General features: G+C 36.4%; 2 protein-coding genes across 3 annotated transcripts; one reads left to right on the top strand and one right to left on the bottom strand.

Annotated features, from left to right (window-relative positions):
* Nucleotides 1-37,554: 37,554 nt before the first annotated feature.
* LOC115992825 lies at nucleotides 37,555-40,161 on the bottom strand. The gene is made up of 4 exons (XM_031117063.1): nucleotides 39,697-40,161; nucleotides 39,167-39,313; nucleotides 38,271-38,348; nucleotides 37,555-37,986 (listed from the first exon to the last, which is right to left on the bottom strand). The coding sequence occupies exons 1-4, from the start codon at nucleotides 40,030-40,032 to the stop codon at nucleotides 37,765-37,767; spliced, it is 783 nt and encodes a 260-aa protein (XP_030972923.1). The 5' UTR covers nucleotides 40,033-40,161; the 3' UTR covers nucleotides 37,555-37,764.
* Nucleotides 40,162-42,174: 2,013 nt separating this feature from the next.
* LOC115992404 lies at nucleotides 42,175-46,776 on the top strand. Of its 2 annotated transcripts, XM_031116595.1 has the most exons (4): nucleotides 42,175-42,634; nucleotides 43,846-43,998; nucleotides 45,924-46,025; nucleotides 46,518-46,776. In XM_031116595.1, exons 1-4 carry the CDS (start codon nucleotides 42,203-42,205, stop codon nucleotides 46,626-46,628), a joined length of 798 nt encoding a protein of 265 aa, XP_030972455.1. In that variant the 5' UTR covers nucleotides 42,175-42,202; the 3' UTR covers nucleotides 46,629-46,776. The 2 variants fall into 2 exon arrangements, with proteins under 2 accessions (XP_030972455.1, XP_030972456.1); XM_031116596.1 differs by lacking the exon at nucleotides 43,846-43,998.
* Nucleotides 46,777-72,089: the final 25,313 nt, after the last annotated feature.

Genomic DNA, 72,089 nt, shown 5'->3' with positions numbered 1-72,089 from the left:
ATCCTCGCTTCCTAAACACAAGAGTTACATGGTACTCACTCGCTCAATGGTGACCATCAACGACGTTCAAGAAGAAGAAACCCCTATGACTGCTCTTGAGCGACAGGTCAGGACGCTCGCCACAGCCGTGGAGCGCCTCACCAAACAAAACCACGACCTAGAAGAGCAGTTGCGCTAGAAAAATGCGGCGGTCAATAACCAAGGAGCGGATCAAGAAGGAACCAGCGCTGAAAGGAGGAATCACGAAGGACCACAGGAGAGCAACGCCCCGAGCAGACCAGTGCGACGGGACACTAGCATCCCTTCCCTGACAGATACGGCTCCACCACCCGTCATCGTGGAGATGCAGGCGATTAAGGAACAGATGGAAGTGATGATGAACACTCTCAAGGGGTGAGTATCCAGTGATCTTGACGACCTTGTCAACTGGACTGACTCGCCATTTACGACAACCGTCAACTCCTTCCCCCTGCCGAGTAAGTTCCGCATGCCAAATATGGATAGTTACGACGGAGTCAAGGACCCTCTGGATCACCTAGAGACCTTCAAGACCCTGATGCACCTTCAGGGAGTAGTAGACGCAATTATGTGCAGGGCCTTTCCTACAACCCTAAAGGGCGCAGCACGGATTTGGTTCAGCCGGCTAGCACCCAATTCCATCAGCACCTTCAAGGAGCTAAGCGCTCAATTCACTACGCATTTTATTGGGGGACATCGGTATAAGAAGTCCACGGCTTGTTTAATGAATATCAAGCAGCGAGAGGAGGAGACGTTAAGGGCCTACATATCACGCTTCAACAAGGAAGCGCTCTCGATTGACGAAGTCGACGACAAGATACTGGTAGCAGCATTCACAAATGGGCTCAAGGGAGGCAAGTTTTTGTTCTCCCTATACAAAAACAACCCAAAGACCATGTCGGAGGTACTTTACAGGGCCACCAAGTACATGAACGCTGAAGACGCGCTATTAGCCTGAGAAGATAGACCCAAGAAAAGAGAGAGACAAGAAGAACCCCGACAGGACCAAGGGCGGAAGAAAGGCAGGATGGGAGACCGAAGGGAAGAGAGACGTCCAAAACCCATGAGCGGAAGGTTCACAAGTTTCACCCCGTTAACCACTCCGATAGACCAAGTCCTAATGCAGATTAAGGACGAAGGGGCCCTGACGTTTCCGGGAAAGCTGAAGAGTGATCCCAACAAAAGATCCAGAGAGAAATATTGCCGCTTCCACCGTGACCATGGTCACGACACGGCCGATTGCTACGACTTGAAGCAGCAAATCGAAGCCCTTATCCGACAAGGAAAGCTGCAGAAGTTCGTCAGCAAGGAGAAAGCGGATTCCCCCGCACAAGACCAACACCCCCGCCGGGACAATGAGCGACCAAGGCCTCTGATTGGAGATATAAGGATGATCGTAGGAGGAACGGCTGCCGCTGGGTCATCCAAGAAAGCCCGCAAGACCTATCTTCGGATGGTACAAAATGTTCAGCTGACGGGAGTCGTGCCGAAGATAGCGCGGAGAGAAGGTCCCGTAATCGGATTCTCAGAAGAAGACGCGCGACGCCTTCACCATCCACATGACGATGCGCTCGTCGTCAGCCTGCGTGTGGGAGACTACAACATGCACCGGGTGCTGGTCGATAATGGCAGTTCAGCAGATATTTTATACTACACGGCGTTCCAGCAGATGAGGATCGACAGGGAGCGATTGATCCCAACAAACGCCCCGCTTGTTGGCTTCGGCGGGAGCCGGGTATTCCCATTGGGCGCAGTCACATTATCCGTCATCGTAGGCGATTACCCTCAACAGATAGCCAGGGACGTGACATTCTTGGTAGTCGATTGCTCATCAGCCTACAACGCTATCCTCGGGCGACCCACGCTCAACTCATGGAAGGCAGTAACTTCCACCTACCACCTAATGATAAAGTTCCCGACTGATTACGGAGTAGGCGAACTGCGCGAGAGTCAGATGGCCGCACGCGAATGCTACATAGCCATGATGGAAATGGAGGATCAGGTTCAGGCTTTAAGCATAGAAGAGTGCCGGACGGTAACAGAGCCGATCGAGAAGTTGGAAGAGATACCCCTTGACAGTTCCGATCCTAGCCGAACGACCAAAATTGGAACGCTCGACTAACACCACGATCTGTCAGGAGCTCATAACCTTCCTCAGACGCAATCGAGACGTATTTGCGTGGGATCATGAAGATATGCCGGGAATAGATCCTTCAGTCATGGTGCATAGGTTGAACGTATCGCCCGCCTTTCCACCTATCAGACAGAAGAAGAGAGTGTTTGCCCCCGAGCGAGACCGAGCCATAGCAGAAGAAGTCAGAAAGCTACGGGAAGCAAGTTTTATTAGAGAAGTATACTATCCCGACTGGTTAGCAAATGTGGTGATGGTCAAGAAGGCGAGCGGGAAATGGCGGATGTGCGTGGACTTCACCGATCTCAATAAGGCCTGCCCCAAGGATAGCTACCCCCTCCCGAGGGTCGATATCCTAGTAGACTCTACGGCTCGACACCAGCTGCTGAGCTTCATGGACGCCTTCTCAGGGTACAACCAAATCCGAATGCATGAAGCCGATCAAGAGAAAACGTCGTTCGTAACCAGCCAAGGCCTCTTCTGTTACAAGGTGATGCCCTTCGGCCTGAAGAACGCAGGCGCAACGTACCAGAGACTCATGAACAAAATGTTCGCGCAGCAGATTGGGAGGAATGTCCAAGTCTATGTGGACGACATGTTGGTAAAGAGCCGAAGGGAGGAAGATCATCTAGGAGATCTCAAAGAAACGTTCGACACACTTCGCTCCTACAATATGAAGCTCAATCCAGGAAAGTGTGCCTTTGGAGTAACGGCAGGAAAATTCTTAGGATTCATGGTGCCTCAGAGGGGCATCGAAGCAAATCCGGACAAGATCCAGGCCATCCTGGATATGGCACCACCAAGGAATGTGAAGGAGGTGCAAAGCCTCAACGGAAAGGTAGCGGCACTAAACAGGTTCGTGTCAAGGGCCACGGACAAGTGTTTACCCTTCTTCCGAACATTGAAGGAATCCTTCGAGTGGACTGACGAATGCCAGCAAGCGTTCGAAGAATTGAAGGCTTACCTTTCCTCCCCACCATTACTAAGCCCGTCGCAGCCAGGAGAAGAGCTTTTTCTCTATCTAGCCGTCTCCCCCGCGGCAGTTAGCGCGGCCTTGATCAGAGAAGAAGAGAAAGTGCAAAAGCCCGTGTACTACGCAAGCCGAGCGCTTCATGGGGCCGAAGAAAGATACCCGCCCATGGAAAAACTTGCCTTTGCATTGATTACGGCAGCCCGCAAGCTCAAACCGTACTTCCAAGCCCATACAGTGAACGTCCTAACTGACAAGCCTTTAAGGCGAGCAATGAGCAGTCCCGAGGCCGCGGGACGACTGGCATTATGGGCTATAGAACTGAGCGAATTTGATATTCAGTACCGCCCACGGATTGCCATCAAGGGACAGGTCGTCGCCGACTTTATAGCTGAGTTCACTCATGATGAAGACAAGGGGGCAGCAGAGTCCCCTCAATGGAGTATATATACGGACGGGTCATCCAACAGACAAGCCGCAGGGGCCGGCATTGTGCTATTATCGCCCGAAGGAGACACCATTGAATGCATGGTCCGTCTCGACTTCCCTGCCACCAATAATGAATCAGAGTATGAGGCTCTGATAGCAGGGCTCGACCTCGCCAAAGCGGCAGGAGCCGCGAGGGTAGTCATCTACTGCGATTCACAGGTCGTCACTAATCAAATAAACGGAGACTATGAGTGCAAGGGCGAAAAGATGAAGAAGTACCTTGCTGAAGTAAAGGCGAGATTGGATGACCTAGAAGCCAAAGTTGTCCAAATTCCTAGAGAAGAAAACGAGCGAGCCGACCGCCTCGCGAAAGCCGCCTCAGCAGAACAAATGATCATCCCTGGTAATGTACTCTCCTTCTTACAGCTTTCTCCGCTAATAGACCTCAGCAACATGCAGGAAATATGCTCCGACAGAAGCTGGACGACGCCGTTAGTTTCATACTTGAGAGACGGGGTCTTGCCAGATGAAAAGGAAGCCGCAAGGAGACTTAAGGTCCAGGCAGCGAGGTTCGTCCTGATAAAAGACGTCCTTTACAAAAGAGGTTTTTCCCGACCATATTTAAGATGCTTGGGTATGGAAGAGGCAGACTACGTCATGAGAGAGGTGCATGAAGGAATCTGCGGAAACCACTCAGGGTCCAGATCGTTGGTACACAAGCTTGTGCGAGCAGGGTACTATTGGCCCACCATGCAGAAGGACGCCGAAGCCTATGTCAGGGCTTGCGACAAGTGCCAAAGGTTCAGCAACATTATTAGGCAACCAACCGAAGAATTGACCCCAATGACGGCCCCATGGCCGTTCGCACAGTGGGGGTTAGATATTATGGGACCCTTCCCTACAGCAGCACGACAGCTAAAGTTCCTAGTAGTAGGCATCGACTATTTCACAAAATGGGTGGAAGCTGAAGCTTTGGCCACAATCACGGAGAAAAACGTACGAAGCTTTGTTTGGAGATGTATCATATGCAGGTTTGGCATTCCTAGAGTCTTCGTCTCGGACAACGGACGGCAATTCGACAACGACCCCTTTCGAGATTTCTGCTCACAACTAGGAATAAAGAACCACTACTCCTCCCCCGCCCACCCTCAGGCTAATGCCCAAGTCGAAGTAACGAACCGATCCTTGCTCAAGATTATCAAGACTCGGCTCGAAGGGGCAAAGGGTATATGGCCCGATGAATTGCCAAGCATATTATGGGCTTACAGGACGACAGCAAGGACACCCACAGGAGAAACACCATTCCGACTGACGTATGGAGGCGAAGCGGTCATTCCAGCAGAAGTTGGGCTCACAAGCTACAGGGTGCACAACCACGACGAAAACAAAAATGACGAGACTATGCGATTACAGCTGGACCTAATAGAAGAGATCAAGGCAATAGCAGAACAAAGGCTCGCTAGGTACCAGGACCGTATGGCTAAACATTACAACTCCCGGGTTCGACGCAGGGACTTCCAGGTTGGAGACCTTATTCTTAGAAAGGTCATGGGCGCCGCTAGGGACCCTACCCAAGGGAAACTCGGCCCCAATTGGGAAGGACCCTACAGAGTCACGTCGTGGCAAAGGAAAGGCACATACCATCTAGAGACGTTGGAAGGAAAGAAACTGCCGCACCCGTGGAACACCGAGCACCTACGAAAATACTACCAGTAGGAGCGACAGCACGAAGTTCAATTTTTTCTTATTTTATTTTACATTCCAGCAAGACTTTAGTCTCACTCCTCAGAACTATCATTTACTTTAATCTTTTGCAACAATTCTTCTTTTTAGCCCAAGGGGCAGGATTTGGTTTTAATTACTTTTATTTGAATGCATGGCAATAAGAGGAGTTTTTCAGAAATTACTGAAGTGTATTTTTTCTACGGTCTACTAAGTCGATAACATACGGACCAAAAAGATGTCAAAGACATCAAGGCTTAAAAAGCTGACGGGCCAAAAAAGATGTCAAAGACATGAAGGCTAAGGCCGACGGTCCGAAAAATCTAAAAAGCCGACGGTCCAAAAGATGAAACAATCATCATATGGACGAGGTCCTAAAAAACTAAGGACTAATGAAGGTGTTAAATACATCAGGGCTTAAAAAGCTGACGGGCCAAAAAAGAGGTCGAAGACATCAAGGCTAAGGCCGACGGTCCGAAAAATCTAAAAAGCCGACGGTCCAAAAGATGAAACAATCATCATATGGACGAGGTCCTAAAAAACTAAGGACTAATGAAGGTGTTAAATACATCAAGGCTTAAAAAGCTGACGGGCCAAAAAAGATGTCAAAGACATCAAGGCTAAGGGGAAGGCTTAACGGGCCAAAAAAGATGTCAAAGACATCAAGGCTAAGGGACTAAAAGGCTTAAAAAGCTGACGGGCCAAAAAGGGATGTTAAAAACATCAAGGCCTAAAAAACTGACGGGCCAAAAAGATGTCAAAAACATCGAAGCTAAGGTTGTGAAAATAACGGCTAAAAAGCTGACGACCATTAGATGAAGCAATCATCATATAGACGTAGCCCTCAAACCAAGACATACAATAATTAGTCATCAAAGTGACGGATTTAAGAGATTGACGACCTTAAAACAGTAACCAGCAACAAAAGCTGTAAATCAACGGTCACCAAGCCGACGGAGCTTGGAGCCTAGGCACGACATCATGCCAACAGGGGCTTCCAACAGTACAAAATAGCTGACGCGATCCAAGTAGACGGGAATAATTACCAAAATTTCGTCTAAGGCCACCATCAACAAAGGGATATAAAAGCTACGGAAATTAAACACAACAGTACACAAACAAAAGCCCGAAGGAAACAAAGGGAGCACTTAAAAATTGTTTGAAATTACAACTGTTCTCCAATACAACTATTTTATACATGGCCAAAAAACAAAATAAAAGCTAAGGGGCAAGAACGTCAGCATCCTTGCCGTCAGTTCGGTGGTCTTCAACATCCACAATCACGGCAGGAGAATCAGAAGCAGCAGGATTGGCAGCAGGCTGGGCTAGGACCACACTGTCGTCACGCCTCGGAGTAGGCTGACGGAGGCTGTCGTCTCCGTCATCCATGGTGATCCCGGATAAATCCAACTCCGGGTAGGCTGACGCGACTTGCTGAAGGCAATCTTCAAACCCGATGCCATAATATTCACCACACGAGTTAAAGAAGGACTGCGACACTTTGAAATCTCTAATCGCGTCAGCCCTCGCCGTCTGCAGCTTTTCACCTAGAGCCGTCACCTCTTCCTGGAGTTTATCATTCTGACTGCTGACCTCCGTCAGCTTCTCCTTAACTTCCTGCAGCTCCTTGTTGAGGGTACGGACGACATCCTTGTACTGAGCTTGCTGGTTCATCAGGTTCGTATTATGATTGCGAACTCGAGTGACGACCCCCTCCTTCGCCGTACAACGATCTTGAAGGGCCTTGACACGCACCAAGGCCTAAGAAAACATATCCGTCAATTGAAAAGTATACCAAAGCAAAGCTTCCCCAAACAAAATTTTAGTAAACATACCCTGGTAAGGTCAAAAAGGGCTGACGCCCCTAGGTCCTCCGTCCCCACCTGGTCACAAGGTTCAATATCCGTCGGTTTTATCAGGGACCTAACCTCCCCGACGGCATAATCCTTGTGAGTCAGGAGACGGCAGGGGCCCTCGTTGACGGGATCGGTAGAGGTCATCACCCCCTTGCCCGCGCCATGACTAGGCTTAGGAAGAGACTTCTCCTTCAGTGGTTCGTCCCTAGGAGTGACGGCAGATTTCTTTGAAGGACGACTGTCATCACCGTCAGGCTTCCTCTTCGTCACCTTAGCAACGACCTTTGGAGTTGACGAGGCCTCCCCTGCTGCCTCCTTATTTTTTCTCTCCTCCTTCTGACGGGCTGCGGCAGCCCTTATCCTTTGCTTCGCGGAGTCCATTTCTACAACACAAAGAACACCGTTGAGGCAGGTAACGGAGGAATAAAACTGACGGGATAAATAAAAGCTTACTCACATCGGCGTGCAAATTCTTCCAACCTTCGAGCTTCCGTTGACGGATCTGGACCCCCACAGTATAAGTGAAGGGTGTTAAGGGTGATCAGATCCCTGCACTTACGTTCTTCCAAAGGAATTTCCAGAATCCGTTGGATGAACTCCTCCTGCTCGTCAGTTATGTGCGGACGGGTATAAACTGAAAGAAATAAAAAGTGTTGTTAGCGTTGCCTCAAAAAACACACGAGCCTCATAGTTGACGGGATTAACCTGAATCCCTGACGAAGGCCCAGGTGTTGTCAAAGTAACCACGGGGCATCGTCGCCCACTCCTCCTAACGGCAAACCCAATCCGTCCCCTCAACAAAAAAATACCGACTCTTCCAGTTCCTATTTGAGTCTGGCATATCCGACACTAGCCTTAGCCCTTTCTCCCGGGCATTAAAGTGATACGTCCCCTTAGACGAGGCGATGTGGTGAGGCCTATAACAATAAAAGAATTCTCCTAATGTGAGCTGACGGTGTCCTCCACTAAGATTGCCCTAAAGGATTTCAGCTCCTATAAAAGTCCTCCAGGCGTTTGGGGCGATCTAGGTGACGGATATTCCGAGGAAGTCAGCAAGTTGACGGTGTAGAGCCGTCAACGGTAACCTCAGACCCGCAGCAAACATGGCATCATACATGCCAACGTCAGCTGTCCTCCCGGAGTAACACCTCTCATCCTTTGTAGAGAGACGGAGGGGATGTGGTCTAGGATTTGATAACGAACCCGTAACTCCCTAAAAACTTTACCACTCATCCCAGGCGAAAATTTGTTGACGGCCCAATCCTCAGGAAGGATGAAGGGACGGCTATCTCCGGGACCTTCCGAGGTTCCTTCACTGGATCTCTCATCCCCGTCACTATCCTCTCCGTCAACATCCACTCCATCCTCGGTCATTTCCATCCCCTCTTCCCTTATCCTCATCTCCCTCGGCAAAACTCTCATTGTCGTCAGGAGATTGGGCTGACGACCCTCTCTCTGATAGAAGGGAGAAGTCTGACTCATCTCCAGAACCAAAGGTTTCGTCGTAGCCCGCTCCTTCGCAGACTGACGACTCCTCACAAGACGCGTTACTTGACATCTAACTACCTACAAGTGACGGGTTTAAGCTAAGTACCTGGGCTGACGACCATACTAATGAGGCAAAATAAAAAAGGGAAAAGAAGAAGGAAGGGAAGAGAAGATGAAAACTTACCGGTATGGAGGCCTTCTGGACGACTCTAAAAAACAGCGACAGATAAGCCGATGGAAGTGAAGCTGACGAAAGAAGGGCGACGGTCTTTCTTTCCACAAGATCAGCAAGGATGAAATAGTGAAAAATGAGGGGAGGTGCTGTTTATATATGAAAAAAAATGGCGCGGAAGACGAGGCGGCGTCTCGTCGAATGCAGAGCCAATATGAGCAAGCCACTTGTCCAAGGCATTAAATGCACAAGATCCACGCGAACGATATCCCTATAAAACAAACTCCATAACCCGTCAGTATATAGTCTGACGGAGGTATGGAGTAGGGGGCAAGTGATGAGGATAAAATTAGTTAGACAAGAGTGACGGGCCAAGCTTGACAAGGGTGACGAGATGAAACTGTACCGTCAGCATTTCTTCGAGACTGACGGAGTAATGAAGGAAGAGCACACATGAAACTGGGCATCCTGAAGCTGACAGAAGTAAAATTGGACAGACGGTGGTAAACTTGGGCAGACGGGGTTAACCTAAATTGACGGCGTCAGTCTACGGATTGATTGATCTGCACGTTTACGTATATAAGTAAAATAACTTGCTCCCCACGTTTCAAGGAACCTAAAGACTCCTATATGGAAAGAATCCCGTAAAATACGCCCAAGAAGACTCCTATAAGGAAAAGACTTCTACTCCAAGGAAGAGAGGTCAACCATCTACTACTATAAAAACCCAAGCACCCTCACAAACCAAGGTACGCATAATTTACCCTCTCTAGCACTCTAGAGCAGTGAGAATAGTTCTAACTTGATCTTCGGAGGGTGTTTGGCCGGTACCACACCGGTACTCTCTGCTAGGTTATTCCCTTTTGTTGTGTAGGTGCCATTGGCGATCGTACGAGGAACGTGTGACTCACTGGTGGTATTATTTCTGGCATCATCAAACCGAATCATAAGTTTTTAATTGTATAAGAACAATCAATTATGAAATAGATATTTTCTTAGATCACAAAGAATTTCATATCGATATAGGGAAACACCCCGATGACCTAGTATTTACATTATTGATTTAAATTAGTTTTTATTATTATTCTTGTTAACAATCACCAAGCAAAAGTATTTTTCTTCTTCATCCAAATTGTTATTTAATTATATTGTCTTTGAATTTACCCTGCTCCTTGTGGTTCGACCTCGGTACTCTGAGAATTATATTGCTACGATCTCCTGCACTTGGGAGTGAGCAAACAAAAATCCGTTGCTTACAACTTAATTGGTCATATCAAAACTTAATTGGTTACTTTGAGTCTTTGACATACTCGGACTAAATTGTCAATTTACTCTACATTTTGACATAACCTAACAAAAATTTATACATAAACAAATAAGTTAAAAAGTTAAAAGAAAAAAAAAAAGTTAATCTAAACTCAACCATATATGCTTATAATTTTGGGTCCATGCATCGATCAGCTGAATGGGTAAAACCACAAAGGATAAACATCACTGAAAAATGCTTGATTTTTATCCACTAATATATTTTCATTCCTATTTTACTGGTGAGTTTCGTTATGCTTACAATGATATCAACTTTTGAATTAGTCACTCAACTTTTAAAATTTACAACGAACACTCAACTTTTACAACTGAAAACGTGGGTTCAACCCACGATTTCAAACTTGACAGTGAGGGGTGTTACTTATAGAAGGTAAATGGAGTAGATAGCTTACTTTTACTCTACTATTTCTTTCCAAGAGTTTTGAATTCGTTTTTATCCATTAAACATATTCAAATCTGAAGTCAAGCTAATAAAATATGCCAAAACTTGGATTTGGTGGGAATCGAGACATGAGTGCCGATTGGCACTTGTGTCTTTGTGACAAGGTGTTTGATTGACACTTGTGTCTTGGACAAATTTTGCCTCAAATTTCATATTTTGGTTGGTTTTGCTTGCTTTTCTAACCTTTTTTTTAGTGTAATTATGAAGTTTAAAGCTGTTTTAAAACTGCTAAATTACTTGAATGTTATCTTAGGGTGTGTTTGGTTGGAATGATTTTGAGGAAAATGGAAAAGAGAGAGTAGAAAATAGGAGAGAAAATGGATGAGAGTGGTGTTTGGTTTGGAGGGAGAGGGGAAGAGGAAATTGGTGGGACCCCCTTATTTTCTCTCCAGACCCACCACAACTCTATCACCCCAAATTGAGGAAAAAACACAAAGGAAAAACAAGTAACTCATATTCGGACAAAATTGCCCCTAGCCAACACCAACGTTCAACATTATGCCTTCTTTCCCTTTTGTCTTTTTATGAATTTGCCTCATGCTCTCATAGTCTCATTTGTTTATTCCTTCTTTTTATTACCGCCATTATTTTTTATTTTGTGCACACCAGTTTCTTCTTATCTTAGTTTTGGGACGTTGCCTCTTTTCTTTTTTTTTTTAATAAATTTTAATTGGGCATCATTTTTTAACAAGAGTATATGAGTAAATTTATACAAAATCAATTTTTCCATCCCTCAATTTTTCCACTCCCAACCAAACAAAAAGGAGGAAAATTAAAATATTTTTTATCTTCCCACTTTTTCACCTCTTCAACCAAACAGACCCTTAAAGATCCTATTTCTCAATCTTTGATTTTCCCTTTTTATTTTTTTAAGAACGAAAGATTAAAGACTTCAAATATAAGGGCTTATTTGGTAAAAGTATTTAAATATAGTTTTTTTTAAAAAAAAAAAAAATTTTACAATCCATAAAATGGTGGGCCGGTTTGGTAAAAGTATTTAAAGACTTGAATTTATTGTTTGTCTAATATTTTCTAAATACAGTTTTCAAAATGTTGTATCCTATTTTCGCTTAGAATAGGATTTTGAAAATAGCTAAAGAGGTGTTTTCAAGATAAAGAAAGTGTTTTTAATGACATAGTTGTAAATAAATTGAAAATAGTTGACCTCACATATTCGTCAAAAGTCTTTTATCTCTTAAATTAAGAAGCTTATCTTTAACACATAAAGAATTCCCACACTTCAAATTTGAAACTTATCATCAAAAAAAAAAAAAAAAAGGTACATGATGAGCTCCATTCCCTTATCGTTATCCACATAAAAAAAAAAAAAAAAAAAGTAATCTACAGATTCTACACATTAGTTTTTGTAATTTTTTTTAAATCTCAAAAAAAAGAAAAAAGAAAAAAAAAAAAAGAAATGGCATACTAGACAATTATTTTTTGTTTTTAGTATTTTGAAAATTGTTTTTAAAAGTGAGAGCTAAAAACGTAATATAAAAATTATTATCTGAAAATTAGTTTCAAGTTCAGTTATTATATGAAAATTGTTTTTATACTATTTTGAAAACAAAAACAAAAAATTCTCCTACCAATCAGGTCCTAAGGCTTTATCTCTTAATTTTTTTGGATTATTTTTAATTACACACTTGTTATAAAAAATAAATCATGAAACTTTGACATGAAATTAGTTCAAATTAATCCAATTAAGGACTAATCAGAATTAATGAATCCCTCATAATCACGTGGTTTATGCATTATTGTGCTTGGACGGAAATTAACTGTTGATTTTTGATGTGGCTTGATATTTTGATCTTGTGATCCAATCTTCTTCTACTTCTTCTTCTTCTTCTTCTTCCTCCCTCTTTTTTTTTTTTTTTTTTTTTTTTTTTTTTTTTTTTTTTTTTTTGATGAAAGACATGTAACTTTGTTAATCAATAACTGAGGGACTAATTACAAAATTGTATGTGTAAGCCAAAGAAAAGAAAGAAAAGAAATCTAGTCCTAACTGGGGATTAAGTGTGTTCCAGTTAACTCAATTGGTAAAGTCTCTAATGGTTTAATAAGAGATTTAAGATATAATCTCCGCCTATACCAAAAACTAATTGGTGTCTTGATTTGGTGATAAAGAGCTATCATTAGGAAAAGACTCCATAAGTCGAAATTTTCTCAAAAAAAGAAAAGAAAAGAAAAAAAGATCAATATCTTGCGGTCCAATCTAGGGGTAATTATTGGGTACTCCTGGAGTAGTATAAATGCGTACTCCCCACTCTCACATAACTGTGGGTCCTACTAATTAAATATATGGTAGGACTCACAATTCATGTGAGAGAAGAGAGTACCATTTTATGGTACTTCCGGAGTATTCAATAATTTTCCCCAATCTAGTCCTAGCATACCTAAATAAGGCCAATAGTAAAATAAATCTTTTTTTTTTTGACTGAATAGTAAAATTAATCTTAAATTGGGATTAATTACAAAATTATAAAACCATAGAAGAATATTTAAGCTCTAGGGTTTCTTCATTATACGTGTAAGCCAAAGAAAAGAAAGAGAGAGATTGGAGGCTAGAGGCTAGAGGCTAGCGACAAAAGCATTAGAGTCAAACTTCATTTTAGTAAAGGTAATTTGTCTTTCAATCTCAGTCCTGTATGGGTTTTCGTTTTAATATACAGCCTTGATTGCTACTTTTGGGGTTTCACTGTGTATATATATATATATATATATATACACACACACACAAACTTGTTATATTCGGGGTTTTGAAAGGGAACCGAGAATAGGAACATTGAATACTGGTGTACTCAGTACTATTTAGTATTTAAGTCTGGGTTGGTGTTGGGTTTTACAACATAACAAATTGGTTGGTTACCTTTGTATGCCTTTCAGTCGGTGAACTCGGATCAATCTAAGTTAGATTGGGATCCAGCCATTGTTATTGAAGCAAACTCTAATCGTTTTATAAATTTCATTGGACGCAATGAAAACTTGTGAATATTTGTCAAGAATCTAGACTTAGATAATTTTTATGGCTTTCTAAACCTCAAATCAATTAATTAGAGAAAGAGTTTTACGAATTAATTATGTTATAGTTGGTCTTAAGGATTAAACATCTAAGTCGTGGCCGAGGATATTAAGTATGGTTGTAGAAGTTCCTTTGAACTCGTGGTAAAAATTAGCTATTGGGGTAATATTATTGTAGTGGGACTTAGTAAGAATTAAGAAATAGTTAATTAGCCAATTTGGTAGTTTATACCAAAGTAGTTTCTATACCCTAGTGTTGTAAGAGATTAATTTTAGTAAGTAGGTTTCTCATCATGAATTTCTTGATTACTAATTGATGAAGTCAAAATCTTTAGTAGGTCTCTTGTCCAAATCTGGGCTTTGGAAGGTCTTCTAGGATTTACAAGTGATGTTGCCGAAAATCGTTAGTAAACCGCACAATACTCACGTGCTCGAAACAAGACCTGCGAAACAAAAACAAAGAAAAACCCTAAGAGAGAATCGGTGCGGTACTGTCCAAAGACCCTTCAAAGTTAAGTTAAAGAACTTTTCACAACTCTAGAGTGCTAGAATTGGGGTAAATTATGCGTACCTTAGTTTGTGAGGGTCTTGGGGTTTTTATAGTAGTGTAGGGTTGACATCCATGCCTTGGCTAAGAAGATGTTTCCTTGTAGGAGAGATCCTCTTTAAATCGCATAGTTTGCGGAGTTCTTTCCTTATAGGACTCTCTTGATTAGGATTGAGCGTGATGTACAAGATATTTCTTTATATGCTTATGCGTGTAAGCCAAGTAAGGCCATGTCAGGCTCGTCAGAGATTTTATTATTCCTTTAGCTTGCTTGGCGCATTCCATTAGCTACTCATCCTCGTCTACCTATCTAAGTTGTCACCTTTGGGTGCCGGCTGACTAAAAAATTGATGTTGTCAGCTTTAGGATGGGACCGTTGACCTTATTCTATCATTACCCGTGCTTTGGTCGTGTTGGTGAGACTGACGACTTTGTTAGGGTCATCGCCTTCGTCTAACATGGAAAAATTTACTAGCACTAAAACTTCTCTTATCAACAAGAAAAAAAGAAAACTAATGAAGTAACCATTGGGGACTCCCGGGGGGGGGGGGAGCCTCCAATTGTTAAGTCTTTTTTTTTTTTTTTTAATTTTATTTTATGAAGATAGAATTTTTAAGGTTTGTTCTCAATCCTAGTTGTAGTTCTAATTCTCCCATATATTGGCCTAATATTTTGCCATTATTATGTTCATAAATTTCTCCATTTCAATAATTGGAAGGGACTATAATTCTGGATGTAATGGTTTCTGGCTTAGTGAAAAATATGATTGTTGAGTAATGGTCGTTGTTTAATGCTTTTAATGTGCTAGACAGCTATGCCAGCGTCTCCTTAATGGATTGCTAGTAGTATAAGGTCATCCATTAAGGTGGAAAACCTTACCAATTTTTCCATACTCATTTGATGCCCCCCATTCCCCAATGTAAGGCAAGTCAGACTCGAGAATAGTGGGTTACTAATGGGTATGGAAAAATTGGTAATGTCATCCATCTTAATGACAACATTGTGCTGCTAGCAAGCCATCAATGAGAGTGTTAGGTTCTAAGACTTTAGGTTTAAATGTATTAGAACTTCAATTTGTATTGTTGGCAAACCATGATCAAAACGTTTTAGTCTTGTTTAGACTTGCTCAAAGTATGTGGTTGTATGTAAAGTTGGAATCGAGTAGCTGTAGGATTTATTATGTAAATCTGCCTGGCTCGATTGATCGAAAATTAGGCTTGATCGATCGAAACTCATGCAGATTGTTTTTCTGCAGATTTTTCCAACTCAGCCCAAACTTGTTTGACGTGTAGAGTTTTATGTTTTGTCTTAAGTATAAAAGGGAAAATCCTAACCACATTTTTGTGTGGCTCCTTATGTTGTGTGTGTGAATTTTTTGTGAGATCAAGAGGTGTTTACCTTCACACATACTTAGGGTTTCCAAGATTCAAGATTATGTCAAGAACTTGGTGATCGATTAAGTTTCTGCAATAAAAGCTTAAAGATACACAAGCGGGAGTGCTTGTACTTGCTGTGAATCCAAGAAAGAAGTAGTCCGTGGACTCGGAGCTGTTAAGTGGTTGTGGTAGTAAGTTTCCTACTCGAGGTAGCAATAGGATGTTAGTGGTCTAAGTTGCTATTGTGTAAACTTCAATTCTTTCATAGTGGATTCAGTTTTACCTTGAGGATAGTTAGGTTAAATCATCCCTAGGTTTTTACCGGTTTGGTTTCCTGGGTCATCATATCTTTGTGTTCTTTATTTTCCGCACTTTACATTGATATGATATATTTGTGTTAACTTAGATCTGAAATTTGACTAAGTAATCACTTGGCTAATTTACTAGGTTAATCTTAGTGTGTTTTAAGGGGTCTAAAATTTACTAGGTTAATCTTAGTGTGTTTTAAGGGGTCTAAAAACAAACAAAGAGATACATATAAATCATCCCTAGGTTTTTACCGGTTTGGTTTCCTGGGTCATCATATCTTTGTGTTCTTTATTTTCCGCACTTTACATTGATATGATATATTTGTGTTAACTTAGATCTGAAATTTGACTAAGTAATCACTTGGCTAATTTACTAGGTTAATCTTAGTGTGTTTTAAGGGGTCTAAAAACAAACAAAGAGATACATACCTCCTAAAATAGTCATAACACGTCAGTGGCTATTACATCCATAATCATAACCCCTTCCAATTATGGAAAGAGGAAAATTTATGAACATAACAACTACAATAGGAATATATATGGGGGAATCATAACTACAATAAGTTATGAGAAGAAACCGTAAAAATTCTATTTGCATAAATAAAAAAAAAAAAAATAAAAAAAAAAATAAAAAAAACCATGTTGACTTAACCATCGGAGCACACCCTGATGGACACTTCAATTATTTTTTTCTTTTTTATTTCTTGAAGATCCTAGAAGATCTTCCAAATCTCCAAATTTGGACGACTGACCTATAGAAGATTTTGGCATCATCACTAATTTGACTCTTCTTTTAGAGCTTACTAAATAATAAAGTGTTCGGTCGTGCTAAGGTGTATTTGTAAGAGAGTTAAGTAATTATGCATGACTTTAACCAAAAAAAAAAAAAAAGTAATTATGCATGACATTGACAAGTTTCATTAGGTTCTTAGAAGTCTATGATTTTATAGGTTTAAATATTTCAAATTTTACCAAAAGCATTTTTATAAGTATTGAACAAGAAAATTTTAATTTTTAGTAACACTTTGACCCTCTACCTTCTATTTTAAAGATCGGCTCTAAAAAAAATTATTTAATTTAGAAAAGAATTGAGTTTTAATCTAAGTTTTCCAAAAGGTTTAAGTTATTTAAATTTGTTTGAAACTAAAGCGATTCCAAATTTTTATTTCTTTTTTTGAATAGAATTTAAAATGTTTCTCTTATTAAATTGGGTTTTCATAGTTAATAATTATAAAATATTTTTCTAAAATTCTTAATTCTTATTCAATCAGAATCCTGTGTTTTATGTTCAATTAGATGTTGTGATCTTCCATGTGTTCTTGTGTTAGGTTTTGTACTTGTATAGTTTTATTGGCAAACACGTGGACACAAATTTGTCTAGATATATTTCATAAAGTCTGTAGGAATGATTAGACAAAGCTCAAGGCATTGCTTCAAGTGTGATAGAATAGGAAAACATCTGATTTAAAAGATCTTGATTTTTATTAGTTTCGACCAATAGAAACCTAAGTTTGAACAATCAAAAGTCATATTTCAAAATTAAGTTTTTAGCCCATCAACTCATCAGATGACCAGGGTTTCAAACCTACTTCACTAACTATTTAAGGGAAATCTTAAGGCACATTTTTAAAGACTTTGCAGTAACTCAATTTGAGATCTAAAGGTTTATACCTACTACTCTTTCAAAGTCTCTACTAGTAATTGCTCACACACTCTTTAAACTGGTGGATTCAAGTTACTGATCTCCAAATATCAAGTGTACTAGTTTCAAATCTTCAATGGGACATTGAAGTACATGAGGTGGAGGTTCATGTTGCAATAGATCATTATCAGAAATGTTTATGGGATTCATAGCTCATTTCAATCACTGTAGTTAGATTTACAATGAATAGGGTTATTGTGGCTGTTAATCTATATCTTATAGTGAAACTATTTATCTTGGACTTGATAAGGTTAAGTCCCCCCATATTTTTCCTTTGAAACAATTTGTTTCATGAGGTTTCCTAGGTCATCATACTGTGTCTTATTTAAATTTTCGCACTTGAATAATCTAATAATCAACTTTGTTGGGGAAAACTGTTATGGAAGATTTAGGTTAAACACATAATCATCAATATCATGCAAGTGTAGAAATTTAAAAAAGATACGATGTGATGAACAAGGAAACTAATGAAACAAAATAGTTTCACAGGAAAAACTTGGGGGGACTTGACCTTATCAATCCCAAAGTGAACAAATTTACTATAAGATAGAGATTTACAATTAGAATAACACTATTAGTTGTAAATCTAACTATAGTTATGAAACTGAGTTTTAAATCCCACAAAAATATAATAGTAATCTGCTACAACATGAACCTACAATCCACGAATCCAAGACCACCCTTGAAGGTTTAGATTCAGTATTTTTGGTAACTAGTATTTAGCAACTTGATGTAGGACAGAATATACTATTTAATTTTTGTATTTTTATGTAATTTTCGTTATTTTAGGTTTAGGGTATTTATTTCCTTATTTTTAGGTGTTTTTAGTACTTTTTAGGTCAAATTTGGTTCCTATTATAGTTAGGTATTAATTAGGACTTATTTTAGAATATATTTTCTAATTTGTCAAGTTTTTTGGAGTTTTTAAATAGGTCCTTAAGTCTGTAAACATTTTTGGAGAGTATTATTGAGATTAATAAAATTTTAGACTTTTGTCTATTGTTTTCTTTGGTGGATTCAAGATTTATGACATTTTGGATTCAATGATCCCCTTGTGAATTTAAGGTTTATTACAAGAAACTAACAGTTTAGAAGTGATAGGGAATCCACCAGAGAAAACAATGAACAAAAGTCTAAGATTTTATTAATCTCAATAGTACCCTCCAAAAACGTTTACATACTTAGGGGTCTATTTAAGGGCTTTGTAAAACTTGATAAACAAGAAAATATATTCTAAAATAACTCCTGTGGGGCCAGAGAATTTGTGATCCCGGCCCACTTTACATTAGGGCCCAAGGCTCGCGCCGAGGAGAGACGTTGCCAAGGACATGCAACGAAAGTCCAAATGGCCTAGAGATGTAGCCGAGGACGATCCTGTCCTCAGCATCCCAAAACCTAGAAGGAAAGAATGACACGCCATCAAAGGCAGCTCCCAGAAGAAAGGGCGAGTACAGTAGGACGCGTACGGGGGTACAGTGTAGGAGCGGTTCAAGGAAAAGCTGTCACCTCCGCATTGAATGCACTAACAAACGTCCTGGCCGCATTAATGGGGAAAAAACCCATGAACAGTGTGACTTCGGTTACTGCAACTAACAGAAGGTGGGGGAAGGCAGCTGATGGGACAAGCACTTGAGTAGTTACCTGCCTGATCAACAGATGGAAGTTTAGGATCAACTGAGAAGAGCTGTATAATGTAAGAATTCATCCACGCCAAAAAGAGGGAAGAGGCATTATGTATCGTCTCTAGGACCATTGTAACCTAGCGTAAAAGGAATAATAAGAACATTAAACTCCTCAGATGAGGTCCAAGGATAGGAGCCACCCAGGCCGTGCCGAGGAGAAAGTCTTCTTGGATAAGCTCAGTTCACCTCTGTGCGATCACCATGAACACCATGACTAACGATTGTCCGTTCACCAAGGCCTAGCCTTTTAGCCCACTCTCTACAAATTTGTTGTTTGGGCCTTTAACGTTTGAACCCAATACCAATTTGGGATCGTTACAAATTGAGTCCTTACAATTGACGTTGTCTATGGGGAGGCTTGTGCGTTGGCGCAGGCGGCGGTTAGTCATGGTAGGATTAAGCCCCTGTCAACAAGGGTCCCTCGAAAGAAATAATTTTGGTAGTGGTGCAAGCTATGCAAGCGCCTCTCCATCATTTCCAGCAGCACGCGGTTGTTGCCTTAACTCAGCTCTCACCCAGGGCTACACTTCGAAGTGCCAGTGGCACGGGAAGTTCTAGGGGCTTTTGACATCAAGTCTATGCCCCACACATTTGCCAAGGGGCTAATCCTCGCGGGTCTAGTAGCCTGATTCACCGAATTCTTATAAGTGTTAGACAGAACCAAGGTATTGCATGGTCCTCGGACTCAAACCAATGGGGAAACCAGCTACTTCAAGAAAATATAAGTGTTGGATAGAGCCAAGGTATTGCATGGTTCTCGGACTTAAACCTATAGGAAAACCAGCTACTTCAAGAAAATATAAGTGTTGGACAGAACCAAGGTATTGCATGATCCTCGGACTCAAACCTATGGGGAAACCAGCTACTCTAAGAAAATATAAGTGTTGGACAGAACCAAGGTATTGCATGGTCTTCGGACTCAAACCTATGGGGAAACCAGCTACTTGAAGAAGAAAGTGCTAGACAGAACCAAGGTCTTGCATAGTCCTTGGATTCAAACTTTTGGGGAAACTAGTCACTAGAAAATATAAGTGTTGGATAGAACCAATGTATTGCATGATCCTCGGACTCAAACCTATGGGGAAACCAACTACTTCAAGAAAATATAAGTGTTGGACAGAACCAAGGTATTGCATGGTCTTCGGACTCAAATTTATGGGGAAACCAGCTACTTCAAGAAAATATAAGTGTTGGACAGAACCAAGGTATTGCATGGTCCTCGGACTCAAACCTATGGGGAAACCAGCTACTTCAAGAAGAAAATGATAGACAGAACCAAGGTCTTGCATGGTTCTTAGACTCAAACCTATGGGGAAACTAGTCACTAGAAAATATAAGTGTTGGACAGAACCAAAGTTTTGCATGGTCCTCGGACTCAAACCTATGGGGAAACCAGCTACTTTAAGAAAATATAAGTGTTAGACAGAACCAAGGTATTGCATGGTCTTCGGATTCAAACCTATGGGGAAACTAGCTACTTTAAGAAGAAAATGCTAGACAGAACCAAGGTCTTGCATGGTCCTCGGACTCAAACCTATGAGGAAACTAGTCACTAGAAAATATAAGTGTTGGACAAAACCAAGATTTTGCATGGTCCTCGGACTCAAACCTATGGGGAAACCAGCTACTTCAAGAAGAAAGTGCTAAACAGAACCAATGTCTTGCATGATCCTCAGACTCAAACCTATGGGAAAACTAGTCACTAGAAAATATAAGTGTTAGACAGAACCAAGGTCTTGCATGGTCCTCGGACTCAAACCTATGGGAAACTAACTACATCAAGAAAAGCTTAAGTCCTAGACAGAATGGAAATCCCGCGCGGTCCTCGGACCCCCAACTCTAAGGACACTAACACAACCGAGTGTCTAGACCTGGTACAGTCATGCCTCGGTCCTCGAACCGGATGCCCAAAACAAGTTAAGGCTATGAATATCGCCTGAAATGTGGCAAAGCACCCTAGTGCCCAACGACCCCCTCGGACAGTTCATTTTAGGTTACACGTCCTTGGGTGATCACCCCATACGCAATACAGAACATTCAGCTATTATCCCGGTTAGTCTCATATGGTTAACCTACTTGAAGTCGGCATTGTTGTGCCCGTCAGTTTTATTAAGTTCAAAGTGATAGCTCTTTGCTAACAAGGGCATCAGCCCTAAATACTGTTCGAAAGAAAAGGACACCAGTACATCCATTCATAAAATAATTATTGCGGAAAAGAAAGAACACAGAAAATGGGATAAAGTCATCTTTTATTAGACAAAGAAGTAGTACAGCATACAAAAAAAAGGGGCTTAGACAAGCCTGTACCAAAAGCTAACTACAGAAACAAAAAAAAAAGGGGGGGAGGGGGGATACACAAAAACGATGGATCCTTTAATTTTGCTCTAGCAGGGACTAAGCAGGTCTAGATGACACCATTGATGGAAGAGAAAAAGAAGCAGAGGCACCTGGTCCACAACCTTGCTCTAGCAGCGACTAAGCAAGTCTGGATGGCACCAGTGATGGAAGAGAGGAAGGAGTGGGGATGCCAAATCCCCGTACCAGCTCTGACAGCAATCGAGCAAGTATCATATTAGCAGCAATCGAACGAGAACGAATGGTACCGGTGATGGGAAATCTCAGTGTTGTCACACCAAAAATCTGATGCGACCTCCACTTGCTTCGGATTTTGGCTGAAGGAAGAAAAGGCTCCTTTCTTGCCTAATCGAGTAGAAGAAATTTCTTGAGTCTTTGTCTCCCTTGTCCTGTCCGGGCCATCTTGAATCTTGAAGATACCCATGGCTTCTAAAGAGGGTGTGGTCCCTTCACCCTCATCCTGGCCTTGACCATGTCACCCTCTAAGGCTCAGCCACACTGGTAATGGGGACTTTGTGCACAATTGGAGGGTTAGGGATTTGAAAAGCTTAAAGGGTCTGCAAATAAAGGGAATGACCTCCCACCGTGCTTCTTATATGGGGGGCAAACCTGGCGGCATTTAATTTGTACAAATCTCCAAGAAAAACTACAAACGAGATAAGTCCCGCCCAATTTCCAAAGCAGTCTTCAACCGTTGGATTTGCGTCACCTCATAAAAAGACCTTATTAAAGGCGCGCCTCGTGTACCGAAACGGCAGGAACGCGGTGTGGATAAATTAAAAGAATGTCTCACAACCAGGATCGTGTCCCAGGTAAACGAAGAGACTCCAGCATTGATAAAGGACAAGACTTGGTAAGCCATGACATAGGCCCGACGTCACCAAAACCATCCTCTCCATCCGAGGAGCCGGACAGCGAGATTTTGAGGGGCTATTGTGGGGCCAAAGAATTTGTGATCCCGGCCCACTTTACATTAGGGCCCAAGGCTTGCGCCGAGGAGAGACGTTGTCGAGAACATGCAATGAAAGTCCAAATGGCCTAGAGATGTAGCCGATGACAATCTTGTCCTCGGCATCCCAAAACCTAGAAGGAAAGAACAGCACGCCATCAAAAGCAGCCCCCAGAGCGCTCCCAGAAGAAAGGGCGAGTACAGTAGGACGCGCATGGGGTACAGTGTAGGAGCGGTTCAAGGAAAAGCTGTCACCTCTGCATTGAATGTGCCAACAAACGTCCTGGCCGCATTAATGGGGAAAGGACCCCTGAACAATGTGGCTTTGGTTACTGCAACTAACAGAAGGTGGGGGAAGGCGGCTGATGGGACAAGCACTTGAGTAATTACCTGCTTGATCAATAGATGGAAGGTCAGGATCAACTGAGAAGGGCTATATAATGTAAGAATTCATCCACGCCAAAAAGAGGGAGGAGGCATTATGTATCATCTCTAGGACCATTGTAATCTAGCGTAAAAGGAATAATAAAAACATTAAGCTCCTCGGACAAGGTCTAAGGACCGAAGCCACCTAGGCCGTGTCAAGGGGAAAGTCTTCTTGGATAAGCTCAGTTCACCTCTGTGCGATCATCATGAACACCATGACTAACGATTGTTCGTTCACCAAGGCCTAGCCTTTTAACCCACTCTCTACAAATTTGTTGTTTGGGCTTTTAACATTCGAACCCAATACCAATTTGGGATCGTTACAAATTGAGTCCTTACAACTCCTAATTAATACCTAACCATAACAGGAACAAAATTAGACCTAAAAAGCATTAAAAGCACCTAAAAACAAGGAAATAAATACCCTAAACCTAAAATAATTAAAATTACATAAAAATACCAATATTAAATAATTACAAAAATTAAATAGTGGATTCTGTCCTACATCACAACTTTAAATCTACTGTTTCAGATTGTATGTAGATTGATTTTGAATAGTGATGTTGAAAGGAGAAGGCATAGAACCTTTTAGATCTAAAAAAAGAGCAGCTCCATAGTCTTGAAAAATGTACCTTAAGGTTTCCTTTATATACTCAGTAAAGTCGATCTGAAACCCTAATCATCTGATGGGTTGATGAGCTGAAATTCAGATTCTGCATATACACATTTTGATTAATCGAACTTAAGTTTCTATTGGTCATAACTGTTAATATTTTGGTCCTTGAATCAATTGATTTCCTATTTTTGCACACCATGAGCATTTTCTAAATATTGTTATGGCCTCTATGATCTATAACAAGACAATTTTGTGTTCTCGTGTTTGTCAATAAAACTATACAGATTTAAAACCTAACTATATAACCTTATATAGTAAATTAACCTATTTTGCATACCTACTACATCTCACAACCACTAATAATTGTATTAATAACATATATAAATATGCATGATATTACATGAGGAGTTGTCAATAGTCTTTTAACTTAATTGACACTTTTTAATGTTTTTAATGTAGACGTTTAATATTCAAATTTGTCGAGATATATATATATATAGTAAAGGGATTCTTTTTTAAAATATTTTTTGAGAATCTGGCTAGTAAGCTTTATTTAAGGTAATATAGAGAAAGCATATGTACTACATCTGGTGGGACTACATTAACATAACTAAAAATCCTTCCTTGTCCTTGGTCCTTCTTGTAATGCATAAGTTATAACTTATAACATTCACTTGGTGTCAAGTATGAATAATCCGAAACCATTCCAGTTCTTGAGCTCCATGCTTTGCGTCATCTATGATTTTTCCAAAGTTTGTGAGGCATCCTGCATCTTCGTTCAAAGCTTTCATGTCTTCGACTCACCTTTGAATGTGGCCTTCTTAATGGTAGTCTCCCTCACAAGATTCACCGGTCTAGCTACCATGGTTTTAGCTTCAACAACGATGGGAGGTAGCGAGATAAAATGGTTAAAGGCTGAGATTGGCTTACCAGTATGATCTCTGACAACCACTCCAATACCAGGATTTTTTTAAAGTTGTGGTAAACATGGCAACATCATAATTCGCCTTGAAAGTTCATTCTTCTGGTGGTATCCAACAACTTTGCACAGTAGGCTTTACCATTGTTGGCTTCGTAGCTTGCTGTCATGAATACTCCAATAGGTATTAAGTAGTCTGATGCATACCTTACCTTAGACACTCATTGTAGGCGTGAGTCACTTCTCTCAGTGTTTGAAGGTGAACTTTCTTCACCTTATCAATTCCCATTAGAGAGCTTTTAAGAATCTCCGACGCTGGCTCTTGGATGAAGTTGCATTTGCAATTTTCTCAAACATGGTTTCATCCAAACTTTGATAGATTAAGGTAAGGGGCTTAAGTGCGTGTTAATCTTTCTTCATTCTTAGCCTTTTGCAGGGCTTCTTTTGATTTGGAGTCATATAGAGATTTTATCTTGTGACTCTTCATAACCTTTTTCCACTATGTCCCATGCACATTGGGATTCGAGCAATGACGGAGCCATGAATTTAGGTTAGAAGGGGAAGATTAAACATATAATTTGATTATTTAAAATAAATAAAATAAAATAAATCAATGTAAAAGTATTAAGAGTATGACAATATACCTGTGAATATTTACAGGTGACTCAATGGCTTAAATGATTTTATAAACTTAACAGAAACTCTAGGTTTCAGACTGAATTAAAGAGACTATTACCAAAAGAAAAAGAAAATTGATTGGAGGTGTGCTTAAAAGTAGCGGTAGAGAGGATTAGGATCTTGTGCAAGGTGCAATTAACCTCTCTCCCTCTTACAACATTTTTTTACTAGTTTTACTTTTTAAGTTTAATTTTTTTATTCAATGATTGAGATTTAAAATTGTTTTTTACAATTTTAAATCTTAGTAATTCATAGCAACTGCATTAGGTGCAATTTCTCAATCCTAGCAGAGAAGTGAGTTATTTTACAAGTTGTTTTATTTTTATCATTACTAGGTGGGACCTATTATTTTAATATAAGAGTTTATGTAAGAGTGTAGGTGGTGTAAGAAAAGTTAGCGTGGGGATTGGAAAAAAGAGGAAAATAGAATTTGTTTTATGGGTAAGAAAGTACTATATGTAGTCATGTATAATTTAATATGAATCCGGTTAATGTATGCCCTTAGGGCACACATTAAACTATTTATTTTTGAAAATATTTTTTCAAAAATTGAAAAAATTGTCAATATTTTTTCAATTTTCGAGAAATTTTTTTTTTCAAAAATGGTTAATTATTGTGTGCCCCTAGATCCAAGTAACGTCTTCATACAAAAACTCTAATCATCATAATTTTGTTTAAAAGGTTTAGGAAATTGGAAAGACGTCATCCGTTGGTAATAACCATTCTAACCACGAACCAGTTGGTTCTGATACTATTTTGTTGAAAAATATTGGTTGTCCTCTCTTCAGGTAAAGTGACTCACACTCACAAAGAACACAAAAAGGGCGAGGAGAGAGTGAGCGAGGGAAGAGTACGAGATTTCTTTAATACTTCTATGTCTCACTAAAAAGTTGGCCAACAAAAAGTTGTAAAAATATCAAACAGTCTAGGACAGTCATGAGGGGTAAAATGGGCAATGAAAAAAAAACCTCAAACAAGACATGAGTTAATAAAAAAGGCTAACCGTTGATAGTCAAAGGTTTGACCATTTGAATTGTTTCGAGTAGATAGCCTGATCTAGGATCAAAGAAAGACTGTTTGAACAAAGAGTAAAGTACTATAATGAGATAAGGGATCTCCTTGGCGACAAAGGAGAAAAATGTCCAGGTCTTCCATTTTATAGGATTGAAAAGGAGGTAGTGGTAAATTGGTAATACAGTTCATGATTAATGAAGTTTGTGAAATTATAAAGGAGCTGGTAATTTATAGAACAATAAGGGGTCTCTAATAAAATTCTAACCTAAATAATCATAAGCTTTATCTTAGATTTATTTCGGCGCAGCAAAAAGACCACTTTTAACTTTTTTTGGATTTAATACGATGAAGTAATTAACTTTTAAACTATAATGTAATTGTCGCTAGTTCTACTACCCAGGACAAAAGAAAAGGTTTGATACCATCAAAAATAACTTTGGATAATAGTTGTGTAAATAATATTAAGTCAACCACTTCCCTTGTGGTGGTATTGCTATTGGTACATGCATTTCTCACAAGATTGCTGATGGCTCATCCTTAAGCATGTTTATGAAAACTTGGGCAGCCATAGCTCGAGGTGATAGTAAGATATCCATAATTTCAATCATCTCTCTTCACACCTACAAGTACTTTATCTAGATTTGAACTAAAAACTAGTTTGACAAAAGAGAAGCTTGTATTAAAGAGGTTTGTGTTTAGTTCTACTTCAATAGAGGCTTTGTCAGCTTTTATATGGAGTCGATATGTATCTGCTACTGATTAAGTTAAGTCTGAGTCTGCAAGGCTCCCCATAATTCTTCATGCAGTGAATTTGCGAACGAGGATGTATCCCCCACTACCTGACTATTCTTTTGGAAATTTATATATTCCGAGTCACAACAGCCATAGTGTCTAAAGAAACCAGCCGGGAAGAGTGGAATAGCATTGTGGGCAAGTTAAGAGATGCAAAAAGAAAAATTGACAAGGATTACGTGAAAAAACTACAAGGTATAGTGAGCACTTGAATTTTCTCAAAGAGCTAGGTGGAAAAGTCATGAGACAAGATACAGTTATCTTAAATTTCACAGGATTGTCCGGTTTTCCTATATATATATTGACCTTGGGTGGGGAAAGCCTTTTTGGGTTGGTCGAGTTAGCTTGCCTTTCAAGAATCTAGTTACATTTACAGACACCAAATTTGGGGATGGAATAGAGGAAGATATGGCCAAATTTGAAAGAGACAAGGAGCTCCTTTCATGTGTTTCCACGACCTTCAATGTCATAAGGAACTCCCAGTAGCTAGAACATAATTTCACAGTTTCTTCATTGGGCGGCACCATTAGCTAAAATAAAGGATTTTTAAGAACAAAAATGGTAAGAAGGTAGAGCAATTGTCACAACCTTGTCTACGACAACAATAATGTCAACTTCTGCTTTAAAGCAAGTGATTAGTTAATGTTTATGTTTGTATGGCATGTAATGTGTTAAGTATAGTCAGCTCTTGATTCCTTTGTATGCTGCTGGTTCTCCAGTTCCTTCAATAAAATTTCCTCTTGCATTAAAATAAAAGAGAAAAAAATTCTTACATATCTTTTTTATTTTTATTTTTGCCAATGCTTATAGTTTATTTCTTGTTAAATTCAACGTGTGTTAATTTAACTTAGGAAAAGCGGAGCAAAAATACTTGGAAAACCATAAAAGTTTCTCTTGAGAATTTTCTCTATCTCTTAGACGTAACTTAGTTCTTACCCTTCTATCATTTCGTTTACTTCTTAAATATAAATTGAAGAAGGGTTTGCTGGTACTTGAGGTTCTGAAGAGGGGCAAAAATACGAATGATAAAGAAGAAAGGGACTGCCATTGAATGCTATGAAGGGGAAATATTGTAGGGGCCTGGATTAATTTGGACGGATAGAAATCACCGCAAGTTGCTTTGAGGCCACTCTAGCTTGTGTTCCTACCGCTCTGCCTTCAAAAGAAGAAACAATCAAAGAAATATCATTGGGAGTCACTATTTGGCTATTGAGTTCCTTGGTTTGCCTCTTGATTTCATGTCTTGCATGGTTTTCCAAGCACTTGACTGGTGCTTTTGTTCAAATTATTCGTTTATTTGGTTTGCTAGAATTTGTTTTCGTTGGATAGACTCATTTAATATAACATATAGAGACATCACTTAACCTAAAAAGTTTAAGCCTAATTAGTATAAATTAACTATGTTATATTAATCACTCATTCTTCTCATTAGTATTTAATATGAGATTTCACTACTTAACCAATCATATTACTTATACGTGAATATTCCAACAAATCACCCCCTTTATGTGTGAGTCTTCTACTAAATCACTTATGGCATTTAACAATCCAGGTGTCATGTTTCACCAACACCAATAGTGTGCCTTTTTCTTCCTCGTTCTACTTGGTGGAATTCACTAATTAACGAACACTTGCTCACAAGTTTGACTTTAATACCTCTTGTTGGAGAGACTTCTTGAGTAATTAATATAACATATATAAATACCACTTAACCCAAAATGTATGAGTTCAAATATGTTACAATGGATACGAGCTTAACTATGTTACATTAATTACTTACTTTTCTCATCAGTATCCAGTGTGAGACTTCACTACTTAACCAACTAAACTATTTACACGTGAATATTTCAACAATTTAGTTTAGTTTTAGTCCCTCTAAGAAAAATTATATCAACAATCAAGATCATAGCAAGTCTAAGGAAATTAAAGCTTCTAGCAAGAATCGAGGACCTAATGATAATAGCAAGGTTCATATAGTTAAGGAGTCAGTTACATAATCAGCAAGGTCATGTAACTGTGGAGCTAGTTAGATAATCACAATTAATTGTATATTTTGAATTTGAATATCTGTTTTTGTATATTTCATGTATATAAACACATACATTGTGAAGCTATTTAATTGCTTGAAAACCCATTTTAAAATCTTGTGCTAGTTTATTCTTTCATTGAATCACCTCAGAGCTAGTCGCATTAAGTCTTGTGACAATGGCCTCTCTCTCATTTCATAATGTCTCTTACCTTGTGTTGATGAGTTGATCAAGCTTGATCAAGTTTCTCAAAAAGAAAAAAAGTAGTTAGAGGAGATTATTTTTTTTATTTTTTATTTTTTAAATTAAAAAAAATGTAACATTCCTTTTTATGTGAAGGCTCTGGTATAGCCGTATAGCGGACCTAAAATTAAATGAACATACCTTTGTCTATAATCTTATAAACTATAGAATTAGACTAATAAGCACAAAAGGAAAAAAGGAAAGAAGAAGAAGAAAAAGAGAGAAATCTCTATAATTCAATTTTGGATCTATTCTGAGTTATGGAATGTGCTAAAGATTCAAAAACCTTTTTTTTTTCTAAAGTTTTTGTCTAACTAATAAAAAAAGAGATGAAATTCACTGGATTTAAAATTTATACAAAATCCTTTTCTATTTGGAGAATGTCCAATATATGTTTTATGTCTTCTTTGTGAAAATGTTTCATTTTCATAAAGTCATTTTGACTGACATTTAAAAGGTCCAAGAGGGTATGTATTCAATTGATTGATAAAAAGAAATCATGAGTATCTTTCCTAACCATAATTTTGTAAATAAATTAAATAGAAATATAAGAAACATGAAGTTTGAAAAATAATTTTATATCTTCGTAGTACATTATTTTTTCTTTACTTGAAGAACATATGGTTGTGGGTTCCAATTCGCTTAATTGATAAACTTTTTTGTTGTCAAATATGTTTGGGGTTTGAATTTCACCTACATAAAAAAACAAATTGGTGTCTTAGTAAGATAAAAGCAATTATTATAGAGTGAATGTCATAGGTTGAAATCCCTTCATATCTATAAAGAGTAAGATTATGAGTTTAAAATCCACAGTACATGCATAACTATTGTGGAAATCAAAAAAGTAATTGAACCAAGTTCCTCCCAAAAGGGATTGGGATAGCCAAATATCGTATGATAAGTAGAAATTTGTGAAATTGTGAAGGAGGGGAAAAGAAACTAGAAAAGAGAAGAGATGATCAGTGTTATAGCCTACATCATGCGAAAAGAGCCCAAATAGATACATTTTTCGGTCACATAATAATACATTACAATGGAATATGGGTTAATGGGGATTACACATGAAATTACTTTGTTAGTGTATATGCGTATCTTATGCGTATTGCGTACGAGACCCAAATCTTCTGTCTCACTTTTCGTGCTCCACTCTATACTCCACCAATAAAAACTTGCCACGTGTTAACATAATTAATTAAATACTATAATTAATTAATAATGGTAATATTAATAAGTCAATAATGATAGTATTTAATTAATTATATTAACACGTGACAAGCTTTTATTGGTGGAGTATAGAGTGGAGCAGGAAAAGTGGGATAGAAGATTTGGGTTCATTGCGTACGTACATACGTAAAAATTGATAAAGTGTGCGTCTTCCGTTTTGTTATCAAAGGTACCGAATTCTATGCTTTACTTTAGGACTAAAAGTATACTACACGTTTAGGTTGAAAAACATTAAAAAGGGATTGTTAAAACCTAAAAGGCAAAGTTTAACTGTAAACAAAGTTTAACTGTACAATTAGTTGTAGTTTCAGGTTACAACTTTACTTAATTTCTTTTTATTGGAAATGAATTTTGACAAATTCACCATTGGATTACATCTTTTTTTTATATCCTTCATACTTGCAAAATTTCTATAAAAATATTAAAGATTAATAGCTATGCCATCAATAATTTGTTTAAATTGCAAGTTTTTGTGGTTTTAAATTATGCACAAAATATAAACTTATAGATTATATAGTAAATAATATTTAATTGACATGTGTATTAAAAGTGTAAAGAACATACAATTTAATTGTTAGATTTTTAAAATATGTAATAATGTTTATTTTATTAAGTAAAGTTGTAGCCTAATCAATTTTGTATCTAAACTTTATCCTATGCTAAATACAAACATATATAAAACATACAAAAATATACCACAAACCTATTGATGTCAAAGAGTCAATGTGAGAAACTACACATATAAAAGATTAAAGTAATGTAAATGAAACTTTTGCGCTCAAAGTCAAACACAAAGATTCAATTTCAACTTTTTTTTTAATATATATTTTAAAATAGTGCTACAACAAATAATACTTTCACAACAATTTTACAACAAAACCTACGTAGTAAATTATTACTAACTTTCATTAAATTTTTTTTTTTTTTGAGTTCATCACTGATATCACTCTTTTATTATTATCTATTATTAACAGTTTAAGACCTAATTTTTATTGTAAAGTTATTGTTAGGGATGGCAATGGGGTGTGGCGGGTCCGAAAGATAGGGTCTTTGCCCCCGCCCCACATGGTTTTTTCTTACCCCATCCCCGCCCCTTGAGGCCCTGTGAAGCCTCACCCCATAAAACTCTACTTCTTATTAATTTGCTCACAATTATTACAATTGTTTTTAATAAAACCTATTTCGTTAATAAAAATATACTTGAAATTACAAATATATTTATCTTATCAAATCAAACTAATTTTTAGCAAAAATTGAATGATATTATTAAAGTGTTTATATCACAATAAAAACAAAAATCTCATAATACAAAATTAATGATTCAATAATATATAAATTTGTTTAGAATAAAGACAAAAGAAAATGTTAAAATTGGTACCTTATTTCCAACTTTGTTAGAGAAAAAAGAGAGGCTAAAAGCCTTATTGAGTAGAATAAAATAAGTTGATGATATTTTTGTTTAAATAATAGGGTTTTAGGGTATGAAAAAATTACAGTTTAACTTTTATCAATGTGGGGCGGGGCGAAGATGGGTTGGGTCTAAAAAGTTTATACCTATCCTCGCCCTGTCCCGTGGTGCAGGGCTAAAATCTCACCCCATCCCTGCCCCACTACCTTTACGGGGTGGGGAAAAATTGCCAAGTGGAGCGGGGCAGAATTACCATCCCTAGTTATTGTGTATTTGCTTTATTCTTTATTTTATTAAATTGTGAAACTCACAAAAGTTAAACACAAAAGCTGCATGCAACCTATTGTCGTGCTTCATCCTCTCGCTAGTTAGACGTGACAATAATAATTGTAAGTAAGTATATATATACTGCATTTATATGCAAAATGTTTCCGTATTTTTTACACAAATTAATAAAAAAAAAAGAACTTTTAATACTTGTACAACACACATACTGTAAAATAAACGTAGCCAGGCACGGTGTTAGGAGCATTATGTAAAGAACCAAAATTGAAAAGAAAGTTGGTAGCTAGTTTCGAGGTTAGCTAGGCCTCCTAAGGATAGCGACAGAATAGAAGAGAAGAATGGGAACATAGAAAGAAGTGAACTGACATAACTCTTTTCATTGCTCCTTTGTACACATAGTGGTGTTACTCTTATACCCCTCAATTCTACCCTCCGTAACTATCTGCCACAGCTGTCACCAGCTGTTACTAACCAACCTAACTAACTCTATCTCCTATCAATGTAACCAACTACAACCGGATCCTATCACAGCAACTATTACACTTTGGCAGTCACTATTAGAGTCACAAAGTAATTACAAAGAGTACATATACAATGACCCAATGACCCAGTAAAATCTCTAACAATTATGTGTTGCTGATGATGGAATGAGGAATGAAGGTGCTTAGACAGCATTGAGTCAATCATATGGCTTTATGTTTTCTTAACACACTCACGACTCCTCATGCCTGACTAGTGATGCTCCTAAGGGATCTTTGAGGGGGACCAGCCCAGTCTCCCTATTCAAGTTAGATCGATGAGCAGTGATGAGGGGCAGCATATGGAGGCACCTTGCTCCACATGATGCCTCAAGGCGATGGCCGAGGAGGGCCATGGTGGGCAGAGATAGTTTTGATGATGGGCAGCAGCAGGTTGTGCTAACCCTACGTGGTGGTGCATGACATTGGTGGCTTAGTTGTTGGTTCCTTCTGTGTGGGCTTGGTGGTTGGAGTGCATGGCAGGGGTGGGCTACTGTGATGATTGAATGTTGTGTGCAAGGCATTGGGCTAGTGTGGGTTGGCTGAATGCATGGACAGGTGCTAGTGGGCTAATGGTAGTTACTTTGTGTGTTGCATATGGGCATGCTGTGTGGGTTGTAGTGCTGATGGGAGACCTTGAGCATGGGCCAAGTCTTTATAAAATGTGTGGGAACTAGTTGTGTGGGCCGCTGGAGGATGGGCAAAGGCCCCATGGTTTGCTTAGACATGGGCTATACATGTGCAGCATGTGTAGTGACGGTTACTAAGCAGTTACCAAGCAGTTCTTGACTTTCCTGATGATTAGACCTGTTGTGTAGGGGTTGGAAATGTGGAGAGCAAGCCAAGATAACATCAGTTGAAGGTGTCCTAAGTTAGAACACAAGTGGCAGATTGTCCAAGACCTAGACAGTTACTAGGCAGTAACTGCCATAGTAGTTAATTCTGTATATTTAACCCTAAGGCTGTTGGGGGTGTCAACAGCAGAGTGTATTTGGCCTTGGGAAAATTCTATGTAATTTTATAGGCTTGTAAAAGGGTTTTCTTTGTACTTGAGATTAAGTAATAAAGGTTGAGAGTGGGTTCTCTATAAATATTGTGTGTACTGTATGTTTAAACGTCCCTATATAATATGTTCTAAGTGTTATTGCAATGAGTGTGTGTTGTTGGCTGAGACTAAGTCAGGGACTTAGGGCCATCACAGGCAGAAAATTTGAGTGAAAAATTGACCTTGTGACACACAAACACCCCCCACCCATACAAAAAAAACAAGAGTAGATAAATTGGGTACTAAAATTATGTTTGGGGCCTTTGGGCCCCTCCTTGCCAAGAACATAGCAACCTAGGCCCCCAGCCCAACAAGGGAAGATTAGTCATTCTAATTTCTAATTCCAAATTTAGAAAGAAAAAGAAAAAACAGAAAAGAAAAAGACAGACGAGTGACGACTTGGAGAATGCAAACCATCAAGCATCAACCACTGGCCCATCGCCCACTGCCCACCCACCTCCAACCCAATGCACCAAATTTCTAGTATTTATTCTCTCATTCAAAACCTAATACTAATATGATTTTTCTATGATTCTCTTTCTCCACCCCATACGTTTATAATTTGTGTGAATATGTGATTGTGGTTTTTTTTTTCTTCGTTGTTGATGGTTATGAATTGAATATATGCATAATTGATCTATGAGTCTATAATTGTGAATCTGTGACTGTGTTTGTGAGTCTGTCTCAGAGACTGAAAATTATTTTTATTGTGAGTTGTGTGAATGAAGCTATATTATATATATAGAGAGAGTAGGGGCGATACAGAGTATCAAATAGTATTTATTTGTTTGACTGTTTGTTTGGTAGTGGGGAAAAATAAGGAACATGCACAGACATACTAACAGAGGAAAGTGATTCAGGAAACAAAAATTGGTAAAGTAAGGAAAAGTGTCTAGGCCAAAATAGAAAATTAACATTGTTTGCCAAATAATATAATTAGTAGGCATTATTTTCAAACTATATTTTTTACTAACATCTCGAGTCTAAAAGACTCGATTTAGGGCCTATAAATCGAGTCTTTGAGACTCGATTTTTATGGTCTGATCACGTCTGATGTGGCATTTTTTCCACGTGGCGTCCACTTGGAAATTGAGTCTCTAAGACTCAATTTATAAGCCAAAAATAATTTCAGTCTAAGTCTTTCATGTACAAGCCATTCCCAGAAATACTCAAATTTTTTTTTAAGAAATCCCAGAAACACAACAATCCTAGCAATTGAAAAAAAAAAAAAACTCACTTACAGCACAGCAACCACCACCACCACCTAAAATCCAACAATACCACCATCGCCAAATCCATACCCACAAACCTAAATAGACCGGACTCCACCACCTAATGACCCACCAAAACCCAAACCCACACAACCCACAACCCACTCACAGTTTCCCACAACCCAATTACCAACTCCACAACCCAGTCATAGAATCCCATAACCCAGCCACTGATTCCCACAACCCAGTCACCGATTTCCAAAACCCAACCATCGATTCATTGATTCCACAACCAAGCAACCACCGTGACCCACCACACCTCAACCTCGAACACAAGCGCCAATGTCCACCACAGACGCTGATCTCCACAAACCCACACCCTCCACCACACCGATCCCTACAAACCCACACCCTCCATGCCACCACCTATCCATGTCGTCGTTGCCACCTAGCAACACAGCATCTTTGGTCTGTGCTCCTAAAAGAAGAGAGGGCAGACATAGTGAAAGAAGGGAGAGAGGATTGAGGTGAGGAGAGATGTCTAGGAGAAAAGAGACGTGCATATTTGTGCTGTACAATTTTTTTTTGGGTTTGACTGAAAAGATAGAATTTGAATTAAAATAATGAAATAAAAGTACAAAGGTGTAAGTAAGGGTTTAGATGTGCTTCAGGGCTATACATACTAGCCTGACACTCAGGACAAAGAAAAAAATAATAAAAAAAGAATATCATCATTACACCCATCCCTTCAAACAGCTAATGTGTCCGTTGGTACGTGCCCTCCAATACACTGATAATGTTTGAATAATATTAAATGTAAGACTTATAAATCGAGTCTCTAAGACTCGATTTCTAGGTGGACGCCATATGAAAAAAATGCCACATCAGATGTAATTAGACCAAGAAAATCGAGTCTTTAAAACTCGATTTATAAGTCTAAATCGAGTCTCTAAGACTTGAGATGTTAGTAAAAAATATAGTTTGAAAACAATGTCTACTAATTATATTGTTTGAAAAAAAGTGTTAATTTTCAATTTTGGCCAAGTGTCTTAGTATTGCATTATAACAGTGTGTTTGGGCTGTGGGTAAATAACAAAGATAGAAAGACAAAATAAAAATGTCACACAATTTTTTTTTTTTGGTTATACTCGGTCCCCCTAATTTAAAATTATGGGTCCGTCCCGTACTTTACTAACTATGCGAAATTCAAGGATAATTTGAATTTGAATTATGTATGAAAAAAATTTGGTTACAAACTTATTTGGATTCATTTTGCTCCAACTTAGGATGTGGCAATTAAGAAACCATTCGTGTACAGTTTTATTCATACGACATGTGACTTGTTAAGGACGAAGTTATTGCAGCTCGGGCCAAGGGATGGTTTGGTGTTTCGATTGTGGTTAAAGATACAAATGCGATAAAAGAAGAAAATGCCACAATCCAAATAGTTATATTGACAGGAAATAGGCTGTTTGAAAACATAATGAAAAATATAGCCATTTGGGCTATTTCTCTGTAAGATAAGTGAATGAAAAATTTATATTATCATTGATTTTTTTACATTTACAAGAAAAAGAGGCCAAATGGCTATATTCATTAACTTAACTTAACACATTATAATGGAATCCATATTTTTGATGAATATATCAAAATTGTGATTCAGATCAGAAAGCAAGAAAACGAACGAAGCAAAAGAAAAAAGAAGTGCAGGGATGAAATCTGAGATAAACGACAGCTTAGCATTGTAGTTTAGTTGTACAGTGTAGCTTAGTGAAATGCTTTAGTTTAGTGACTTGTAGTTTAGTGATGTATTTAAGTGAGAAATGTTCACACGTGACTTGATTGACAAACACACGTGTTGTAACTGTACCTGCATAGTTTGGGATATTTTGCTTGCTCTGTTTTCTGTATTTAGTCACAGATTCCTGTATAGATTCATTCAGTTGAGTAATATACAAAGTTTTCTTCATTCCAAAACTCTCTCTAGCTTGAGCTTCCTCTCTTCTTTCAATTCTTGGCTCTCTGTACTCTCTTATAGAATTATAGATATAAAAGTCAATGATAATATAAATTTGAATTTTGTATCGATCGTCTCAATTCCAAGAGTTCCCATCATTGTCTTCAGCAATTAATGTCTTGATTTAGTTTTCAATGACATGTGAATTATACTTTCCTGTGTTAAATGGGTTAGGTTGGATTGCATATCAGTAGCTTATAAAGAAAGATTGGACATGGATAAAAGCTCTGGTTTTGCCCAAAAACACGACAAAATGATGCAATAAGTGAATGCAATCTCTTTGCAAGGCTTGAAAATTTTTCAGTATAACCTTTCTTCTTTTTTGGGGGATATATTTTGCGGTGTAACCTAGTCCACACCAGTGTAGCAAAAATTTAAGCATAACAGAAATACAGCTTGTTAGAGCAGAATGAAGACCTAGGGATAAAATGCTAACCATTTAGAGGTGGTAAGGCTTTAGTGACTTGAATAACCTCAAAAAAACACATGGTTATGGTGGGCAAGTTGTATGATCAAGTTATTTATGGCATTGATATGAATCCTGAGATACGAGACATAAATTTAGGCGTGCCTAAATGCAATGTAAAGCTAGAGACAGATGGAGCTCACACAACTCAGTCCTGTGGACGTATAATTGATTATAGATATATAGCATTGAGAAAGACGGTTGCTGATATTGGCATGTTTGTTCTTCACAAATAGTATTTTCTCACATTCTTGTTTTTAGACAAGTACAATCCTAACCCGAAACGAAGAATGAGCAAAGCAAAAGTAATTAAATTAGTCGGTAGGGAATTTTATATCTTATTCAGTTATTTGTTACTTGCACCTGTTATACATTAATTTATTATTTCAGTGCTTTCGCTCTCTTAAGGGCCTGAATCTCTTTAATATCTTCTTTGAGAAGATTGACTACCTCCTTGAACTTTCTGAAATCAGAAACAACTTCCTTGAGTATGTCTTCTTCCAAACTAGGTTGCCAACTGAAGTTTTCCCGAATATGGGTAAACTCTTCCCAACATTCTAAGGCTTGTTCAACGTTAATCTCCAATATGAGGTGAAGAATAGCCTGTGAATTTTTCAGAAAAGACAGAAAAGTGAATATCAGTTTATCTTCCTTTTTCTGTTTTGCTACCTTATGGAACCTCATGGAGAAGGCCATCTAGTTCAGAGAACAATGAACTATACTGATTAAAAACATGGGTGGGATACGGACTTGGTGACTAGAACATGAATAGCTCTGAAATTGAATCTGATTAATTTGAAGAAGTCATATTCTCTAAATTGTTTTCAGAAAGTGCCTCAACTCTAGGGTGAAAGACTAAAGTGAGTTGTCTAAAGAGGGGGATATACCTTAAAGAGTGGACGCCGGGCGTCTGAAATCTCTACTTGGTCGAAGCATTTGCGATCAAAAGCCTTTTTGAACTCTCCCTAATTGAAAACAAAGGATAAGTTGTTTTTGACTCAAACCAAGTGCAAAATCTGTGTCCAAAGTGATGTGACAAAAAACAAAATCATAAAAAGAAGAGGTTGCTGTTTTTACTTAGTGGACAAAAATTACTGCAGTTTGGTAGATCAAATAACCAAATTAATCTATCAATAAGATATTGAAACAAGAAGAAATTGATATATCATTGTCAGATAAATAATGAGGTTCTGTGACTCATTCCACTAATTGCTTAACATGAATGGACCTAGGATTCTTAAACTTGGAAGTCAAGTTATTTAATTCCTCACATCATACCTTTCATACTTCAGCCAACTTGGTTGCAGCTTGTTTTGATTCTAAAATTATTACCATAGAATGCTTCATGACATCCTGATTTGTGGGTCTAATTTCTATTGCTGACAGCCCAAGACACTTGAGACCTGACTTAATGGCTGAATTTGGCTCATTCTCTGGGTGGTACTCTACTTATTGGCCACACTAAGTGGCGCTGAGGTCATGGGCTTCACAGAGGAGCAAACGCCAATGTTCAAGCACTGGGGGAGATTGGGAATGAATTGAGAAAAATTTCATCATCATTACCAATGTTTGCTGCTCTGTTTCCTTTTGTATTTGATTGCATTGCCCCCTTCCATGGAGGTAATTCTCTAAATTTAATAAACCCCAGTTTTCAAAATGCAGAGCAGTCTTATCAAGGATTATCTAAATTCATGCTTTGAAAGGTGCAATGGGGTTGACAAGTTCCTCAAAAACATTACAATTAGCATTTGTAAAGGAAATTGAGAAGTGAAGAGTCTGTCACCTGGTAGATAAGCATTTCCACAAGTAACATTTCAATCTCGTAGGCTTCATGAGGTTTCTTTTGCTTCATGGCCCTCTCATATACTACTTCTAGTAGTGCCGCTGCCTCAGCTTCTTTTCCTGTCATTTCCAGCTTTGCCACAGTACTCTTTAACCGAAACACAAAAAGCTCATAAAAATTATATACCTTAAAAAAGATTCTTAAACTTTGAAGAGTGTTCAAATAATTAATGTAGTCTATTCAATTTTTATAGCAAAGTTAGCCAAAAAAGAGATCTAGCAAACTATATCTTTCCCCCTTCATGAAAACATGAAACTAATTTCCTGAATTTTAATTAAAGATTCAGAAACTTTGGCTTCCATAAATTGTTTCAAGAAAATCTGTAAATAAGCTTAGGGGAGTAAGTACATTTAATGAACTTCAATTATCTGGAATAGGAGGGATGGGTGGAAATGATAAACAATGTTATCAACAAGTAACAGAAGTTTGACTGAAGTGTTGACAAATAGGAAGTAGAGATCCCCCCTAACCTTCAAATGAAAGAAATCAGGTTTTTCCTTTACAAGTGTGTACTTCAATTTTTTTACAGCTTTATTTGGTATTTTTGCATCTAGTCGAGCTTTGTGAAAATCTATCAATCTCTGCAAGGCTGGTTTGCCACCGTGAATAACACCAATGGACATGGACCTCGTAAAAACATGTCGATTTCTTTTCAGAGAACGACTTGCATAACCCCAAGCAATATAAATGCCGGCAAAGATGATGATGGGTGTTGCAGTTGCTGCCAATCCATATTTAGCCTGTATGCTGAGATTTTTGAACATGTTTTTAATGTAGATTTCAATGCTTCTAATCATATAGCACATGAGAAAATATGCACATTAATTATTCATTCTAGGTGAAGGAAAATTTAATGAATGTTCCTCCCAAAATACGTGAAAGGAGAACTTTGTGAAGAGGATGAGAAATAAAGATGGATATCTTAAAGAAAAACATTGAGGACTATACTAGTAGCTTGTCAAAGGAGATGAAATAGTTCTGATTACAAACTTGTTCCGTTGGTAAAGAAATTAATGCTTGTTCAGGCATCTTTCAGATTGTATGAAGCAAGAACTTTTTCCACTGTTAATATTAATTTGGAAAATAAATTGAACTGGTTCCGATGACAACCTTACTATGTGGGTCACGAAACATGCTTGTTAAGGAATATTTAAGGCTGTATGACAGGATTGTTCCTCTCCTACACAAGAAGCAAGAACTTTATCCATGTTTTCTTCGGAAATGCTTTGCTTTGAAGCAGAGCATTAGAATAAATGTAAGCTTGGTTTTATTTTATTTTATTTTTTTAACATGAAAAATAGACAATCTCATTGAATTACAAGGATTTTGACAAATGTCTAGTTACACATAAAACAAAAGATGAAAAAAAGAAAGAAAGAAAGAAAATAAATAACATTAATGATGTGACACTAATATACTTGTAAATTTATGATACCTAATATGAACTGTAAAATGTATTTATTTCAATGAGTTTGGTGGATAAAGATCACAGTAGGTTAGTTGTTACTGGAAAGCATAAATCAAACAGTTCTGAACAAGAAAAGTTCTCATCGGTCAAGTTCGAGGAAGGTTTCTTCTAATATATTTCTCTTAGACTTATTCAAAATTACAGTTCTTGAGTATATAGTGATTTTTCTTTAGATTTTCTTGATGATCTCCCTTGTAATGGGGTTTTTCCGCTTTATATTCTCCTTCTTTCTTTTATCTCAACCATCCACGTGTAGATTAGATTACTGGTCCTAATACTTGTCCCATAAGCACCTTCCAGAAATCTTTGAAGGTAGCTGTAAGGTTGAAAGCTACCGTTCAGGTATCACTTCCACATTGATACAGCTAGGGGATTAGATGTAGAGCATTCAATGCGGTGGCAGCAACTTTCTTCTCACATTTCCCAACTCTCTTTTGTCTCATCCTTCTCTGGTGTTTATCCTTTCAAGCATGATTGCCCGTTGCTTTGTTCTTGATGGATGGTCGAACCATTTGACCTCTACTCTGCTTGGCCGAGGAGGTGTTTCTCCTCGGACAACGTCCCCAGCTCCTTATGACCAGACTTCTTCCACGGCCCATTAATCTATATGTCCTCATTAGTATTTACTTGTCCTCGGGCTATACGACATTCTTAGGCACGACCCATGGCCCAATACCTATATATGGGCCCTTCATCCCTACAATGATCATTTTCTCGTTAAAGGTCCATTTGGTTGGAGTGATTTTAGGGGAATAAAAAATGGGGAGAGAAAAGTGGAAGAAAAATAAATTTTGTTTTTTTAGTGTTTGGTTGGAAGGATTGAAAGAGGGAAAATTGATAGGATTGGGTGTTTTCTTCCCTTATTCACCAAATTGTTTTCTCCGCAAATTAGAGAGAAAGTTGGATAGAAAATGGGTTGCAAAATGGTTTTTCTCCCCTTATGTTTTTCAAGTCATTTTTGTTTTCTTGTTAGTGATATATTTTTTACTCATTTTTTCTTCTTTACAAATGAAGTACCTATCCATATACAATTTTTTAATAAATATATAATGTGTTACATTTTTATTTTTTATTTATTTATTTCTAATAGGATCATGAAAGTAAATTTATATAAATCATATTTTCTATCTTCTCATTTTTTTTTTTCAATCAAATAAAAGAGATTTCCACCCCTCTACTTATCCACCCCAAACCAAACACCATGATAAAATACAAAAATCTCTTCTATCTCCCCTCTTTTCTATCCCCCAATCAAGTGGACCCTAAGGTTCTTGTTAACAGTAATTTATGACATCTCCAAGACAGATCCTTCCTGGTCGTGGAGCACGTTGTTTCTACTTATATAGAATAAAAGCAAGAAGCCATGCCAAAATTATACCTTACTTGACTACAGAAAAGGCAATGTGTTGAGCGTGACTACTAATTCATGACCAATTATAATAAGTAGTGGTATCCTAAATGCTACACAATGCAGTATCCTCCTAGTTCCTGAAAGCACACACAGTTCCATGGAATCCACACTTCTCCTCCGCAATGCTCCCCTGCCTAGTGTGCCCCTACAACGCATCTCTTCCCCTGTGAATCTAAGTGCTGCAAGGGTAACCGTACCTAATTTCGGCCTTAACCATTCGACTCTTTCGCTTGTGAACAATTCCTACCCCCGCCCACTTAGGCATGACTTCAGTCCCATTGATTGTGCCGTAAATAACTTCTCGACACATTCAACAAATGATGAAGGTGACAACAAAATTGTAAGAGGGTCTGTAGGGGCGTCTCTCGTAATGGCATGTGTTCTTGGTATCATTAGTTGCGGTTGTTGGATGAGTCCAATAGCCAATGCAATTCCTCCGTGGAGTTCTCGCCAAACGGTTGCAGCAGATTCCCAGAAGTACAAGCAGACAAGGCAAAATCTTCGAGATGTTGATGTTGAAGTCCTTAAGGTATCATTCTCTTCTTTCTTTAGCTATTTCTATTATGAACTCAAGCTTCAGCTTGTGTTACTATATGCTCAATGTGCGCAAAGTCCTGCAGAGTATTGCTTATCCAATTTTGGCCTCAATTTCATCAATTGAAAAATGAAGCCTAAATGATACAGGACCCTCTCCATTTCAAGTCAAATTTATTTTGCGTTAAAGAAAATTAACTATGATGATTTAAGATAAATTAAGTTATACTAGTAATTAATTTTAAGTAGGTGACTCTTTAAAAGCTATTAAACCATTTAAATATTTTTTTAAATCCTAACTTTCCCTTGTTAATTAGTGAGGATAAATTGGACAATTTAAATTAGCAGCAAGCTTAAAAGATAACCACTCACCTCATTGTTATACAAACAAGAAGAAGGCTGATTGGGGTATATATACACTTCCTTCTACCTCCATATATACACACACTCCATTGATATTTTTATTTTTTGAAAATTTTTTAACACCTAACCTTGGAGTGCATCCATGTCAATAAAAGGACAATCAAAACCTCATTCCTCTCCCCTCTATGTGTGTTTGTTTATCCAAACATTAAAAAAAAAAAAAAGTCACGTCTTTTCTTAGCAGAGACAGTTTTGTTCATTTAGAGAAGATTCTTATATCTCTACCTTTTGATAGTTTGGCCTTTGTCTTCAATTTTGACTGTTAAAAATAAGGATTACTCACATTTGAAGCACCCTCTAAGCGAGTAAAAATCCTATATCTTGTGATAAAAAATATTTATTGTAATTTGTATTCAACATTGTGAGCGTTTGGGGTGGGCTGAAAGTGGCGTTTTCAGTTCTGTGATTTCATGTTTTTTTTTTTTTTTTTTCCCTTACGTGAACAGTAAAATCACTGTGCAAGAGAAAAAAATACTGTTCACGTATTGTTTATGTATTGTTCGCGCACTATTCACAAGTCCCACGATACTATTTACACATTTAAAAATTATTTTGTTACAGTGTTTTCAGTTTTCAGTTTCAGTTTTCAGTTTCAGCAACAATAAGTTCAATCCAAATGGACCCATTATGTAATTCCATACACAATTTTTGTACATCTAGCACCTCGCGTGCCTAATGTTTCATAAAATTTTCAACTATGTCTTGATGCCAACTGAGCTAGAGCTGATTGCCAGATTGTCTAAATGCCTATGATTTTTCTTTTTCTTCACAACTATGTTGTAGAAAAAGGCCAAGGTGCAAGCAAATTCCGGACGTGATGAAGAAGTATTGAAGCCACTGCGACAGGCACTTGATAAAGCTTGGAGTGAGTACTCTACATACGGGGATCCTCACTACAATATTGAAATGGCATTGGTTGAAGTTCTCATATATCTGGTATGACACAAAATTTCTCCACTCTAGTGCACAAGAATATCGGACACTACAACTTCAAGCATAGACCCTACTGTACTTTTGAGTGGGTGCAACCTGTGATCTCTTGCATCTTTCAATCACTTAAAATCAGAACTTGGGTACTGCACCCTTGAAAGTTGACAAATTAAATTTTTTCATAACCAAATTCACCTTAAAACATTTAAATAATGAATTGAAAAATCTGTTTTAGACCCTATGTATTTTATAGATTGTGTAGAATTATTCAAGAAAAAACCACTCCGGGTCTTGGGGATCCAATGTCATAAACAATTTACTATAAGAAAAGTAGTTACAGGGTCTGTTTGGATTGAGCTTATTTTTGCTGAAACTGAAAACTGAAACTGAAAATACTGTAGTAAAATAATTTTTAAATGTATGAATAATATCGTGAGACCCATTTTAATATTTTTTTAATACATGAACAATGTATGTGCAGTGCGTAAATAGTACATATACTATTCATGAACAGTAAATGTGGTCTCTCAAAGTCAACAAACACGGAAAAAAAGAGAGGGAGAAAACGCGCTTTGAAAATGCAGACGCCGGATTAATTGCTATCCAAACCCACACACAACAGTCTATTTACAAAATTTTTGTATAACTAAAACTAAGTTTGTAGCCAAACTTTGTTCTTGGTTCTAAGTTCTAACCATGCACCACAGACTATCATGTCAATGCCAAAGTAAAAGCATCCGCATATTATTTATTTTTCTGCCAATTTTTTAGTTCTAAGTTTGTAGCCAAATTTTTGTATATTATTTATTTATTAGCCAAAGCATCTGCATTTCGAACTATAATTCCTTTTGACATGATTCCTTAAATTTAGCACCTTTGTGTTTACCTAATGAACACTATCTTTTAGTATAATCACATTCATTATCTTTCCAGTAGTAAAATGCAAGGATAAGAGCATTCACATCAGTCCATGTATAAGTGTGTATAATAGAAAAAATGCTCAAATTTACACATTTTTGTTCAAAAATAGCCCACATCAGTCCGTTTAAAATCTTGCAAAATCTTCTAAAATTATCAACGAGCTACAGTAACCGTGCAAATATGCACGGCTACTGTAGCATGTGTAAATCAATATTTTATATTATTTTCTCTCTCACTGGTCTGAACTCTCTCTTCTTTCTCATTTCACTCTCTCTCTCCCCCTTTCCCTCTCTTCATCTAAAAAAGCAGAGCCGATCAACCATCCACCTGCCACCACAATCCAGTACCACCCCACCACCACCATTACAACACATAATATTCCAGCCAAAAAATCAATGGAAAATCAAACCAAAAATCAACAGAAAATGGAACCCAAAATCAATAAAAAAATCAAACCAAAACTCACGCCCCAGCTGCTATCGCCGCTACCATGGAAGCTTGGGTGGAGTGTTCGCTGCTGCCATGAGAGAGTGAAGATTTGGACCACTGTTTGTGGCAGTGTTGCAGCTGAGCTTTAGAGTTAGAGATGAGAAGCTTGGGCCACGGAGAAGAGAGAGTGCTGTTCTGATATTGGGGTAGTAGGTAATGGGTAGGTGGGAAAGATAAATAATAAAATAATAATAATAAATGATTATTTAAAGAAAGATTAGTGTATAATAGATGAACTGATGTGGGTGTTTTGTAAAAGTGATGGTGTAAAATAGAAAAAGTAGGTTTTTTTGTGTAAAATAGATGAAATTTTTACACATACTGATGTGAATGCTCTAAGAAAAGAAACATGATTGGTTTAATTCTGGCTAATGGTCAATATAGGATGAATAAAAAATGTATGAAAGCAGAAAAAAAGTCCATTGCTTCCTGATCTGTTGAGCAGAATGGGTACACCACCAAGCATTCTTCTTATCTTCATTTGCCTTCGCTGTTCATATTGTTTATGTCTGCTTATACAGGGAAGATATGAAGAAGCCAAAGAATGCCAGTGTCTCAAACTCGGCCTCAAAGAACTCAGAGATTTACGTATCAAATCAGATACTCGAGTTCCTCTTTACAAGGTTCGTAAATTTCATATTATCAAGAATATATACAATAAAAGAGTAAGAAAAAAGTTTTTTAAAAAAAAGAATTTGCAAAATGTCTGGCTATGGCTTCTCCCACTTCGTAGTTTGACAAATGAAGACTTCGATTTTTTTTTTTTTAATTAAAAAAAAATAGCACGGTGATTAACCAACTCAAAAGTTCAAAAACCATAATTGTATAATAACTTGCATGATAAGAAGTACAGACATTTCATTTGGGGTGCATATTTGGAGTGTCATACTCGTACTATGCTCGTGCCATACTGGTATTATACAAGCCGTTTTATGTTATAATTTTTCAAAATTTGCTCGTGTTACCATGTCATACTTGTGTCCGTGCTTCCTAGCTTGCATGAATATGTTTTCAGCTGTAAGATTTTTCATTTTTTTTTTTTTTAACTGACTCGGATATTTTTCTGAAGAAACAAAATTCGCAATATGATGGTTCTTTGATTTCTACTTGTACAGGGTATTATATATACCATGTTGGATGAAAAGGACAAAGCAATGAACTCGTGGAAAGAATTTGCAAAGTATGTGGAAGATGAATCGGAAGTACCCCTTTTTCAACCCCAATAGCTCAGTGACCAGAATCGTAGCAAGTTGGTTGCAGCAAGAAAAGGATTTTAGATATTTCATTCCGTTTCCTATAGAACTATGTATTGCAATAATTGAGAAAAATGCAAAACTGATTCTTATTACTGAATTGGTCAATGGCGGCTCCAGGAATTTTTCTCAGGGTGTTTTTTAAGAAGCATAAATTATACAGTCTAATAAAATGAGAATTTCATATATTGATGACAATAACAATAAAAAAACACGTAAATATATAAAGTTTACAATTGCCTTTTACGAGTTTTCATATTTTGAAATCGTTGCATAATAGTCTCATTATTAATGTTACAAGCTACATCTCTTTCAATATACACAACCAAGCAATCATTCATCCACTAAATGTAGAACAAATTATGGAGCAAAATTTAATTTTATTGGCATAAAAAAAACTGAGTGTTCCCAAAATTTTCTTGAAGGGTAAATTTTTTAAATTATTATATATATGAGATGGGTTCAAGTTACACCTAGTATAACTCTTTTAAGAGTTACACATTTTTTAAACTATTAGATTTAAGTAGATCCAACGGTCAAAAAAATGCACTTATTAATGCTAATATTCTAATAAAAATCTTATTTATTATCCTTATTTATAACATTCAATTCTTATCTCTAATCCCAAAAATAGGTATTTTTCTCTTTTCTCTCTCTTTCTCATCCACTAAACGTTTCTCTCTCCTCCATTACTCTTCCACCTCCACAGCCACATAGAATCTAATACAAAAAATATGTTCACATGTTTTATGTTGGACTGATACTACTAAAGCCCGTGTTTAGTTAGGTTGGACTAAAATCTATGGTTAAAGCCGTTAATTTGATAAATTGACCTTGAAAACATTAACTTTAAATTCCTTGATATGCTCTTAGGTTATGATGCTTTGACTCAAAGAGAAATCAAAACAATTGGTTGATATTATTATTACTTCTTTCTTCATAAGTGCCATGGGGCATTGCAGATGCATAATCTATACTATCAATTATTCAACTATGTATTGTTTTTTTCTCTACGTATAATTTTTTTTTTTTTTTAATATACAACATGACGAACAATAGTTAGGAAATACTTCCATTTCTCTCTATTTGGTTCCTGAGAGAACAGAAGATGTGTATATGAATTTTGCATATAAGTCTTGAGTGGAGCACTTTTTTTGTCACAGTTCCCCCCCAAAAAAAAAACTTAATTGTACTCCTTCTTACCTACGGTTTCTTGGCCATCATTTTCTTTTCTTTCCATATATTGTAAATTTTGTAATGCTTGATACTTCGAAAATTTTCATGTTGAATGACTTTAGTTTGATTTGCCATGTTTGATGTGCGCAGCATGTTAATCGGCTTGAGATAACCCCAGATAACTCCATTTTCATAAGATTTTTTGTATCAGATTCTATGTGACTATGGAGGTGGATCCTTATGAAAATGGAGGTGGAAGAGCAATGGAGGAGAGAAAAACGCGTAATGGATGAGAAAGAGAGAGCAAAGAGAAAAATATACCTATTTTTGGGATTAGAGCTAGGTATGGAACGTTATAAATAAGGATAATAAATGAGATTCTTATCAGAATATCAGCATTAATGAGTGCATTTGTTTGACCGTTGGAACTACTTAAATCCAATATTTTAGAAAATGTGTAACTTTTTAGAGTTACACTAGGTGTAACTTGAATCTATCTATATATATGTGAGTTGTTAAGCCCCTTAAAACACAATTGGATTAACCTAGTTAATTAGCCAAGCTATTACTTAGTCCAAATTTCAAATCTAGGTTATCACAATTAAACAATCATATCATACATAGTAGCGGAAATATAAATAACACAATGATATGATGACCTAGGAAGCCAAACTGGTAAAAACCTGGGAACGATTTAACCGAGCTATCCTCAAGGTAAACCTGAATCCACTATGAAAGAATCGAAGTTTTACAATAGGACTTAGACCGCTAACATCTTATTGTTACCCACTAGTAGAAACTTATTGACACGACCACGTGCAAGTTTCAAGACCACAGACTCCTTCTTTCTTGGATTCTCCAGTAAGTACAAACACACCCGCTTGTGTTTCTTTAAGTTCTTTAGTGTAGAAACTGAATAATCATCAAGTTCTTGAATGAATCTCCTCTTGATAACCCTAAACTTGTGTAAGGGAAAGCTCCCCACAAATCTCATAAGAGATTTACACAAACTGCAATATGAGCAACAACTAAAACGTGGCTAGGGTTTGCCTTATATACCTAGGGCAAAAACATAAAACCCTGAACGTTTTAATGAACTAGGGCTGAGTTGAAATTCTACAAAAAAACGCATTCTACCTGATTTTCGATTGATCGAGCCAGACCGAAATGCACTATCAATTCTGCATCAGCTTGAATCAAACTTTACATAAAAGACACAACTTTGAGCAAGTCTAAACAAGACTAAACAACCTGTTTTAATCATGGTTTGTCAATAATACATATTAGAGTTCTAAATACATTAGTTCCTAAGTCTTTAGAATCAAACAATATATATATATATGTGTGTGTGTGTGTGTGTGTGTGTGTGTGTGTATATAAATTCAAGTTAGGGTGGTCTTGGGACCTCCCTGGCCTTAAGGTGGCGCTACCCCTAGAATTGATGATTGTATTTATACAAGAGATTCTAAAATAGAGGGCTGTAACTAACTAACAAACAGGAAAAATAACTAACCACTCCACCAATAACTGACAGCACTAACACACATGCTTTACACGCGGGAAATAGCACCACTTTTTTAAAAGGAAAAACCACTTGTAGCTTATCAACCAAGAGTAAAATGACTTGTAGCTTGCAGTTGTAGAATTATCTTCTCAATACTATGAGCATAATATCTTTGTATAATTAATTATTTTTTTAAAATTAAATAAGAAGGATTCATGGCATAATTTAACCTTTGTGTTTCCTTTTTACCATTCTTTTCTAATATTATTTGATTTGAATGTGCAGTATTGCTCCATAATAGTTGTTCCTTGCATACACCAAATAAATTGTGTTATAATCTTAATATCCCATATGGTTTAAATGCAAGTTTAACAATGTGTATATAAGCTCTTGGACACCTCATTGCAAGCTGATCGATTTTTAAGGATGAGTTCTTCTTATGACTTTGTATCATTTTTGTGGTTGATTCTTGAAAGGGACGACCTATAGTTATTGAATAATTTCTCCCAGTTTATTATATTATAAGCTCTAATAAGAAAGGCATGATGTTGGTCCTGAACATGCAGAGGATTAACAGCACACAAATAGAAAGGAAAAAGGAAATTGCTTCAACACCATGCTAAATTTAATGTGTGCTGAAAATAAAACTAGCTAATTTTATCTACATTCATGGATTCAATATCAACACCATAAATAATTTTAATAATCGAAACAAGCATCACAATACAAAATTAAATGCGCTAGAAAATTCTGTGTATGTTTAGCTAATTTGATCATTATTATTCATTTCTTTTGATTCGGTGCTTAGGACTTTGTTATAAATCCTCATATATTTATGTTATTTATCATACTCATGTCACATAAAGTTTCTTTAATAAAAATTGAAGAACAAATAGTTCTATATATAAACATAATCATAATAAATTCTTGTTAATAACTACCATAGTTATCAAATTACATATTTAGAAGAAAAAAATAGATAAAAAATTATAATTTGTTAGACTTTCCTGTGTTGCACAACTTACTAGTTAAACAATTTTTTTTTTTTTTACTTTTCGTTGACTTCATTTAAGATTATTACATATGATTTTGAAAACTCACTTTTTTTTTTTTCATGTCATTATTCTAATATATGTTTATTTAATTTTTAAAGTTACAAACAATGTTAAATGTATTAATTTAAATTGATTAGAAAATCTTATTTTTTTTAAAAAAAAAAGACTATTAAGAACTCACTATATTTTTATAAAAGTAAATTGTAAATTACATCCCTAAAGTTTGGAGATATTTAGATTTTACACCCTAATGTTTTATAATTTGGATTTTATTTTTTGAAGTTTGAGAGTGTTTAAATTTTACACCTTAACATTTTAGAATTTGGATTTTACCTCCTAAATTTTAGTGTTGGATTTTACTCCCTAAAGTTTGGAAGTGTTTGGATTTTACATCCTAAAGTTTCAGAATTTTGGGATGTAAAATCCAAACACCCTTAAACTTTAGGGAGTAAAATCCAAATTCTAAAATATTAGGGTTTACAATCCAACCCCCCCCCCCTCCCAAAACTTCAGGAGGTAAATTACAAATTCTAAAACATTGGGAGTATAAAATCCAAATACCCCCAAACTTTAGGGGTATAATTTGTTGTAGAGGTATTGGGCCCAAAAACTCATTATCTATGTATATAATGGGTCTAGGGTCCAATCCAAGGATTAGAGGTAGTACAAGGAGGGTAGACATTGTCAAAGGGGCCTATGTTAGTAAATGAAGAAGTCAGTTTTGATCATAATTTCCCAGGGGATTGGGTTGAAGAACTAATGCCTCCTCGGCTAACCAAGACCGTGGTCCATAGAGTTGTTCTGCCGTCCAGGGGAACATCCCAAGAACATTTTGTTGATACAGATAAGTATTACGAAAACACAAGACAGGGAGGAGTCCTAAAATATCTAAGGAGAAAGTTACTATCACCGCATTGAATGCTTTGTAGCTAACTTTTTTATTACATTAATGTGGAAAAGACCTCTAAACAGTGTTGCATTAGCTACCCCAACGCATAGAGTGACTGAGAGGGTGTCCGATGGGACAAGCACTCAAGTGGTGGCTTGGATGATCAACAAGTGAAGGGTCAAGATTGTCTAAGGAGAACTATATAATAGAAGAGACCCTCCATGAAGAGGGGATCGAGAAATCAAGAGAGAAATATTATAGCAATTAGGAACCAACTTTGTAATCAAACTTGTGAGAAAATATAGGAACTGACTTCCTCGGACTGTGCCAAGAACGATTTTCTTTGGATTAATTCAATCTACTTTCCTATTCTTGTCAATTGAGCCCACTTTATTTATTTTCTAACTCATTTTAACCCAGTTTTTCAATCCACTCTCTACAAATTCATTATTTTAGGCTTTTTAGGCCTAGGTCCATCCATTGGCGAGGCTAGGGACTCAAATCTGGTCCTTACATTTGTAATTTACCCTTTTTATAAAATAACCAAATACATTAAACCAATTTTGATTAAATTAGGTTAATTTGATATTTTCAAACAAATTTCTAACTAAATTATGTATGTTCTTCTTTATAAATTCTCTGATTCGGTTTTTCATTTATAAATACTTATTAATTAAATATGTACAATATATAATTTTTTAATGAACTTTCCTATGTATTGCACCTGTTCGTAACCAATTTAAATCATAAAGTGAATCTATAAACTTGTGGCATTGTAACAAGTGTGAGTGAAGTGTGGCTCAATGTATCGCTTTGGTGGTGCTTATGTAGCATACTTGGCACTTGGACACATTTGCATGTGATGTGTGTGATCAAATTTAGATGATTTTTTCCCATCCTTTTTTAGGTATTGAAAGAAGATGAGATGTACTCAGATTATAACCTAAGAAATTCTTTTTTTATACAGAAATAATAAGGAGTAAAAACTCTTTTTTGAAGGATTATAAATTAATTTGAATAGAAAGAAGCCAATTAAAATGAAAATTTATGTTTTTTCTATTACTATAGTCAAATACAATTTTGTATGAAATTCTTTTAGGGGGAAATTTCAAAATTGCTGTGTAGTTAGTGGTTTTGTTTTATCCTAACTTAACAACAAACTCTTTCAAATAGGGTTAATTATCACCTTGAATATAGCATTAATTCCATACATGCTAATTTCAGATAATTGCTTCCAACTCATTCTTTTAACAATAACAAACATACTTGCAAACTCTCATAAACATTAACAATATATGAATACCAACAAAATCCACCACGAAGGATAAGTATTACAATCACCACCAAAAAACTATCTTAAATATCTATAAACTCTCAAAATTTCACACTAACAAAATCTACTATCAACGATTTAGATTGCATTCAAACTCACAAACTTTTATAAACTTAACAAATATAAATTAACTCAACTCACCACTGCACCCAAAGGTACTCTCATATTAGCACACAAGGATTACTAAGACCTATGTAGACACTTCAGTTTATAATCCTTACAATTTAAGCTCTTGCTTCCCCAATAACGATATCACTAGAGGGCCTATACTGGTGAAGGGCGCCCTCGCCAAGAAAACTGTTTGAGTAGAATGAGCTTTTAATGCATAAAAACCTACCTGAAACACTGTGCACCAGAACTGGAACTACTTTTTCTTTGTTAGCCTCTGGTTTATCTTTGTTATCTTTATTTTGAGGTTCAAATTTTCTAAACTTTTTACCTTTATCTCTGTTTTTAAAGTTTTTTATAAATTTCTTAAACTATTTGGCAATGAATGTTATTTAATCATTGGTCAGTTCATCATTAAAGGATTCATTACCCTCTTCATTAACAGTTTTAAGAGCCATAGATTTGCTCATGCTATTTTGAAGCAAGGTGTGTTCATATGTTTGTAAGGATCCCCTAATTCATCTACCCTAATGGTGTATAGATCAAGGAAGTCAATACCGCACAGGAGGCTGTACCAGTTTAACCACCGGTACAATATATTTCGGATACCAATCAATACCGGTGTACCGTTTCAGGTTTACCACTATTTTATATATTTAATATATGTGTAAATAGACACAAACCCACACAAACACATCCACACAGATAAATCAACACAGAGATATACAAACACACCCACACAATTAATAGTAAAAATAAACTAAATAATAAATAAATAAAAATTAGTTTTTTAAGTCAATACCAAACAGTAAAAATAGCTAGTTTTTTAAGTCAATGCCAAACAAGTAAAGTAAGTGGGCTAATACCAAACGCAACATGAGTAAACTAAAAAATAAAAGAAAATAAAAAGAAAAGGGGAACGACGTTGTTCCCCTTCCTGGAAATCAAATATATCTGGGTATTTTGGGGAGAAAGAAAGATGGGGAAAGAGAGAGACTTAGAGATCGTTAGAGGGAGAGTAAGAGACTGCAAGATCGGACCATGGGAGAAAGAGAGTTCAAGACAGAGAGAGAAAGCGAGATCGAGACAGAGAGAGAAAGCGAGATCGAAATTGAGATAGAGGGATGTCGAGAGAGGGGGAAGACAGACCGAGAAAGAGAAGAGGTTTCTCGGCAGGCTAGCGTCAGCTCCGGCTCCGGCCAAGTGCAGCAGCTTTGGGTAAGATCTGAAAATTCATAAGAATTTTTCTTTGGGATTTCTCTGTTTGATTCTTTACCCAGTATCCATTTACTGGCCGAAACAGCTGGATTTCATCGGTACGGGTGGTACGAGGCCGGTACGGCCGGTATTTTTTCCGCTATGAAACAAGGGGGTAATTTGTACTGATGCACTGGTCGGTACGATATATACTGGCAGTACCGGCCGGTACGGTACGGAATTGACTTCCTTAGTATAGGTGCTTACTTTCTTCAATAGCTGTAACATTAGGACGGATACACTCAAGTAAGGATCTCATGATCTTCTAAAAATCCTAGGTTATTCTATTATTTCTTCTAGGTCAAACATGGAATTTACTATATCATTGAGTTCTAGATAAAATTCATCAAAAGATTCATCTTTAGCCATTCTTATTTCTTCAAACTTAGAAGTCAACATCTAAAACTTGGAGGCTTTAACAACTTTTTTGCCTTCATGGAAGCGGCCTTAGCTATCTCTACATTGGAGATTCTCCCAAATTCCTCATGTGAAACAACCATTAAAATAGCATTCAAGGCTTTACTATTAAAATTGGCCGCAACCAACTGTTTTGTAGACCATTCAAACTTGGAATTTAGGGCTTGGTTCATCCTTGTTCTACAGAAAGCCACACATTTTCATTTAAAGAATTAAAAAGGATTTCATACCCTCTTTTTGGCATGTGTAGTAATTTTGGACATGTATGGAAGGATACTAAGAGAGTGATCAAGATCCAATTTAATTAGTGAGACACACCATTCATGTGAGAGAAAGGAGTACGCATTTATGGTACTCCGGGAGTACATAATAATTTACTTTGAAATCAGGGATAATGGATCAATGTAGAAATAAATGTCTAAACTAGAGTTAATCTAGCTTGGATATTAATTGAGACGTTACATTTGCACCTCGTTGATTATATTAAATCAATTTAAAAAAAAAATAGTAAATTAACCAATTATGGTGATGACAATATTTTTTGTTAATAAAGCCACAACAACAAATCACAATCTAAATTAAAGTGCAAGAAAAGCAAAGCACAAAGATTTGTTGACAATATAAAAAACTATAGTCGAAACATGAGGAAAATACACTTAAAATCAAAGTTTACAACTGAAATAGACCCATATTTCCAGCCACTATCTACGGTAAAACTTACAATATGACCGCATATTGCTTCAAGCACTTCTGAACTCTTTTAATATGAATTTTTCTGCACGAATTGTGTCCGTGACTCCAATAATTGCCTTGAAGATTTCTTCGCAACAACTATCTATAGATGAATTGTGGCTTCAACAATTGATCACCAATCCTTAATGGAACATTCTTCAAATGAATTTTCTTGATCTTTGGTTTGTGGTGATACAGAGAGAACTAGGGTTTTGAAATTTCAAAGCAATTTATAGTCTTTCTCACTTTTGTTTTAGTCGACTATATATAATTGGCTCTTATATACAATGTAGTACTCAAATTCCCACTTGATAGCTGACTTAATGGGCCTATGAGAAAATCAGGATTATCAATTTTCAATTGATTGAGACTTGATCGAGAGTTAATCAAAAGGCATATCTCAATTGATCAAGAGTTTGTTGAGATGCAATTGAGATTCCAAAGACTGCAAAGACTTGAACTGATTCTTGGACTTTGACAAGAACTTTAGGTTTCATTGTTATAACTCAAATATGCATTACATTGTCATACATTTGCCAACAATAGCATAAAATTTTTTTCAGACATCTTTCAGATTGTATGATAGGCTTGAAGAAAGAAATTTTTTCCAAGTTGCCCTTGAAAATTTTATTGTTTCAAGCAAAGCATTATACCAAATGCCAGCCTATTAGTGAATGTTCCTCGTAAAACAAAGAACTTGTGAAGAGAGAGAGAGAGAGAACTTGGACTGCAATTTTTTGCGTGGAAAAGGAGAATATCATTTATTCTGGTGACAACCTTGTTGGAGTCTTCACTGTTCAGGAATCTTTTTAGGCTGTATGAGAAACTTGTTCCTCTTGTACACAAGAAGATAGAACTTCGTGTTTTGTTTGGAAATTCTGTGCTTTTAAGCATACCATTACCCCAAATATCGATGTCTTAAAAAAAAAAAAAAAAAAAAAAAAAAAAAAAAAATGGGGAAGGTGATTGAATGGATAACTATCACTTAAACATATAAGATTCATAGTGTCAAATGTGCAGTCGCGTATGAAATTAAAGTTGAATAAAAAATAAGTTCCAAACCAGTTTGTGGCAATCTATTCCAATTCATTAGGTGATGATTTATATGAGTATGATTTGTATTATATAAAAAAGTTACACAACCTATTAAAAAATCATGTGATTAAAATTATAAATGGATGGTCTCTTCAGTTACCATATATTGGATTGGATAAAAAAATCTTAAAACCGATTTGGTCCCTAAATTTTGGAATCACAATTAATTAGTCAATTTAATCATGCTACTAATTTGGCAAGAACCAAAATGGTCTCTATAGTCAAATGTGCAATTTCGCAAGTTTATGTACTCTAACTCAATTAACTTGAGAAAATGCTTAGAACATTTATAGCAGGTGTGTCATATGCCAAATTTTTGGCATTTGACACACCAAACCCCAAAAAAAAGCCTCATGAGATGTTCTATATGTGTTGTTTTTTTTTTTCAACATGTTACAATACGCTCTCAAATTTGAGAGTGCATTGTTTACCTTTATCATAATTTATATTACTTTTTTATTCATGAGGGGCCCACTTCCTCTTTCTCTTCATCTCCTCTTTCTTTCCTCTGTCTCCTCATTTTCTTCACTAACCAGTATCTACTCTCTCTCTCTCTCTCACTTCCTTGTTCAACTATTTCTTTGCTCTCTCTCCCTCTACTCCACATCATTGCCTCTCTCTCCGACGAAACCCAGGCCGGAGCATTAAGCTAGGCCAATCTCTATGGCAGTGGTTTCTTTTTCCTTTTTCTTTTTTTTGGTTTTGTTGTGATTTGATGGTGGATTCGGATGGGCAAATCAGTGGTGGGTGGATTTAGATGGGAAAATCGCCGTCCACCATGCAGTGCTATCCACCTCACACTTTCAGATCACCGTCTACCAACACAGCCACACAAACCCGACCCACCACATTCACTACAACCCATGGCCTGAGCACCATGCCAGGCCACGCCGCTGAGCTTGCCATGCCAACCACCACGTCATCGGAACCGCCGAGCTTGCTATGGATTTGGGATGTGGGTTTATGCTGATCTCTCTAGGTTTTTTTTTTTTTTTTTTTTTTTTTAAGGTGGCGTTGGTGGATGTGGGTTTGTGCCGGTGGTGGCTGGTTGGCGTTGTTGCGATAGTGGTTGTTGGTGACCGTTGTTGCATAGTGGTGGATGTGCCATTGTTGTCGTTGATGTTGTTGATGGTGATGATAGGGAGGAGATAATACATTATTTTAATGTGTAGTAAATATTATTTTAATGTATAGAATTGAATGATAAAACATCTGATGAATGAAATATTGTAAAATGATGTGGTAAAATAATAAAGTAGGCTTTTGGTATGTCAAAATGACATTTTTTATAAAATAGCTGATGGTGACGCTCTTATATAGTTTCGGAGCTACTCCTTGCTCTCATATTGGGGTAGACTCCAAACATAGTTCCCATGGGGCCCACTCCTTATGTGATAGCCATTAATTTGAATTTTGGTTCTAATTAACAGTAATTTGTGATCTCTCTCCCTGTCTCTCTCTTTCTCTATCTATATATATATATATATATATTTTTTTTTTTTTTTTTTTGAGGGAAACAGCCTGGTCTTCCTCGTACGTGTAACACATTCTTTCTAGTACACAGTCTTGAAAATGATGCCTTGCCCGTTAATTACAGAGACTTCAGTTCAAAGGAGCAAATGATACCTTATTCAACTCCTAAAAGGCAATTTGCGTGGGTCATGGCTATTTCCAATTCATGACCAAGAATAAGTATTGGTTTCCTTAATAGTTAATGCTACAATGGTTTAGCCTCCTAATTTATGAAAGCACGCACCATTCTTCCATGGAATCTACACTTTTCCTCCGTTCTAGCCCACTGGCCAGTTTGCCCATACGCATCTCTTCCCCTCTGAGTGCTACAAGGTTAACCAACCCTAATTTCAGCTCTAACCATTCCTCTCTTTCACCACCTAACAGTTCTTACCAACGTCCACTTAGGCATGCCTTCAGTCCCATTGTTTGTGCAGTAAATAGGTTCCCAACACCATCAACGAATGATGAGTCCAAAAGCCAATGCAATTTCTCCGTCGAAGCCAAAAGCTTTATCTACCCCGAGTCCACGACACATATGTTAAAGCCAGCGGATACTGTAGTAGAGTCCAAAAAAAAGCCTCCAAACATTGAATCCCTTAAGGTATCATTCTCTTCTCTCTTTAGCTGCTTCTATTATGAAGCCGAGCTTCAGCTTGTGCTTCTACATGCTTAATAATGTACACGAAGAAATTCTTTAGGGTGTTGTTATATCCAATTCTGGCCCCAATTTAAAAATGAAGCTAGAATCCTCTTCATTTCAAGTCAAATTTATTTTGTGTTAAAGCTATTAAACCATTTAATTTGTTTTTAACTCCTAGGTTACCCTTTTGCTAGTGAGGATAAATTAGATAAATTAAATTAGTAGCAAGCTTAAAATATAGGTAAAAATACTATTTTAAGGTTATAGTTAATTTAGTCCTTACATTTTTGTAGTAATCAATTTAATTCTTATTATTTTTAATTAATTTGTAGTCAATTTAGTTCCTAATACTAATTCATGACAATTTTATACGTAAAAACTAGAAGAAGAGTGACTAGGGTATGCATACACTTCAACCTATACACTCATTCTATTAAATATATATTTTATTTAAAAAAAAAAAACCAAAAACTTAAGACATAGCCTTGGAGTGCATCTATGTCAACAAAAGAATGATCAAAAGTCAAAACTTTGTCAAAGTCTTTTCTTAACTGAGACAACTGTCTTCAGGTAGATATCTCTACCTCTTGATAGTTCGGCCTTCGTCTTCAATTTTGACCATTGAAAATAAGGATTGCTTACATTTGAAGCACCCTTAGCAAGTGAAAATCCTATACTTGTGATGAAAAATACATTTATTGTAATTTGAATCCAACATTATGTAATTCCATTCACAATTTTTTGTACACCTAGCACCTAGCGTGCCTAATCTTACATAAAATTTTCAACTATGTCTTGATACCAACTGAGCTAGAGCTGATTTCCAGATTGTCTTATTGTTTATGATTTTTCTTTTTCTTCACAACTATGTTGCGGAGACAGGCCAAGATGCTAGCAAAATGCGGACGTGATGAGGAAGTATTGAAGCCACTACGAAAGGCACTGAAGGACATTGAGACCAGAGATCCTGAATATGGGGAACCTAATTACCAAGTGGAGATGGCATTGGTTGCAATTATCATATATCTGGTATGACACAAAACAAAATTCACCTTAAAACATTTAAATAATGATGTGAAAAATCCATTTTAAACCACTACATGTTTTATGGAGTAGAATTATTCAATGTAAAACCACTCTAGAGACCCAATGGCACGCCCCAAACCCCAAAGGGTCCAAAGCATGAGAAAGACATCTCAAAGTACCTGTAGATTTTTTCCCCCTTTTATGACAATCCAAGCCATATAAATCATATCCAGTATCAACATCAAGGATTATCATAATAATTATATTGAATATACTCTCAAAGTAAGTCAGAGCTCTAAGTATTAATTACAATGACCATTAGTCACAAAAGAATAAAGGTCTGAATAAATAATTACATATCAACAGCTTGTCCCATTAGTGGAAATAAAGTCACAACCACAATAATATACAAAAGAATGAGTCAAGCCTATTCTAAGATGTACAACATTTAATATCTACATTACAAAAGTTTAGCCTTCATCAGTAGTTAGTCTAACTACTATTAGCCACCAAAAAGCTGTCTCAAAAGATTGTTGCCTACTCTGAAAAATTTATAAAATAATAGAATGAGACAGAACCCAGTAAGTAGCATATTTAATGGAGGAGGGGGAGATGCAAATTTCATCTTCAATAATAATAATATGACAAGAATGATTAAGTAATGAAACATAAAATTTCTCAAAATAAATACCTTGAAACTATATACTATAATCTGTGATTATCAACAATATAATTTCCAAAGCCATAATATCTAACATAAGATAAATTATCACAAATATACCACACTACCACATAGACCGGTCAAGGGATCCACTTATTCACAACTGGCATGATATTGTCCTCTCTGGTATGTAGACTCTTGGCCTCACGGACAGCAGCCTCATCCATTCTCTCAAGGTTTTTCTCTCCCTCCATGGGCAACAAAGAGAGCCTGTCAAATAGGACCTCTCTTGCATGTGGTCTCTTGGCCCCATGGACAGCAGCCTCACCCACACACAATCAAGGAATCTCTTCACCCTATGGGCAGCAAGGAAGAACACGTCATCCAAAGTGAAAGGGCATTGACCTGGATTTGATTCCATTGTCACAAAAACTACGGAGACCAAATTGGGTGATCACCAGGAAATCACACATAGCATGGTGTTAAAACAACTCACAAGTTACATTACTTTGAAACACACAGTTCATATCCAGGTAGTTTCAGAAAAACCTTAAATAATCTAACTTCTACAAAGTTTTTAAGGTTTTCAACTTCATTCCTGTGAAGAGATTTTCTATCAATTTCCTGCATAACAAGACAAAATAAGCATCTTTAAGTTTTCTAATATACCATGAATTCCAAGATTTCCTTATCAAAAATTAAATAAAAGATGCTCATTTTTCCATATCAACAATTCATGCATTTCCCCAAATGTAATACCAAATATGATGTACTTTTCATATATAATAATATATAATAGGGTCACAACACAATACTTTTAAGAGAACATATATCCATATATAATTTTCCAAAATGTGTTTGACCCAAAAACAATATTTATAAAATATGGTTATTTTCTAAAAATCTGATTAAAATCTACTTACCTCGCAACCGCAAAATCCTAATTCTCCAAGCTCCAAGGAAATTAGCTAGAATCTAAACAATATCAAGTAAACCTATCACAATAAGTATAGAGCTTGAAATTGCATCTAGCCACAATTTAGGAATTGCCAAATAATCACATAATTAGGCAAGCCTAGTATTTAACCTCATCAATAATAATATATTCCACTTCCATAGTTTCTCAGCAAATTGATTCACAAGGAATAAACTCTAATTTATAAAGTTAACCCATTTAATATCATCTCCAACATTATGACTAGCTTCCATAAAATTTACAGTACATCATTAAGAGACCCATGAAAGCAAAATCAATATATCCTCCAAGACAAGAAATTTAGAACTTCAACTAACTCCAAATAAACCCAATGGCAATGGAAAAATTAAATTTACCAACCATCACATGTTATAACTTAAAATTCCTAAATTTTCTACCATACATAAACCTTAAGTAATCATCATTAGCACAAATTATATATCCACTCATCAAATAATTCCACCAATACAAAACCCATACATAAAAACACATAAATATCACTTCCAATGCTCATAAATCACATGGGTATCATTATTAAAGCTTAGATAAAAATAACCTCAAGCAAAAGTGTAAAACCCACCAAAAAGATTAGAAAATTTTACCTCAAAAAAAGGATGTGAAGGTGTTAATGGTGATATGGAGGTGCCGGCAAGAGAGTTTGAAGGAGTGAAGAGGAGTGTTCTACTGAAAATGAAAAGAAGAAAAAGAAAGAAAAGAGAAGTAAGGAAGTGAGTCTGCTAAAGGAATGAAAAGATGAGTGAAAAAGGAGTGGTGGGTAGTGGGGTTAGGTGGAGAAAATTCAGCATGTTTCGAAAACATGCATCCTCCCCCTCACAAGGGGGTGGACCCCACATGAACCCACACATGTGGGGTCCCCCTCATGAGGATGCATGTTTCCGAAACATGCAATACCTTCTCGGTTAGGTGGGGCATGTGGGAACCATAAAAATCTGACCTTACATTTTTTTTTAAAAAACTAATTGGGACGTTACACCCAATTCCATAAACAATTCACAATAAGAATGTAGTTACAATTAACTAATTACAAAATCATTGTCCAACTAATGTCTTTTTCTACCTTTCGAAAAAACCGCACTTGCCTTCCTACTACAATTACCCCAAAACATTTGAAATATTATTAAATGATTTTACTTCACAAACTACTTATTTGCGTGAATCAAAACCCCTAGCACTCCAAGAAACCTACTTGAGAATTTGCAGTTGTGAAACTCATTGGATAAAATTATTTGCGGCTAAATTATCTTCTCAAGGATTTTATGATTGGAGAGGATTGGAAGACAAGAATGGGTTCAGAGTTTTTCTTTAGGTTTTGGTACTCGGCTTCCTTCTTTGGAGATTAGGGTTTGAGATATTACATAATTAATCTAGGCAATGATTTAGACCCCCCAAAACTTTGAATTTTATGTCTAATTCACTTCTAGGCTAAACTAACAATTAAAGCCGAGTGAAAGTATTTAGACAAATGAACTAAGCATGACAAAAGCATTGCATGGATAAGTTAAATAAGCAATTACATAAGCAATAAAGTAAAGCAATAAATAAAGAGAAGCAAACTCAAGAAAACATTTGGATGTGTTATCAAAGAGAAAAACTTAAGCATCATGCTTAAAAACCTCTCCACGAAACAATCCACTACACACACAATAAGCCCTCCAAACCTAAAGCTACTTTAATACTTGGGCCCTCCAAACTCCTGCTCGCAACCAAACTATATCAAGTTGTTTCTCTAACTTATAGGCACTGTTTCCTCAACCAAGCACCAATTGTACCTTCAAGCTACCATGGCTAAAATTGGCAAGCTCCAATGGTTCCTTAGGGTCCAAACAACATTGAACTGATGATGGGTGTGTAGGATCTAATCTCCTCTCAAGGATTTGGTTATGTAGTGAGAGAACAATGTAGAGAATTAATAGTGTTTAGCTCTCACAACAATGGGTACAATTGTGTCAACTCTCTAGTGGGTGCTTAGGGTAAAATTAGTGGGAAATTAGGTATATATATGAGCTGGCATTGGATCTAAATAATTGATTTTTCTACTATACTGGCAATTCTGCAAGTACAAATTGGTGGTGTCTCACGAGTTTTTATGCGCAATTGATTTTTTTAAGTTGTGAGGTAACACTTTGTAGGTGCCAATGTCCTTAGAGCATCACCATCAGCTCTCTTATAAAAAATGTCATTTTGACATATCAAAAGTCTACTTTATTATTTTAACAAACCATTTATCATATTTTCTATTATTTGATTCTAAACATTAAAATAATATATACAACAAATTAAATAATATATTTACTTAATATCCAACCACTATACAAATGCACAATCTAATGGCAGTTGCCACCACCTAAGAACCAATAACCACCACCACAACAACAACCACCGCTACAACCACTGCCACAAACTACAACCACAATCACTAGATCCTCCAACAAATTCCAAATCCAAAAACCTCAAAAAAAAAAAAAAAAAAAAAAAAAAACTCAAAATCTTCAACAAAACCCTAACCCAATAGATCAATGAATGACCAAACTCAACCAACCATTGGTGGCGAGATTGGCGATAAGAGTTGTGGAGGACGACGAGCAAAGATCGGAAACTGCCAATGGGTGAGCAAAGCTTCAAATCAGCGAGCTCAACTTCAGATCCACAAGCAAAGATCGGCAAGCTTCAATTGGCAAGCAAAGCTTCAGATTTTCGACGACCTCACTGCCAAAGACAATTTGAATTGAATCGGAATCGGATCGATGAAGGTTGTGGACAAGAAAGAGAGAGAGAGAGATAGTGACCAAAAAAAGAAAAGAAAAAGAAAGAGGCGCAGAGAAAGTGAAAAAAAAAAAAAAAAAAAAAAAAAAAAAAAAAAAAAAAAAAAACTCTGATGCCATGTGGAGAAGATGCTAGAGAAGAAAGGGAAGAAGGAGTGACAGGAGATAGGGAACAGGTGGAGGAAGAAAGAAGAAAAAAAAGTAAGAGAGAGAAGAAAGAAAAGTAATAAATGAAGAGAGAGGAAATGAATAAAAAAGTTTTTGTTTTAGCACAACCGTCTGTACCATTCCAAAGATGGAACGGTACTGTTCACATGTGTCAAAATTTATAGAATTTAGAACACCTCATGAGAAGAGTTTTTTGGTGTTTGGTGTGCTAAATGCCAAATATTTGGCATTTGGCACACCTGATGGTGATGCTTATAGTGTCCTGTAAATTTGTACTTCTAACAACACTTCATTGAACTTCTAAACCTAACCCAATCGCAAAAAATAGCCCACAAATATAAAAAAATTTAAGCTTGAATTACAATTAAATTTGATACAGTATAAAGCCAACACAATTACAAATAAATTACAACTTAACAAGGCTAATAGTGTGTATACATATGTGTAGGGTTTGGACTAGAATTTGTCATGAAACCGATTGTTGAAAATAAAATATTAGAATTTCTCACAATAGGATTCAAGTTGAGCAAGAGTCTATAGAGACTCTTTAACTTTAGTCTTCATTACCCAACGTAGTAAAACCCAATAATTGTAAATAAATTTGTCATGAAATTAGCCATATCTAAAGGAAGATATTTATCAAGGTTTTTAGACCCGGACTGTTCATTGAACCGTAAAAGAGAGAGATTCAAGGTTTTTGGGGTCGAACCGGGATCGAACCGTGATGACGTCATAATTAATTCAGTAATTATTTAAATTATAAATAAATATATTAAATAAATAAAAATTGAAAATTTAACTAAAATAATCCAAAACAAATACAGATAGTATTTTTTATAACATAACTTTCATGATAAAAATAAGAATTACTAAATTCTAAAAAAACATAAATAGCTATTGAGTTTTTAAATTATTTTTAAGTCATGACAAAGTACACTTTAGTACCCAATAATTTTTATTTTATGAAACTCAATAAAATAGTTAAGAGACAAATTAGTTCATTTGCTCATGGCCAAGCCCATTTTACTGCGGATCATTTTTTTTCCCAACTCCCAAGCCCATTTGAATAGTCAATGTTCACCATTTATTATGAATTAAAAAAAAAATCAAAAATCAAAAGCTAGATGAAGATGTCCATGAATTTAAAAATTGTTAAAATTAAATAAATAACAAAACCCAATAAGGAAGTGCTTGACAGCAAGCAAGCAAGCATTATATGTTTGTAGTTGATAGCAAAGCAAATATAAGTGGTTGAGACTAAAGCATGCAGTAGCAAAGAAGAACTGTTCAGAAGCAGTGAAGAAGTCTACAATATTTTTTGCAATACTTTAACAACAAAATTTATGTGAAAAGTTGCTATTAATTTTAATTTGAACCCACTATTAAAATTATTTTTTTACTCACCAATATTAACTAATAAATATTTGTTACTTAAAATTTATTGTGAAAATATTGTAGAAACATTTTATTGTGATTTTTTATTCTTTTTCCTTTCTTTCCTTGCATCCATATGGACCATACATTTCTTTTTCTTTTTTTCTTTTTCCTTTTTCTCTTTCTTTTTTCTCTTTCTTTTTTCTCTTGTTTTTTATCCTCCACACACGTATCCCCATCCCCATCCCCTCATCTGACTCCTCTCTGCTTTTATTTTTCTTTCTTCATCTCTAGCTCTCTTTCTCACACTACAACAAAATGTATTTTTAGTGATGAAAATTAGTGAAGAAATATTTTTCGTCGCTAAAAATACAGCTTTAGTGACGAAATATGAATTTCGTCACTAATAATGAAAAAAATTATAACATTTAGTGACGAAAAATAGATTTCGTCACTATTGTGATCTGAAAAATGGTCATCAGTGGAGGGAAACTTTGGCACGAGTTTAATTAATCTATAGTGACAAAATATTTCGTTGCTAAAAGTTGAAATTTTTAATGATGAAATATTTTGTCACTATAGGTATTACTATAGATAGTATTAGTGACGAAAATCCTTTCGTCACTATAAGGAAGAATTAGTGACAAAACATATTCGTCACTAGAAATAATAATAGTTTTGCACTTATATGTTTTTAGTGACGAAATCACAATTCGTCACTAAATCTTAACAAAGCCTAGTCTTTAGTGACTGGAATTCGTCACTAAGGACTTATAAGCTTAATTTCAATACCTAGCACACCAAAAAGAAACCAAGAGCCACAAAACATTTCAATAGCCATTTCAGTCAAAAAAAAAGAAAAACCCATACCGATCCCGTTGGCGATCAATGCCGATCGTGACACTTAGGCGTCGCCGTTGGCAATTGACGTTGATCATGACGCTTAGGAGTCGCCGTTGGCGATCTATGCCAATCGCGACGCTTAGGTGTCGCCATTGGCGATCGACCCCGGTCGCGACGCTTAGGCATCGCCGTTGGCGATCTATGCCAATCGCAACGCTTAGGCGTTGCCGTTGGCGATCAACGCCGATCGCGACGCTTAGGCATCGCTGTTGGCGCTCAACATTGATTGCGACGCTTAAGCATTGCCGTTGGCACCGATGGAGATTGGGGTGGAGAAGAGCGCCGCGCTTTATAGGTCGAAGCGGGTTGGGGATAGGCAGCTTGTGTGGATGAGCCATGGGGATGAGGCGGCTAGGTTGCCTAATGGGTTCAAAGTCGTTGCGCAGCCAGTAGGGTGCAGTGGCTGCGGTTGAAAACCAGGTTAAGAGGTTTTATGGACTCTAGTACCATCCAGAGGTATAATTTGGTTTTGTGTGATTGCATTTCAAATGTTAATTGGGTTTTGCTTGTTGAATTTGTGAAATATATGCATGCATTGTTTGAGTAATTGGGTTTGCTCTGCTTTTGTGATTGAATGTGTTTTTGGGTGTTTGCTTTGTATGTTCAAAAGAGGGTTTTGGTTTTGAGCATAGAATATGGAAATTGTTGTGGTTGTTTTTTGTTTGTGGGGGAACAGGTTTAAGTATTGGGTTTGCTCTGCTGTGGTTATTGAAAGTCTTTGGCATGTTAGTTTACATACATGGGCTCTGTTTGTTCTGTGCATAGAAGTAGTTATTAAAGGAATTTTTTTGGTATGTTTTATTTGCTTATTTGATTTTTTTTTTTTTTTTTTTTTTTTGGGAAAAAGAGTGGATCATAAGATTTGAGTTTCTGGGTTAAGAAATGTGCTATGGAATTTTGTCATTTTTACATAAGTATGTTTGACTTTGTAGAGGGTTGAGGGTTTTAGATGTGTAGTGAGTACTTTCAATTCCTATAATACCAAGATGGAAGTAATTGGGTTTGCTTTGATTTCGTGATTGAAAAGGGCTTTGGCATGTTAATTTTGCGAGTACTTACATGGGTTGTGGCTTTTGTTTGCTAGTTTTCATGTGGGGTAGTGATTTTGAAGAATTAGATATTTATGCTGACATTTTGTTGTATACAAGCTTTTCATTCCACTGCAAATATCTTTCTTCATTGGCGGTTCTAATTATTGTCTTATTTGCTTGTTTAACTTTTCTTTAACTTTTGTACTTATAAATTTAACTTTTCTTTTGCAGACTAAATACACATTGTTTGCAGTAACTTTTGATTTTTTCTGAAAGTTGTAAACTTAACTTGAGCAAAGTAAGTAAATTCTAGTTAAAAACTTAGAAAACTCTATACTTGTAATGTTGGAAATTGGATTTGTGATGGTATGTTGTGTTGGAGCAAGTGGGTGGCTTGCATGATGTTATATGGTGGTTTAAATTTATATTGGAAGTGTTTTTAATTTCTTGCAAATGTGAATGGACCTTGTTGATTAGATGTGATGAATAGTACTTTAATTGATTTCAATACTTGTAAACACTCTATATTTGTGATGTTTGTGATTGGTTTTGTGGTGGGTTATTGTATTGGAGCAAGCAGGTGGCTTGTATGGTGTTATAAGGTGGGTTGTGTTGGATTTTTGAGGTTGGTGAAAATTGTATGAACCTTTTGAGGAGGGTTAAAGTGTGATGAGTAGATTAGGTACTACTTCATTCATTTCAATTAGTTTGTATATATATATGATATGGGATGTGGATTTTTGAAATTGGTGAAAAATGAACTTTTTAAGGAGGGTTAAAGTGTGATGAGTAGATCTTCACAAATGGGGTATTGGGTTTTACTTAGACTTTGATGTTTTGGCATTTGGGTGTTTGTTTCAAAGTGTGGTTCAATATTTACTTATAATTGTTTGGTTGTTGCTTTCAAGAATTAAGGTTCAAAGATTAATTAGTTGTTTATGGGGGATTCTTTGGTTTCACATTATTTCAATGTGATCTAATGTAAGGGCTATATACATAAAACTTGGATAGAAAAGGGTAAAATGAGTAGGTAAAGAGGCGTGTTCTTGTTAAGTAATTTTTTTTTTCCAAGAAAAGGGTCCTCTTCATTTGTCTTTGAAATGGAAAATGTCCATTTAATGGTGTGCATGGTGTCTTGTCCTCTAAAATAAGTATTCATTCCTTGGTGTAGTAAGAATAGGATATTAAATGATGTGCCACCATGTACACCTTTACATCCAAACACTGAAATGGAAAGTATAAGGGAGTCCTATAATTTGAATGTATATATCACCAAGAGCCTTGTACTTAGCGGCATTGGCACATTGTCCAGTTCTCTATAGAGGCAAGAGAACTTGAGTTTGAATCTCCCTCCCCCACTTAATGTTAGCAACAAAAAAAAAAAAAAAAAAAAAAAAAAAAAAAAAAAAACTTGAACGTGTATGTCAGAAATGTTAAACAATGTTAGTTTTGAGAATCTAGTTTCATATTTGATGGTAGATGCTAAGATTTTGTTTGTGGTAATATGTAGGTTTTTGGTCCCTCACTCAACAAAGAGATCTTTATGATCAAGTAGTGATTCCAATAGTACATGAAGTTTTAGAAGGCTTCAATTGTACCAAGAGGAGCGAGCTAGGGACCAAGAGGCACGAGCTAAGCAAGAGGCATGAGGACATCTTCCGTTAGTTCTAATTATATTATGCTATACTTTTTGTATTGTTATAAAACATCTTGAGTTATTTTATGTGTTGCAAACAATTATTATATACTTGTATGGAAGGAGTTTGAATTGGATACTTGTTTTATTTTTTACTTGTGGAATGTATGGATCTTTTTTTATAAATGTGTTGTTGAAATAAATGTGTTATTCAAATGTGAGATTTTAATAATGTAATGACAGGTTACAGGTTAATATCAAAGCCATGAAAAAAATAAAAACAGAAAATAAGTTTTAGTGATAAATTTTTTCGTCACAAATATAGCAACAAAAAATTGTTTTAGGGACGAAAATTTCATCACTAAATATAGCAAAATTTTGTAAGAAATGGTTTTAGTAAAGAAAATTTTCGTCACTATATGTGTCTGGATTTTCTTAAAAATAGTTTTAGTGACTAATTGACATAGTTTTAGTGACAAAATTATTCGTCACTGAATAGTGTTTTTAGTGAGGAAAACATTTAGTGACGAAACGTTTTTGTCACTAAAAGTGTTTTTTTTTTTTTTTTTAAAATCAAATCGAACTTTTAGTGATGAAGTTTTTCGTCACCAGGACTTTTAGTGACGGGGCTACAGTGATGAAATGGGTTTCGTCACTAAAAGTCCAATTTCGTCACCAAAGGTCCTTAGTGATGAAAAACTGGACTTTTAGTGATGAATTTTTTCGTCACTGAAAATACATTTTGTTGTAGTGTCATTCTCTCATACTCTCACCCTGTCACACACACATTACCGATGGAGAACAAAGTCAGAAGATCTCCCCTCTCGTCTCCAGTTCCCTTCCTCCTTCAAACTCAACGAAGATCTCCCCTTCTTGCTCAAATCCCTAAATTACCCTTTCAAATTCAATAAATCCATTCTCAAAGCCCCTGGTACTCCTCACCATTGGCCTTCCATTCTCACCATCATTCACTAGCTCATCCAGATTGCTCTTTTCAAAGACAATCTCTCCACTATTTATTTATTTTTTTTTATTTTTTTTAAGGTTCAAATTCAAATGGAAGTAGGGAACCGTGAGAAGCGGTCTGATCACGGTTCTTAAAACCGTGAGGTCCGACCACAGTTCGCATGGGTCCCTATTCTTTTTCTCATAGAACGGTTCTTGAGGCTAAAAGAACCGCAAAAATAAGCAGTTGGAGATTTTTCCAGTTGGACCGTATGGTCCGGTTCAGGTTTCAAAACCTTGATATTTATCCCTTTGGCGTCCCTTTGTAATGGAAGTCAGATTCCTAACAATAGAAAAATAGTAATTGCTTTGCTTTGTACAATAATAACTATAAATTGTTGATATTGGTTCTACTTCTAACCATGCACCACGGCTATCATGTCAATGCCATAGTAAAATTCTGCAATAAAATAATGTGGAACAATACTGATAATGTACCCTATGACTTTACATGCACAGTCTGCATCAGTCAAATTCGCTGTTCATATTGTTCGTGTCTGCTTTATACAGGGAAGATAAGAAGAAGCCATAAAATGCAACTGTCTCAATCTCAAAAAATCGTCGTCTATCAAATCAGAGGCTCGAGTTCCTCTTTACAAGGTTCGTAAATTTCATTTTATCAAGAATATTATAAAATAATTAGAAAAAACAGTTACTATTAAAAAAGAGAATTTTTGAAATGTCTGGCTATGGGTTCTCCCACTTCGTAGTTTGACAAATGAAGACTTCAATATTTAATAATTAAAAAAAGAAAAAGAAAAAAAGAAATTAGCATGGCAATTATCAAAACCATGGTTCTTTTATTTGCAACATGATGGTTCTTTTATTTCTACTCTTACAGGGTATTATATATACTATGTTGGATGAAAAGGAAAATGCAATGACGTGGAAAAAATTCGCAAGGATTGTTAAAATTGAATCAGAATTACCCCTTTTTCCTCCCAATTAGCTCACCTTATTTTTTCATATATGCAAGGTGAGCAGAACCGTAGCAAGTTGGTTGCAGCAAGAAAAGCGTTTTGGATATTTCATTGCGTTTCTTTTTGAAAAAAAAATATGCACTAATTTCTTTGTATAATTATATCATTTCTTTTTATTTTTAAAGAAAAAGTATAAATGACCATCAGAGGTAGAGCTATGGGGACCATGGCCTCCCTTGACCTTTCGAAAATTTCATTTGTAACTTTAACAAAATGATAAATTAAATTATACCTAAATTATATGTAAATTAACTTATGATCAGCCCCTCTAAAATTTGAGAGGAAAAAAAATATTGGTTTAATACTTTAATACCCTATTATATATTTGTTTTCTTCCCTCAAGTCTTAAAATTTGTTAAGATAAACCCAAAATATATATTAATTTGTCGTCCGCTCTTCTCCGCTCCCACCTCTAGTTAAGGATCAGCTAGCAGTGTGTTATCCGTGTATCTCTCTGGTTTGCTTTTGTTTTTGCCGAAATTAATCTCTCTGTAAGAGTGGTTTGTACCACTTTGCATCTTGCACCTCCTTTTTGTTCTACTGTTTTATATTATGTTTAAAATATAGCACTAGTTTACTATTTGTTTCTTGATTAGATAGAGGTTTAAGTAATTAAATTGTGTTTCTATATATATATATAGGGTTAGGTTCAAGTTATACCTGGTGTAACTCTAAATAATGTTACACCAACCAATAGTTTTTAATTGGATGCAAATTTTGACAAATCCACCCTTAGATTACATTATCTTTGTATATTCTCCATGCGTGCAAAATTTCAAGGTGATCAAAGATCAATAGCCATGTCATCAATCAATTATTTAAATTCAAGTTTTTGTAGTTTGAAATAATGCATAAAAGATTAGTTTGTGGTTTGAATGGTAAATTATATTTGATTGACATGAAATTTGGCATACATGTTAAGAACATATAAAACATGTAATTCAACGGTTGGATTTTCAAAATATGAATTCAATAATAAGTTATTGAGTGGTGTAATATTACTTAGAGTTACACCATGTGTAACTTGAACCAAACCCATATATATATATATATATATTATTATTATTATTATTATTATTATTATTATTTGATTGCACATAAAGACTAATCCGCACTTTTTTTAATGAAAAAATTGGTTATGAAATTAATTTATAAAATTTAATATTCAAT

Source organism: Quercus lobata, chromosome 5, assembly GCF_001633185.2.
Source record: "Quercus lobata isolate SW786 chromosome 5, ValleyOak3.0 Primary Assembly, whole genome shotgun sequence".
Classification (NCBI taxonomy): domain Eukaryota; kingdom Viridiplantae; phylum Streptophyta; class Magnoliopsida; order Fagales; family Fagaceae; genus Quercus; species Quercus lobata.
Note: the sequence above shows the minus strand (reverse complement) of the source record. Positions and strands in the feature narration are given on the sequence as shown.

Excerpts from the sequence above, each read along its gene's own strand:
- LOC115992825 (XM_031117063.1), bottom strand. The coding sequence starts at position 40,032 with ATGTGCTATATGATTAGAAGCATTGAAATCTACATTAAAAACATGTTC. Across the intron at positions 38,349-39,166 it reads TGGAAATGCTTATCTACCAG|GGAGAGTTCAAAAAGGCTTT; the intron begins GTGACAGACTCT and ends GTTTTCAATTAG. Across the intron at positions 37,987-38,270 it reads CCCGGCGTCCACTCTTTAAG|GCTATTCTTCACCTCATATT; the intron begins GTATATCCCCCT and ends AAAAATTCACAG.
- LOC115992404 (XM_031116595.1), top strand. The coding sequence starts at position 42,203 with ATGGAATCCACACTTCTCCTCCGCAATGCTCCCCTGCCTAGTGTGCCC. Across the intron at positions 43,999-45,923 it reads TTGAAGTTCTCATATATCTG|GGAAGATATGAAGAAGCCAA; the intron begins GTATGACACAAA and ends CTGCTTATACAG. Across the intron at positions 46,026-46,517 it reads CTCGAGTTCCTCTTTACAAG|GGTATTATATATACCATGTT; the intron begins GTTCGTAAATTT and ends CTACTTGTACAG.